The sequence below is a fragment of the Peromyscus leucopus genome, chromosome 19 (genome assembly GCF_004664715.2).
Source record: "Peromyscus leucopus breed LL Stock chromosome 19, UCI_PerLeu_2.1, whole genome shotgun sequence".
Lineage (NCBI taxonomy): Eukaryota > Metazoa > Chordata > Mammalia > Rodentia > Cricetidae > Peromyscus > Peromyscus leucopus.
In genome coordinates, this window is record NC_051079.1 from 10,042,059 (window position 1) to 10,114,147 (window position 72,089).

The 72,089-nt window shown below is 40.8% G+C and overlaps 1 protein-coding gene across 1 annotated transcript; it reads right to left on the minus strand.

Annotated features, from left to right (window-relative positions):
* Window positions 1-14,687: 14,687 nt before the first annotated feature.
* LOC114704983 (desmocollin-3-like) lies at window positions 14,688-55,126 on the minus strand. The gene is given in 18 exon segments (XM_028886539.2): window positions 14,688-15,599; window positions 17,588-17,842; window positions 18,186-18,307; window positions 19,792-20,016; window positions 22,570-22,794; window positions 24,284-24,426; window positions 24,539-24,798; window positions 31,800-31,985; window positions 32,370-32,504; window positions 35,642-35,808; window positions 38,183-38,327; window positions 39,509-39,664; window positions 40,772-40,891; window positions 41,812-41,888; window positions 41,891-41,977; window positions 41,980-42,009; window positions 43,811-43,895; window positions 54,912-55,126. Coding segments are annotated over 18 exon segments (2,685 nt in total). The 5' UTR covers window positions 54,981-55,126; the 3' UTR covers window positions 14,688-15,401.
* Between the last annotated feature and the right edge of the window lie 16,963 nt (window positions 55,127-72,089).

Consider the following 72,089-nt stretch of genomic DNA (forward strand, 5'->3'; position numbering starts at 1 on the left):
TATCTGGGCCAGAGCCACAGCTGAGGGCCAGATGGCAGCCATGGTCTGTGTTGATGTCCAAGGTTCCTGTTACCATCAAAGTCCATGCAGATACCTAAGGTCTGGGGACATCCAAGGGTCATGCTGCCACTGGGGCTGTGCCTGTCTGAGTGGCCTGCACTGTCAGCTATGGAAATGGTGACATCCAGAGCCAGCTGTTCCAGAGGACTATGATCCTACCATGGCTGGGGTCTGTGTTGAAGTCCAAGGCCCATGTTGCTACCAAAGGTCACACAGAAGCCTGTGGTTGGGGCCGAAACCTGTGGCCTTGTTGGTGTCCTGAGGCCATGCCACAACCAGAGCCATCCTGACATGGGTGGCCAATACCTCCACCCAGAGCCAGAATGTCATTCGGGCCAAGCTGCTGCTAAGGGCCATGTCTGAGTCTGTGGTTCAGCTGCAGCTGGGGTCTGTGTTGATGTCTGTGGCTCGTGTCACCTCAGGAAGCCAAATAGGAATCATGAGTGATGGAATCAGAGGGCTATGCTAACAGACCCTACCCTCAATGGCCCTGGGAAAGCTGTCCCTGCTCTCACTAGACCCTGCAGCAAGAGAGCTAGCCCTGACCCTCACTGGCGAGAGCTGGTCCCTGCGCTTGGGAGAGATGGCTCGACCCCTCACCACAGGCGAAGGAGAACTGACCCTGATAGAACAGACACAGGGGAACTGGCTCTCTGCACCTCACCTCAGGTGGGTGGCCCCAGTGGCCTGGACTGACCAGTCCACCCTAACATCTACCCCATCTAGGACCTGCTGGAGCTCCTGAAGGGACTAGTCCTGTGGAATGATACACGTAGGATCTCCTTGACTAGGAGTGGCCTTGGGATATCCCAGAGGAGTTCCAGTGAGGATCCAGTGATGATGGTGTACCAGAAAACCAGAGGCCTGGAACCAGACCAGTGACTCATCGCAATGAACATTTGCCAGTAAAGTTGATTGGACAAAGGGGTATAGATTGTAACACACCATTCCCAATCCACCAGGATGAATGAAGAGGTGTTGGAGTAGTGGGAAAGATGGAGAAGGTGAGAGATTTGTTGTCTTTTTGTTTGTTTTGATCTTGTTTTTGTTTGTTTGCTTACTTTGTTTTGGTTTGATTTTTTTTTATTTTTGGGGGGCACTGTCGGGGTGAGGGGAGGATATGGGGGGACTGGGAGGTGAGTGGATTTAGGGTGCAAGATGTGAAACTCCCAAGGCATTAATAAAGAAATTATGTTAATTAAAAATAAACAAACAAATAAATATATAAAAAGGTGTCTTAAAATTTACTGTGGAGATAGCTGTACCATATGGTGACTGTAGTGAAACCTGTCCTTTATACATTACACAGATGAATGGTATGGATGTGAGATGTGTTTCATTGTGTCTGTCACACACAGACATTCATCTATGCATAAATGTTATAACTGCACTTCAAAAGAAATAACAAAATGTTCTCATGTGGATTGATACAAATGAAGAATGAGGAACGAAGGAAGAGAGAACAGGTCAACCCAAGGAAATCAGGCAGCAATACAGGAGAATAAACCCAGGTACATCGATAATTACTCGTGACAGTAAATGTCAATGAACACTCCAATTAAAATGCCAGGGTCTGTGATTTAACTGTGTGTTCTATGCAAAACCCATAAAAGAGATGGCTGGAACTGGAATGAAGGGGAAAAGGAATACCACACAAACATTCAGCCAAGGAAATCTGATGATTTCAAACAAACCTGATACGATCAAACAAATGAGAACTTAGTACAAAAATATGGTACACAAAGAGAACAAAATTTTCAAATAAAAACAAAGATAAGAAAATTCCAAATTTGTATGAAATATTCAAAAATTGGAGATGGAAAATTCACAATCACTATAGGGTTGTTTTTGTTTTTTTTTTTTAAATTTTAATCTTTTACTTTTTCATCCCTGGTAACTCAGTGCAGGAACATAATTAGCAGCAATTAAAGGAAGCTGCTAAGCACTCCTGCTCCTCTCCACCACCACCTTGATGTCTTGATGTGTTGAGGTTGGGGGGAGGATGGTCTTCTTTTCTAGTCAGCTGAGAACATCCAGCATGGGCTGTTTTTTATGCTAAGCAAGAGCTAAGGGTGATTCCTCCCCTACTGCTGGCTGATCTTTCTGGCCTCCTGCCCTTCCCAGTCACTGGGGATCAGTATTCTGTTCTTCCACAAGTTTGGTTTCTATAATTCAGTGAGGACATCAGCCTGGTTTGTTTCACTCAATGCAACACTCTAGCTCCATCTATGTGGCAGCAGATGGCAGGATTCTGTGCTATTTTTGTGGCTTTTCTTGTGTGTATAAATATACCATGTTTTCTTTCTTTATACCTGTGTGTGATAGAGGGGGCAAAATACGTGGTAAGAAAGCCTAATGGTTAAGCAAGTTAATTAGTCAAATTAAACTGGGTCTGTGTAAAACCACTTTCAGAGCAACTTCATAATGTACAGTTATTATTAACCACATTGATTTGGAGGCGTTATATAGCCATTATTTATTGATGAATGGTAACTGTTGTTCATGGAACAGAAATATCATAGTAGAAATTGAAGAAATTTTCAAGGAAGGCTGATTGAGGCACAATGTGGGATTTCTTCTTCCCCACTCTCCCTCACTTCTTCTCAAAACGTCCCCATGCCTTACCTCCGAGGAGCCAACTTTTAATCTACAAAATTAATACAGACACACGGCAGAATTAAAGAATTAATTATCCAACATGTACTCAATAATATTAGTTTTCCATCTGCCTTTTGTGTTCCCAAGCAGTGCAGACTCTGTTTTGTTGCTGTTTGTTTGTCTGTTGGATTTTCCAGACAGGGTTTCTCTGTGTAACAGCCCTAGTTGCCCTGGAACTAGCTCTGTAGACCAGGCTTCAGATTCTGGTTTTATCTGAAATTCCCCTTAGATAAAGTGGTTAGAGGGAGGGCCCGATAAACTCACAGCATACGTGTATTATCTGGCTGAAAGAAACAGCCACTGTCTCAGTAAGTTATTAAAATTTCTACCAATGGATTTTATATAAGAGGTCAGACTTTCTCTCCCTGTCTTCCTGCAAACAACAGCATTAAAATAAATAAACTGAACAACCTAGTGGACACCTGTGTAGCATTCAGGGAACCCTGGATTCAATCTGAATGATAGGTAAACGTTGCTGGTTACCGCGCGGAAAGGTCACAGTCACAGCAGAATCCTATGGTACTTTAGAGATTTATTAGGAGGGAAGAGGGTGGGGGAGAGAGAGGGGAGTCAGGCCTGGGGGAAGGGAGCAGAAATCATGGAGTAGAGAGCAGAGAGGGAACAGAGAGAGAGGGTGGGGTCTGCATTTGACTTTTTTAAGGCACAGATTGCGTGACCACGTAGTTCCCAGCTGTTCCCGATGACATAAGATGCAAGACTCTGAGCTGAATGTGTGCAGGAGTGAGGGCAGGATCCTAACACTGAACACAAGGGGGAAAAAAAAAATCAAGACCTTAAAGCTCCATTTTCAGTGAAATGGGGGAAGAGACTGTGGTGACAGAATGTAAGTGAATCCTAGTGGTATCTCAACTTTCTGTTCATGTCTTGGTGTCCAGCTGTCCTTCTAGTCAAGCAGGACCTGTAATTTACCTTGATGAAGAGGGTCAATAACGTGGGTATATGCCTGCAGTGCAAGCCGATGACCTGAGTTCTCTCCCTACCTGCAGGTAGAAGGCAAGAACCTACTGCACAGAGTTATTCTCTGACCTGTATTTATGCCATTGGTGCACATGTACTCATTCATGCATCATACACACACACACACACACACACACACACACACACACATACACACACACACACTAAAATAGCAATAACAAGAATAGCAATAATAATAATGATGATAAACTGCCCTTTAAATATATAAAAAATGAAAGTACGTTGATGGGATATCTTTCCTTTGACTAAGTTATGTTATTTAAGAGTCCATGTAGCAGAGGAGAGATGAATCCAGAGTTGTACTGAGGAAACTCACATGTCAAGGACTCTTCATGACTTGCAAGACCTAAGAACAGTCTAGAGACTGCAGTTAACAAAAGCCAGGACTCCTTGGTGTCTCGCATGACCAGGACCCATGTGGCTTTGCATGGTTGCATAAGGTTGCGTGTTCTTATGCAACCATGTGATCTATGTGCATTCATGGAGTAGCCACATCGACCTGTGTACGTATGTGCCACCCAGCCTTTATAAGCCAGTGCCATATTCCAGGCTTCCTTCTTCTTCTTCTTCTTCTTCTTCTTCTTCTTCTTCTTCTTCTTCTTCTTCTTCTTCTTCTTCTTCTCTACACATGTGTCTCTTCCACAGGCCTGAGCACTTGTCTGTCCTTTTCTCTAATTTTAATAAAACTCTGGTTAGTGGATTCTGTCATGTTTCGTGACATTTCCTCACAGGGTAAGAGCACTGCTAAATAACTAACATCTGGTGCTGTGCCCAAGTGGGCGTTTCCAGGCGCCCTGTGCCTGGAAACCCATAAACCAGGGACTGCTCCACACAAACCGGGGACTCTGCTCCTTATGCAACAGATCACCTCCATTAGCCTGGCTGCACAAAACATCCATCCAACACCACTTCTCCGATTGGTGAGCCCCCACTTTTCAGCCAGCATAAACGGTTTCCTGAATCTGTAAGAATGACCATTGAGCATCCGGTGTCTCACTGAGTATTCTTGAAACTTGGGGAACCCCTGGCCATGGTCTTTATTGGCTACAGTTGGCCCTTATCTCAGGCCTAAATTTCTAGCCATCTCCCACGTCTGCAGCCTGAGATATTCCTCGAGGTTGGACCACCGCCGTTGGGTGTGTCCTGGGGGTGGTGTGAGGTTGACAAGTTCTTCCAGATTCCTGGGGAGTCTTTGCCTCACGCAGCAGGGCCCCCACTTCTTGGCTGATGAGCTGTTTAGTGGCCTATGCTTGGTATCCGTCCTTGGCCTTGTTGACGCCTGGGGCCTTGGCTCCAGATCACGTTTGTTTATTTATTTATTTATTTATTTTTTCTGCCTCTCTGTTGCAGACATGGGAAACAAGGCTTCCAATCCTATTAGTCCTTCCTCTCCCTTAGGCTGTCTTCTTGAAGCTTTAAAACCTCTCAGCTTAATGCCTTACTTAAAAATTCCTAAGCTGATCTGTCTCTGTACTAAGAAATGGCCCAAATATACTTTAGAAAATAACAAAAAATGGCCTCCGAGTGGCTCCTTAGATCCCAATATTTTACGGGAGTTATCTAATTTCTGTCAGCGAGCAGGCAAATGGAAAGAGTTGCCCTACATAATAGCTTTCTTCTTTCTGAGTGTTAAACCATCTCTTCTGGATTCCTTCTCTCCTGCTCATATGCTCCTAGCTATGCCTAAACTGGAGGATTCTCTGAATCCAGAATCTCTGACTCTAGATCCTGCTAACGAACCTCCACCTATCCGACCTCCAGCTCCCACCCCTACTCCTAGGGCTACTGTTCTTTCAGCTCCTCTTCCGGATTCTCCTTCTTCTAAAGCTGATCCTCCTTGGGCAGCAGCTGCTCCTCCCTCGGCAGTGGCTGTTTCCAAAGGCCCTGTCCTGGCTCCAAACTTCACTTCAACTACTCGTTCTCGAACTGCTAAATTGCCTGATTCCAGCCATCCAAACCCTTCCACTGTTCTCCCTTTGTGAGAGGTGGCTGGTGTGGATGGACTTATTAAAGTTCACGTTCCATTCTCTCTCGCAGAACTCTCTCAGATAGAAACTAAACTGGGTTCTTATACTTCTAATTCTGCTTCCTTTATTAAACAGTTTCAATATATAACTCAATCTTATAGTCTCACCTTTCATGACATATACATGATACTTTCTAATAATTTACTTCCTGAGGAGCGCAGGCAGGTATGGGAACAGGCTAGGACCCATGAAGATGAAATTCACCAGACTAACCTTTCACATCCCCCAGGAATTGAGGCGGTTCCTGACCGAGAACCACACTGGGACTATGACACCCAGGGTGGCTGTCTAGCGAGAGATGGGTTTATTACCTGTCTCCTGATAGGCCTCCGTAAGGCTGCCCTAAAACCAATAAACTATAAAAAACTAAAAATGGTAATTCAGGATAAGGACGAAAATCCATCTCACGTCTTAGAGCGGTTCACCAAGGCTCTACTTTAGTTCACTAGCTTAGATCCGGAGCGCCCTGGAGGCAAGCAGCTCCTAATGACCCACTTTGTCTCACAGAGGTTCCCCGACATTAGGGATAAACTTAAACATTTGGAGAACGGCCCTCTGACCCCACAGGCAGATGTGCTGGTGATAGCATTTAAGGTGTACCATGGGAGAGATGAGAAGGCCCAGAAAAGGAACTGCCAGATGCTGGCAAACACCATCCGACCGACTCCCTGAAAGCCGTCTGGTCCCTGTTTCAAGTGTGGGAAAGAAGGCCAATGGGCCCGGGCTTGCACCACCGCCCCACTAAGGGCACCGACAAGGCCTTGTCCAAAATGTTGCCAAAAGGGTCACTGGTCAGCTGACTGTCCTAATGTCCCAAGTGACATAGGAATGCCAGATGAAGACCACCCTCCGGCTGACTTTCTAGGCTTGGCCTACAGCAATGACCTACACTGCCCTGTTTCCGCCCCAGCCACTCCCATCTCACACAGGGAACTAAGGGTAATAATTAAAGTGAATGGGTACCCTATCTCGTTCCTTTTGGACACCGGCGCTACCTACTCTGTCCTGAGAGAGTTTTGGGGGCCCACTTCTCCTGCTCGTCTCCCTATTGTCAGGGTTGGGGGAAAGCCTTATCTACCTCATCAGACACCACCTCTTAATTGCATTTTCAGAGGCATCTTTCTCATATACACATTCTTAGTGGTGCCAAGCTGCCCTGTACCTTTAATGGGAAGGGATCTTCTAGCTAAGGTAGGAGAGTCCATTTCTTTTGCTCCCCACAATCGCCTCATCCCAGACGCGCCAGCAGCTCCCCTCCTCCTTCTCCTAGCCACTTACTCTACTGACTCTAACAGTTCTTTTCCCTTGCCAGCCTCTCAGGTAGACCCAAAAGTCTGGGATACCCAGAACTCTTCTGTCGCTAGACATCATCAGCCTATTATTATCCAGCTACAAAGTCCTACCAGATATACCACCCAAGCTCAGTACCCTCTCTCACTCCAGAGCCTAAGAGGACTTAAGCCTATCATTTCTGACCTTCTCAGGAAAAAGCTGCTCTGCCTAACCTCTTCACCTTTTAACACCCCCATACTTGCAGTTAAAACGTCTAATGGAACCTACCACCTGGTTCAAGACCTCCGGCTCATTAACTCTGCAGTGGTCCCTCTCCATCCTGTAGTGTCTAACCCTTATACTCTCCTGTCCACTATCCCTTCCCTCTTATCTTAATAAAACTCTCGTTAGTGGATTCTGTCGTGTTTCATGACATTTCCTCGCAGGGTAAGAGTGCCGCTAAATAACTAACACTCAACTGTAAGGACTTTTCATTGCAGAGCAGTCTCACAAGCCGAGGCTTCTGCCTTCTTGGAATCTTGGTGTTGATGCACGTGTTCGGCAGATTCCTGCAAGCACCAATACTTCCATCTCTTCCCTTTCTTAGCACAGATAAGACTGTAGAGCTACTGACTCCGAGGTGGGTAGAAACGCTACATACTCGAGGGTAAAAAATTAAAATGTGGTCTTTGCTTCCCAGGGAGGTGTCCCAAGTGTTAACAGAAGAGATTGACTCAGGGTGGAGACAACCCTGAAAGTTGACGTAGGCCAGCTGGAGGGTAAACAGCTCTGCTCTGGTCAGAACCTGCTCTAGAGACATGCTGAAGGACAAGTTAGATCCCCACTGTTGGAAGATGAGCAAAACGCCAAATGTTGATATTGGCAGTGAGGTTCTCTAAAACACTTGCCGGCACACGCCTCCCTGTGCAGTCAGTTACAAAGGAGCCTCCATTTGACTTGCAAATAAAGACCTCCCTCACAGGTCTTTATTCGCCCAGGTGCAAGCTTTGCTCCAGTTGAAGGAAGCAGAGAAAACAAGATGAGAGAAGGGGCAGAAAAGTAGAACTGGAATTGGCTGGGGAAATGAAAAGATGACGAGATGGTAAGAAGAGGGAAGGGAAGAGGATGAAGAGAAAAGATGAAGGAGAAAATGCAGGAAGTAGCAGTTATCCCTCATCTTACCAAAGTAAGACCCCAGAACACTGTGTGCTCACAGGACACAGAGCTCTGACATCCCACTGTGGTCCCCCCACTCCCCCATTCAAGTTCATATATGCTGCCTTTAGAAACAGGAAAATGCCAAGCAGCGCTTCCTCTCCCGTCGGGAAGCCTGGGTTTCAGTTACTCTCCCTGCTGCTCTATCTTGATCATTGAAAAACATGATTGGCATGTGATAACTGACCAAGTCACTGAATGAGTAAATAAGTGACTAACTAACTATCTTTTAAATAAGAGACTGAAGCGTAAGTATAGATCTAGTATGGACATAGGTTACCTGACAAGTTACTAAGTATTTCCATACACTGAAAAAAAAATCAGAGCATCGTTTGCACTCAAATTTGAACCTTGCTCTTGCTTGGCTTAAGCAGACACACATACATACACAAACACACACACACACACACACACACACAAATGTATGTTAAGATTTATTTTATTTTTTGTTTCTGTGTCTTATACGTATGTACCATGTATCTGCAGATGCCTATGCAGTACAGAAGCATACATAAAATCCCCGGATATGGAGTGATAGGCCACTGTGAGGCACCCACTATGGGTTCTGGGAACTGAACTCAGGTCCTCACTAAGAGCAGGAAGCACTCTGAATCACTGCGCCGTCTCTCCAGCCACCATTGTGTGTGTGTGTGTGTGTGTGTGTGTGTGTGTGTGTGTGTGTGTGTGTGTGCTTTCTTGTCCCTGTCTCTTGGTCATTATTCTTATGTTGTCTTATCCCCACCTGTCAACAGTGGCCTTAACCTGATGTTATCTGATTGCTATGCATGCTTGTATATAGATTGGAGATAGGAAGTTAATCCAATCAGCAGATAGAAATAATAATTAGTTTAATTGTATCGTTAAAAAAATATGGATAGTGTGGAGGAGCCCCAAAACAGCTTGACCACACAGCTGCCATGGCAGGCTCAGGGGCCTAGACACAGCTTCTGTGACAGGCTTACTGTCAGGCAACGCCCAGATTCAGGAAAAGCCTTAAGCTGACTCCACCCAGGCATGGGGAAGTACCTAACATTCCAAACATTAGATAAGGTGGCCAGATGTCCCTGAGTCTAACTTACACCTATTTTTGTTTTATAGCTACCTCTAGATAAATGTCAGCCAATCAGGGTCCTGAACTCTGGAAATCCCCTCACCCCAACCTCTGCTATGATATAAACACCACGCCACGTGAGTTCAGGGCTCTCTGCTCTCACTGCTGTGTGGGACAGACAGACCAAGCCCCAGAGTTTGAAAATAAAGGCTCTTTGCTTTTACATGCGGGATTCAGTCTCTATGGTGATCTTTTGGGGGTCCCTAAGATCTGGGCATAACAGGTAGAAGTTGATTGCAGATACAACTTTTAAGTATTTATAAAATGAGTGAAAATTTAAAACTGGGTAAAATATTGGATTGATGGTTTCAGAAATAAGAATTCATCCAATTTTGTGGGCAAGTGTACATACACAAACTGTAAGAATGCTAATTTACTATAACGGGATTATGTTTCATATTTCCCATTTGCCTAAATATTTTTTAATATAAAGACAAATTAAGTTATGAGGAAAGTAAACATTTATTTCTATATTATGGTTGTCACTGGGGATATGAATTGAAGTCTAAGTTAGCATAACATATAAAATCTAGATCCTGGGGCTGGAGAGATAACCCAGTGGCAAATAGCATTCACTGCTCTTGCAGAGAACCCTGAGTCCATTCCTGGCATCCACGTGGCAGCTCATAACCATCTGTAACTCCAGTTCCTAAGAATCTGATGCCTCTTGTGGTCTCCATGGGCTCCTGCATGAATGTGGCACACAGACATACACCCAGGTTCACATACAGATAATAAAATAAATATTTTTTAAAATAAATAAAGTGACCTAGATCTTCTGAATGACAAGACCTTTCAGGTTAGATGAGGCCGAATGAACAGGGTTCTCTTTTAAGAGTAACATGGCATTTCAAGATCGGAACTTAGGCTTATTCATGACTAACTCTGAAACACGCAGATGTACTGGGCACTTCACTAAGTTAGAATCACAGAGCACAAATGTTACCAAACCAGCTTGATGCAAATAAAAAATAAAATAAATAAATAAAAAATAAATAAATAAATAAAAATGCACCATTGTTTTTCTCTCTGTGCTCTCTTTCTGGGTCTGGTATACTTGGGCCTTTTTTGTCTGGCATTTCCTCAAGGAAACTTATGTTATATGTCTGCTTTAATTTGTCTATGATGAATCATACATTAAAAAAAAAAAACCAACTCAGTGTAACAGGAATAATCTAGAAGATTGCCCTTAACTTCCAGCACATCGAATCCTATCAGAGAAGGCTGTATGGTTCACAAGCATAGTTTCAGTTACGACATAGCTCTCTAAGCAGTAATTCAGCTTCACTAGAGAGACTCAGATTACATACATAAAGGAACCTGAATCATTAAGGGTAAAATTGAAGTCTATCTTTTAACAAAATTGATGTGCATATACTTATATCACACAGCACTAAGGCATTTTGAAAAAAAATAGTAAAACATCTACATAATGAATTCCAGAATGTAAGAACAAATGTTCCTCGTGGAATCTTATTGCATCTATGGGTATAGGCTGGCGGAAATAGACTGATAGATGCTTTCTTCTAGGGCTGGAAAGATGGCTCAGTAGGTAAGAGCGCTAGTTACTCTTTCAGAGGACCAGAGTTCAGTTCACAGTAGCCATCTTGGATGGCTTAAGACCTCCTGCAACTCCAGCTCCAGGGATCTGATGAACTCCTTTGGTCTCTGAAGGCCCCTGTACACACAGGCAAAGTAAATCTTAAACAAAAATACTTTCTCCCCACAATGGTCTCATTTCTCTCAGGAGACAATGATTATAAATGAGGGCGTCTGGAGGTTTCTTGCTGAAGTCCAGCCTTGGTGGTCCCAAAGTAGATGTTGATGATTCTGCTTTTGGAAGCGTGTGCAACTATCTATAACTCCAGTTCCTAGGAATCTGATGTCCTTTTCTGGTCTCCATGGGCTCCTGCATGAATGTGGCTCATAGACATACACCCAGGTTGCCATACAGATAAAATAAATATTTTTAAAATAAATAAAGTAAAACCTAGCATCCTCGCACGGTCAGTGAGCTCATCCTGTCTGGTTCTTGAGAACGGGAGAGGTCTGAGCCATTGCCTGGTGTGTCCCATGCTCCCTCACAGATACTTGAAAAGGAGCTGTGGGAAGAGGGAGCCTCTGGTAAAAGCGGAGCACCAGCCTCTCCTGCCAGGAGGACTCAGGAGGAACGCACCTCACCAGAAAACAAAGCAGTAATCACACTGGGAAAAAACTGGCCTCTCAGATTCCTATTTCCTAGTAGCGTCTGTGTGTGATGGGTAGACAGAATGCCAGTGCATTCCATGATTGTCACAGAAACACTGCCCCCTTTATTCTCCTATTAAAATTTTTATGGCCAGTGCTAAAAGGGGCTGGAGCTAAGGCTCAGCCAATCAGAGCAATTACTGGTCCCCAATGTCAAGTCCCTTACCAGCATGTCAGCACTGCATTCACATCTACATTATGATTTTTTCCAGACAGCCCTCATCTGGAGAGGTGAGCCTCAAAAATGGCATCCTGAACCCAGTACGTCCTAATGATGTTGACAATTTGCCAGTGACCTATTCTCTAAAATATTCCCCACTACATAGCAAACGTGCTGTGGAGTATTTCCATTTTCTTGCTAGCCCAAAACCCAGGCGGTGGTGGCGCACGCCTTTAATCCCAGCACTCGGGAGGCAGAGGCAGGAGGATCTCTGAGTTTGAAGCCAGCCTGGTCTACAAAGCTACACAGAGAAACCCTGTCTCGAAAAACAAAAACAAAACAAAACAAAAACCTCAGTGTTTCAAGGTTGCACTGTTACCACCTTCAATCATTTAGTCTCTACACACAGCAAAGAGAGGAAACCAGTTTAGCATTGCTTTATTATATTCCTTATCAAGAAGTATTATTTTACACATTCAATGGGTGTTTATTTTTAATCTGACATGTTTCAAAAGCAATTTAATCATCAAATTAAAGTTGTTTAAAACATTGAAAAATAAACTTCAATTGCTCTTTTGATAGTTAACTGCTTCTTTATAAATGTAAGAAAAAATAGTCTGTACATTTACATAAAACCCGGGGGTAGGGGATAAAAGCATTTTAAAAAAAAGCAAGCTGTTTTTCTTACACACTAAAATAGCACAATTTTCACCTTATGCATGTGAGAAAAGAATAATATTCTATGATGCTGTGAACAACAACAACAACAACAAAAAAAAAACCTGACAATTTCAGAAGTATACCAAGAAAATGACTCTCAGGATAAAATGAAAAGTGTAAAGTTAGATGCACGTGTAATTGAGGACCTCAGCATTGCTGGAGAAGGGCTAAGGCTTTCTTGCTGAGGCTGGGTTTATTTGGCACAGCAGTTCTGGCCCATCCAAAGACTCACCACATGTAGTCCCAGCTGGCCTCCAGCTCCTCACATAGCTATGGAGAACCCTGAACTTCCTTGATCCTCCTGTTCCACCTCTCAAGTTCTGGAACCATGCTTGTTTGTTTTACAAGGTGCTTGGAATCAAATCCTGGGCTGACTTCGAGCAAGCCAGGCAGGCATGCAGGTGACTGAACTACACCTCCCTTCGCAGACCTCTTTCCTGATTTCATATTCCAAATAAGAAGAGGTCTTAAAAATGGCTTGCCTGATACTTCACCAAACTAAAGGGCAGCTCTTTTGGTTTGAGCAAGAAGAAAATGCAGGGTGAGGCCCAGGAGAACGCCAAGAGCATCTAAGGCCACCTTCACTGCTGTTCACAGGTCGGCTGGCTTCACTCCTTGGCCTTCCCAACTGGTCTGCTTGTTTGTCGGTCTCTGAACACTACATGCTCCATCAGCTTGTCCTCCCTAAGTGACAGTTTCATCTTTCTCCCATGGATCCTAAATTCCTGTTTCTTCTGTCATGATAAATTCCCCCTAACAAAGCAAACTGATAAAAAGTTAACTCACCCTGAAGGATGATTGAGTTTCTAGAAGGTTTGCCATCTAAGTGGATCTGCTGGAGTTCTTTGGAACAGCTCTGGCAGGCAGGAAAAGGAACCCAGGAGGCAGGCTGAGCTTCTGGACTGGTGCCAGACCTCCCAAATAGGGTGTCAGTGGGTGCTGTCAAGAAAGCTGCAGCTCAGCCGGGCAGTGGTGGCCCACGCCTTTAATCCCAGCACTCGGGAGGCAGAGCCAGGTAGATCTCTGTGAGTTCGAGGCCAGCCTGGTCTACAGAGCGAGTTACAGGACAGGCACCAAAATACACGGAGAAACCCTGTCTCGAAAAACAAACAACAAAAAAGAAAGGAAGGAAGGAAGGAAGGAAGGAAGGAAGGAAGGAAGGAAGGAAGGAAGGAAGGAAGGAAGGAAGGAAGGAAGCTGCAGCTGTGGCTGGAGTGTGGGGAAAGAAAAGAAGAGAGAGAGAGAAGGAAGAGAGAGAGGAAGGAAGGAAGGAAGGAAGGAAGGAAGGAAGGAAGGAAGGAAGGAAGGAAGGAAGGAAGGAAGCTGCAGCTGTGGCTGGAGTGTGGGGAAGAGCCCAGGAGTCTGTGGCTCTAAGGACAGCAACACTTGGTCCCCAGTATCTGCTTTCGGGAAGCTTTGCCTCCCAGCACCACAAAGCCTCCAAACTTAAAAGACAGTGTCAATTAGCTCTGCATCAAAAGCAAGAGTGATGGTATCTGCCTGTAATTCTAGTATGCAGAGGCTGGGGCAGGAGGATTGTGAGTTTGAGGCCACCCCGGGGTATGTAGAGATACTGCCCCCCCCAAATAATATAAATGAAGAGGAGGAGGAAGAGAGAAGAAAAGTAGAAGACAAAGTAAAGGTGGGGGGATGATGAAGGATGGATGTAACTTCAGCAGAGATCAGCACTAGGTCCCAAGAAAACCATGTCATTTCTGTACATTCCTGAGGGTCCCAGCAATGTAAGGGGCAAGGGGGTGGATCCTGTAGTGGGCTTCTAATATTTGAATGTACAAATCTTTACATATTCTGAGAAGTGAATCCATTTTTCCACGTGCCTTTCTCTTTCTTTCCCACTAAAACTAGATTATACATTTCTAAATTGAAACAAATTACACAAGCAGGCTGAGCTGACACCTTCAGGTGTCACACAATGCACCGTGACCAGGCAAGAGGAAGTCTGCCCCTTTAAAGCCCCAATTTCCTGTTACAAGATGAGCCACACCCAGCCTTATTTTCAATATTTCCATTTTCCTCTTGGTTTAAGTTGCATTGTAAATATGCCGCTCTGGTGCGCACTTTTGTAGAAATACTCACTGGCTTCAGACTGTGCTGAAATAAAGAAATCGCTGCCCTGCACCACAGGCTAGCTTGCCAAATCAAATACTGCTTCCAAAGTCCAATAAAGTATTTGATAGTGAAATCAGAGAGAGGCAAGTCCGAGCTTTACAAAAGTTTTATGTAATTTGTATTAACATTTCTGTCCTGAAACATTCTTCAAATCATGTTACTTAATGCTTGGCTTGATTCCTAAGCCATCCTTAGGAGTGTGTGGTGACATGAATTGCTACAACTGAGCCATTTGTAGACTAATATTTTACCTGATTCTTTTGTTAGAAAAATATCTTCAGGGCAGGGCAGGTCCTTCACAGACCCTTGGCTAACTCTAGGACTACAGCATGAGCTTTGCTGGTTCTCTATTTTAATCCTTGTACTTTTTGAAAAATGGTCAGCAACAAACCACTTTAACGATACAAATTGGTAGGGGGAAGGCTGTAAGATGTAGAAAAGTCCATTATATGTGCATACACTCCTGGACTCACAATGTGGTTGTATCTTAGGAACACTCAGTGGAGACATATGCACCGCACCCATGTCATGACCAGGGACAGACCAGGAACCGCAGCCCACTGCCCCTGCTGAGCACTGCAAGAATGTCACACACAGCACACAGCCAGCCTGCAAAAGATCAGAATTGAGCAAATGGTTTCTCTTGAATATGTGTCAATTTCACACTAGACTAAAGTCAGAATATCACAAGCCAATATAACTCAAGACCATTTTGTATAAGTAGTGACTCTGTTTTACAGTATCGTTGGTTCAAACTTCTGGAGTAACCGCTAAGGCCATGTTGAATTGTAACCTTGTGCTGTTATCTCTTTGTGCATGTTTCTGCCAATGTAAGAAATTTGGGTTCCAAGTTGTTTAGAAAGTCGAGTCCCTCTTCTTCCTGCTTTTCACTGCAGCAGCCTACAGACCCTGCTGGAGATCCTCTGCCTTCGTAGTTATAGGTGAGGACGTAGTCTTGGGATGGGATGTGGTCTTCATTCTGATTACAAGCATGCAATTTCTGTAAAGTCCAAAAAAGAGGGATTGTATTATTTCTTTAAACAACTTTAATATATGAACAGAAAATTTATTTTATTTACCTTTTATGTTTAATTTTTAACCAGTGTGTCCTCTAATGGAGTCCTACACACAAAAAATGCACATGATTGGTCTCTATTACAGCCATATCATAAATCAGTATAGTTTGCATTTTTAATAATCCATAAAAATATAAAATAGGTCTACAAATGCAATTTCTAAGTACATTTAAGTCATCATGAAATATTTATACCCAAATGTTATGTCTATAGTTGAGGTCAGTTCACAAAATGGAGACAATATATGCCAAGTGGTTGGAGTTTGTATGTGGATATTGAATGCTCCTAGTTTTAAGTAACTTTCGTTTACTAACTTGTGTTACTTTAAGTTGCATTCTCCTCAAATATCACTTTGTTAATTTGGAAACTAATGATGGAAATGCAATGCATGAAAGCAACTTCTTAAGCCCATCAGTGTACAGTGAATATAAACTAAACCTCTATTGTGTGCAATGACAAAATATATTTAAAAAATTACTGCACTCCAAAGTAGCCAAAAAGCAGAGATATATCCCTAGAAAATCACTGAAATTAAAATCATCAGCTTAACTCACACTGCAGAAACTGTGCTTTGGTTGTGAGCAGCCAAGCCTTTGATCACTCTGGCCACGGGGCTGTGTCCTGCTGGTCTGTCTTCCAAACTTAAGGCTCCCTTTGCTGACCTGGCTGTGCAGTCCTCTGCTAACCCTCAGCTGGTGGCCAGCTGCTACCCACACCTCCCATGACCAGTTACGGCACTGCAGGGCATTCCTAAGGGAGCGTCTGGACCTCTGTCCCTCCCGTGATCTTACGTGATTGCTGTCTTCAAATATAAAACAGGTAAACACCTGACTATGACAAACAGAAACAAAACAAATGCTATGGACATGCAGTAACCAAGGGCCCTCTTCTAGAATCCTGCTCATGTTCTGACCAGCAGAGAACTAACCGTGACTGGTACAGTGTTTGCCACAAAGGCACCAATGCCCTCTGGTACAGATATGGAATCAGTGCCAGCAAGAATGGTCAAACAGGATGCCTTACCCTGGCCCCACATACAAATCACATGTGAAATTTTGTACACACACACACACACACACACACACACACACGCACGCACGCACGCACGCTCGCACGCACGTGCACACACACACCAATGGAATTCAAATCCTCCAGAATGAAGCAAAGGAATTAGTATTTCTAAAAGCTTTCCAATGTTGATGTGGACTGAGATTCACTCATTCAATCCTTTCTTTCACAGCATTGCTTCTCTCTAGATGAGACACTTTATATTTGCACAGTATGCCTTATGTATTGGAAATAATTCATATGATAGTGTGCTGTAGTTTTCAAAATTCCTAAGAATAAATTTCAAATGTCTTCACACACTGGATTCTTTAAACATTCTACATTGCATATCTATGTGACCACTCACCACAACCTATAAATATGTGTAACAATAACTAGCCCATTTAGAATAAAGTAGAAAAATAAAATAAGTAAAAAAAAAATGTATAGCCTAAGTAAAGCATATTAATCTTTAACCTAAAACTGCATTCAGATGTTTATGTTTTCACAGCAAAATACAAGTCTGATGTGGAAAATATGTATTTGTGAGGAACTAGAATTTATCTCACATTCTTGATTTTTTTTTTATCACAGGGGGTTATAAGATAGATGTACACCTAAAAATGAATCTTTGGGGACAGATATTAGGAGCCTCTGGTCCTCATAAGATTCTAGAAACTGAGTGTGACAGAGGGATCAAAATATTTAAAAATTAAATATAACAAATTCAAAGCATTATCTAAATGACCAGAACTAACAAGAGAAGGCACATAAAACACCGTGGCAAAGCAGTTTCTGGAAATGTACATTTTCATCAGTGTTCTATTGTTCTCTGCTTCCGAGGAAAGCATCTCGGGACACTCACTTCGCCGAGGCGGGGCTGAGTGAAACTGTGCCACTCTGAGTAAGTGTATCTGCAATTGTCGCTCTCCATGTGTCCACCTCTGCAGGAATCCAGCGTGTGGTGATGCCCAGCCACACGGCAGGAGTCTAAGGTCTGGTGCCCCTTCATCATCTCAATTGTCTCCTGCCCACCATTTCTCATTCCCGATCCCATTGTCCCACAGAGGCCTTGGCTGGAGTTGTTGGCAGTCTGGGTGGTGAATCCATTGGCAGAGCACTACATTATAATAAAACAAGACAACAGTGGGTGGGTGGGGGTTGTCAGAGAATTTCACACATTGCAGAAAGCAGTCAGAGTGATGATGTTGTCATCAATCCACAGCATCAAAGACTAAGCTTGAATTAATACTATCAAAGAGTGGGAAAAATAGAACTGGAAGGTAAACTTGTTTTATTAAGTTCATTAAGAACCACTCTAGAAGCTCTGGAACACTGGCAGATGGAAGATTTGCAATTTACAAGATTCCAACTATTTACAAATATAAACAGACTCCCAAATACCATCACAGAGATGGATTTTAAAACTACAGAAATAATTATTCACCAAAGAAATTACTTACCACCCTATCATCTCCAGGTGCTTCAGTGTTTGATATAATTAAGTTTTGCTGGGCTAAATCTTCAGGAAAATGCTTTCCTTTCCGGGCAGTAACAACTCCACATACTAAAGTCAGCAGCACCGCTGAGTAAAAATAAGGAGAGATGTATTTTTAAAAGAACATACTTAATTTATCAGACATACAAAAGTGACCATCCTTTATGGCTTATGCCTTGGGCCACAGGAAGACAATAAGAACATTGAATTGTGCTTCTGTCGAGTTATCTTGGTCTTGTGAAATTCACTGGCACAATTTAAAGTATGCAATAATCACACGTGAAAGTGTTTAGAATCATGAGTTCAACTGTAGATCTTAAAAGTCTCTAACATTTATTTAAGTCAAACATTGAAGATATTTACTTTTTCCCAAATGATCAGTTTGCCAATTGAAAAATAAAAATTAAAATTAAAAAAAATAACTTTTCTCAGAACAGATTTGTCTCCAATAAACATAATTAAGCACATTAAGCACATTTTGTATCTTATTTAGACTTTTATCCTACATCATAAAAGTAGGAGACTTAAGATAATATGATTGCTAAACCAGCGATTTACAGTAGTCCAGAAGAATGGCTAGCTAGCACACTGGCAAACCACAGCTGCTCTTCAAGCCCACCACATGTTTGTGTATGACCCATGACCTAAGATTTTTGTTTGTTTGTTTGTTTTTTGAGACAGGGTTTCTCTGTGAAGCTTTGCACCTCTCCTGGAACTCACTTGGTAGTCCAGGCTGGCCTCGAACTCACAGAGATCCTCCTGGCTCTGCCTGACCTAAGATTTTTTAAGCCTTTAAGTTGTTGAAAGAAAAAAGTAGCAATAATTCATGATATGAAAATTATAGGAAGCTGTTTTAATCCCAGAACTTGAGAGGCAGAGGCAGGAAAATCTTTATGAGTTCAAGGCCAGCATGGTCTACATACATGAGTTTGAAGGTAGCCAGAGCTGTATAGTGAGACCCTGTCTCAAAAATGAACAAAACAACAACAAAACCAAACCAAAAAATATGCAAACACAATAATTACAAGAAACTCAAATTTTAGCGTGCAGATTTGAAGTGCTGAGGGAACACAGCGATGCCTTTCGCACACATATTCTCAGGGACCGATGACCTCACACAGTTTTTTACTGAGATTACCGAGTCTACCTAGTACAATTTTCTGAAATTTAGTAGGTGTTCAAGATATATTTATTTTGGGGGCTTGAAAAAATAATAAATGTATGTTAGACATTTAGATGTTCATATCTGATAATTTCTTATCAGTGAACTCATTGGACTGCAAAGAGTAGGTTACCACCATTGCCCCCATAAATGAGAAAAAGGAAGCAGAATTAAGTAAACTAAAGACTGTTTAACAATTTTGTCCAAGGGTGAAACCTGTCTCAGAAAGGCTCTTGTTCCCTCAAATAGTGACTATTGAAGCACAAGTCGGCTATCATAGACTACAAAGGCAGCTTGTAAAAGGAACTCGCCCCTGGTAGATGCTTGTCTGTATTGACTTCCCAAGATCCTTTCTGACACTCAGATCTTTCATTTTGCATTTTAACTTCAAGTGAGCGAAAGTACTTACAAAATAGCAGTGCGATGCCCAACAAGATGGCAAGGATGGCCCACTTCCCCAAGGTGACCCCTGAACTCCTTGACCTGGCCATACACTGGCTAGGATGAGTACAGTCACACAGGTTGACTCTCAAGAGTTTGGTCGTGGATTGGCCTGCTCTGTCTTTTACACTCACAGGAATGGTGTATTCTTGAACGTCAGCATTTTTCCGATAGGACAATCGGGCAGCTGTGTCTTTAAGAAAATCAAAAAGATTTATTTGGATTGATTGATTTCAGGTGAAGAGTTGTACACATGCATGTGCTCACACATACAGATCCCATAAGAACCTCAGCTATCATTCACCAAGAACTGACCACCTTGATTCTTGAGACAAGAACTCCCATTTCCCAGTACTTACAGATTAAGCTAGGCTTGCTGGCCACCAAGCATGGGGACCTACCTCCTCCGCACCAACAGTATTACAAACAGGTACTACCCTTCCCTGAGTTTTCATGTGGGCTCTGGGGACTGAACTCAGGTCTCCACACTTGCATGACAATCACTTTATCAATTGAACTCTCTCTAGCCCAGTGCTATTTTTAACGATTACTTATTTTTTCTTACGAACCTACTCCACCACTCTTATTGTAAAATACCCACCTGCTAAATAAAAAAATAACTGCAAAGGGGGCTGCCTTGATGCTTCCACCCTTTCAGGAATTAATATTATCTTAGACATGTTTCTCTTTGTAGTTCTATGAAAGACAGCCTTAAAGAATAAATTTGGATTCAGATAAGGAATGCACACCTGAATTTCTAGCATCTGAAACTAAGGAGGCCAAAAGGGAACAATGAAATTGAGGCTAGCCTGAGCTACATAGTAAGATCCTATTTCAAAAGGCCAAAATAATAATGATAATAATAATAATAATAATAATAATAACCAATAATAATCTGGTATTGAAATGACCTAGCAACATTCCAGCAATATCTAATTTCCCCTGATTGATACAGAATAAGAATTCTAGGTTGACTATTAATGTAGAGGTCAAAATCTTTCCTTAATTCCAGCTCATATTCTATTTAAGAATCTATACCTTAATAGAGAACATTCTCAGTTTTCATGCTTTAAGTCATCTACCTTCTACAGTCTGTCCATTAACCCTCCAGAAAAAGCAATGTTTCAAATACTTTTTTTTCAGTACTTTCTATATGATTTCAATACTTTCTATATGATTAATGCCTTGTATGTGGAAATAATCTTCCTAACAGAACTAATTGTACTACTTCCCGTTATAAAAACATGGCCATTTACATCATAATACTTTGTTTCTATCAACTATGATAGTCAACTTCCCACAATGGTCTTGATAGCGTATTTGAATAATGTTATTCTCAATTGACCAAAGCTCTATAGATGTTCAGGGGCATTTATTACATCCTTGGGCTTCTCTAACAGACAAAAATGATGTCACAGTGGCACAAAATACAGCCCAGAAAGCATCTGGAATTTGCACAGCTTAAATTTCTGTTAGAGCTTTGGGGATTTGGCTACACCTTATACCCTAAAGCTTGCTAGAGTCCTGTGAATGGTTCCTGGGTTATACTGGAACACTTCAGCATCACCAGTGTCTAAAGGGAGATTGTGCAAATCACTGACCTTTTCCAAGATGGCTGGCCAAGCCATAGCTATGTCATATATTTGTAATAGTGCAACAACCTTGGATTTTCCTCATCAATCAGCCCTGCCCTCTTCCAATGATCTCCTGACACTACTGTCATCTGTATAAGACATACATCTGGATGAAGAATGGTCTCCTTTCCACAGTCTCAATGCATACCCCACTGTCACCTACCATACAAAGGTCAGTCTCCTCGGCTTGGCACATAAGACTCATCACCACCTAACTTCACCCTTCCTTACACCCGAACACTCAGAATTCCTGAGAAAATCTTCTAAACCCAGATACTGCCAAATTATTCATTTCCCTATTGTGTTTTTTTCCCATACGCATATTCTTTAATCAAAACATTGACTAAGCAATCACTTTTTAAGCAGTTATTAGCTGCTAGTCACTGGGCTCAGTGCTGAAAGTGAGAATATGGATTAAGAATGCTGTGAGAAAAGACAGTTGGTAAACAGCAGTCATACAAGGTGTGAGGTGTGATTAACATGTGATGCAAAAGGTCACATGTTCCTCCTTATACTTCTGGGATGAGTTCTCAGAGGTCTAGTAGCTGACCTGAGGTAGTGCCTCCCTGGCCCATCCCTATACATATACTCAGGATGTGCAGCTTATCTGACCAATAGTAGGTAATGCATACATTTTAAGTATGAAACTAAGACACAGTGAGGGTGATTTTTCTAGGACAGAATGGACAGCACATATAAAACTTAGTAGCATGAAAGAACATGGTATTAGGAGCTAAAGAGATAGCTCCATGGTTGAAAACACTTACTACTTTTTCTGGGGGCCAGAGTTCATTTTTCAGCTATATTGGACAGCTCACAACTTTCTATAACTCCAGCTTCAGGAAATCTGACAATATGACACCCTCTTTTAGCCTCTATGGACATGCACACACATGGTGCACACACGCACACACACACACACAAACAAACACTATAGATAGACGATTACACATGCACATACACTTATACATGCACACACAGGCACGTGCATTGGAAAAGGCTAATTTAATATCCTAAACTTTTGCATCACACTTTATGTAAATTAACATGCAAACCCTCCAGTACTTAATTTGCTACTTCAAATCATATGAATCATTATTTTTCTGGAATACCATTAACTCGGTTGATGGTCCAGATTCTGTTGACTTCTGGAGAAGAGCTTGCCAAGTTGAACTGAAAGGGAGGGCCGTTGACAGGCTCATCAGCATCCACAGCTGAAATTTCCGTATACCCCATCTTTGGCTTGCAGATAACAAGATAGTCTTGAAGTATCACTGGTGCATTGTCATTCACATCCTCAATGTTCACTGCAAGTGTTCCTGTGCATGATTTGCCCTCTGAGAAGAGAAAGGGACAAGGTTGAGTGCAGTTATCTCAGAGTATCCAAAGAGGAAATTAAATTTCAACACACACACACACACACACACACACACACACATATACATACATACATACATACATACATACATACATACATACACACATAAATATAAATTTTAAGTCTAGGTCCTACACATGAGAGAAAACATGTGTCATTTGTCTTTCTGAGTCTAGCTTGTTTCTCTTAACATAATGATCTTTAGTTGTGTCTATTTCCTGCAAATGTCACTATTTCATTTTTCTTTACAGAGACATGAAATGTCATTGTGTATATGTACCATGTTTTCTTTATTTTTCCTTGCATTTAAACTGGTTCTATTTCTCAGCTCTTATGCAGCAATGAATATGATACATGGGTTGCTTTGAGGTATGTTGACTTAGAGTCCTGCAGGTATATACCCATCAGTGATACAGCTAGAATCTATATTTCCTGAAAACATAATCTTTGCTTATTTGATGAATAGTAAATAAGAATATGAATGAATATGAAGAAAGCTACAGATTATCTAATATGGTTCCTGCAGCTGATAATATCAGATACAAGTTTCAACAAACCTTTTGCCTGAGTTACTATAAATAATAGAAACAAATGCTGAGTTGCAAACTTTCCTTTCTTGGGCTCCCATAAGGAGGCTTCAATATATTAAATCCAGACTTCACAGCCAGAGGTTCTAATTCAGTGAGTATAAGATAATGTTTACACGTTGAAATTATTATTATTTAAATTAAACCACAGGTAGAGGAAATTTACTTTAAAACCAGAATTCAAGTTTAGAAGCATTTAATAGTCACCTGAATGAGTAAAAACCCCTAGGTAAAGTGACACAAAGATACCTGGAGGAGTCTGAGGAGACCATTGCATAGTCTTATGGTTAGGTTTGGTCATTGACCTTTACCACGAAGTGGTGCAAGAACTAAGTTCCTACAGATGGACCATAAAGATACATAAGAGATGTGTTATCTAGCTAAGCATAATGGCTCACGCCTATAAACCCAGCACAGGGGAAGCTAAGGCAGGAGAATTGCCACAGCTTCAAGACCAGCCTTAGTTACATGGTGGGTTTGAGGTCATCTTGGACTACAGAGTAAGACCATGTCAACAACAACAAAAGCATCTTTCTGAGTGTGGAGGTGTAAGCCTATAACCAAAGCACTCAGTATGCTGAGGCAGGAAGAACAGGATTAATAAAGGTCATCCTTGGCTACACGGTGAATTCAAAAGCAGCTTTGGCTAAATAATACCACCTTATCAGAAACTAAACTGACAAAACCAGAAATAAAGAGTATCTTCTCACCAAAGTCATCTTGTAGGACAACAAGAGAGATACTGGTCTACCAGATAATTTTCAAGAATTATGTATAGTTACCATAGATTATTTCTGCACAAGAATAATTGCAATTTATTCTTCCATTCTATTATAAAATACTTAATTAAAACTTTGTTACCTTGGTCTATTGCCATGACTGTAATATTATATAAGTCATTTCTTGGAGTCATGGCTTCTCTGTCTAGGACTTTTGATATGGTGAGCAGCCCCGAAACTTCTTCAATGCTGACCCATTCTTTAGGATCCTGCAACTTTTTATACCTGTTAATAAAATAAAATTGTCTAAGTCTTTGGCATCAGAACACATCTCAAAATAAGTTACCTGTTTCAGTTATGACAACTGCATTAGCACATGGTTGCTGGATTTATGTACCTTAAGCCATTGCTTTTCTTGGTTTCAGGATCGTAGGCCTTATAGCCATTGATCTTGGACCCCACTGCTGAGTTTTCTTTGATCCGCACATATTGCTCAGGGGGGTTGCATTCTGGCCCCTCGTCCTGATCCCTCACATGAACTGTAACCAAGGCCCGGTTCATGGTGGGTACTCGGCTTGCAACTTCTCTGATGAATGGAGCTTCATTGTTCACTCCAATCTCTAGGGTCACTTGACGGTTTTCTTCATAATCTAGTGGCTTTAAAATAAAGGATATGCATGTCAGCTCAGTGTGGAGTATATTTGTTGTGGCAGACCACAAGAATATATTATAGAGATTCAGCTGTGTATTAAAGCTATACTTTGACCGGCCAAAGGTCTGTCAAAAGGCAAGCCATTTATTATGAATATTTGGTGCTATCTAGCCTTTAATATTCCAGCTGTCTTCTGCTATGAAATTCTTTCATGCCCAAATATTCCCAAATGAATTGGCAAACAATTCAGCTGCTCAGACCTGCTGAACTTCTAGGTAACTAATTTCCCTGCCAGTACTTGGATAAGGTCATGTAGGCAAAGACAAGCTGGTGGGAGACACATAGCTTTGTTTCTTGTGCTAATGAAGCTCAGACCACCCTCTTGCCTTCAGGCCTAGTGGCTCTCTAGAGTAATAGACTAAGAACAAAAGAGATTAATATCTTTCTGTAGAGGAGAAAGAGTAGCATGACCAGGGAGAAGAGAACACAGAGGTAATGTAGATGGTAAGGCAGAACTCTTGAGCCAGGAGTAGAGATCAGGTAGAGATAGAGGGAGAAGAAACAGAGGATAAAGATGAGGTGAAAAGCATAGAAGCTTAGTTGTTAGCAGGACTTTGAGGGAACAGTAAAAGAGAGGCAAAGAGGACAGGACAGAACTGAAGCTATGTAGACAGGATTTCATCCCAGAGAAATAAAGTAGAGGGATAAAGAGCTTGGTGTACCTAGATTTATTCTTGTCCTGAATGCCTGAGAGAGCTGTAGCTGAATAGATGGAATTTGTCTTAGAGGAATAAAGTTAACAGACATAAGAGCATAGTGAACGTAGATTTTTTTTCCCTCAGATATCCCATGCCAGACGTAGCGAAATCCTCAGACCCTCAGTAAGCCATTATTTGGTATTTCAAGTAGCTGGACATTTTTATCATTCAGGCCAAAACTGCATAATAAAATCATGCTCATGTTTTGTTAACAGGGACTTCTCTTCCTTGCTAGAGCTATGATCTGTGCTAACCAGGCTTTACAAAGGGTCACCTTCAAAACCTCCACAGATGAATTTACAAAGCCACGGGAAAGAAATCCCTCAACAATTTTTTTCATTCTTTTAAGAAAATTTATTCTCAACCTAGAAGTATTGCAGAGTTATGTCAGTGTCTTAAGAGGTTGAGATTGGGGCCAACTGATCTTGGCATTTGACAAATTTTTTAAAATTGGATGGTAACTTCAACAAAATTCAAAAGGTGAAAGTATTTTATTTACTTTATGACTGTTTTCTTTTCGTAGGGTTCTGGGAATCTGGTTGGTTTGTTTCTGTCATTGTTTATTTTCATCTTTGTATGATTTAAACTGAATCTTACTCTACAGCCCAGGCCAACCTTGAAACTCATTGTGTTGTCCAAGCCAGGGAGCTTAAACCTGTGATGATGATGACCCTCTTTTCTCACCCTTGAAAGTGCTGGGACTATTGGTGTGTATGCCCTCACTCAGCTCCCAAATATCTACTTTAAGTACCCTTATACAGGACATCTAATTGAGCCATCTCTAGGCTGACTTTTTTGAAGCAAAATCGACCGAGGATCTCATTTCTTCTTAGAAATCCACTTCAAGATTCCTTCCTGAATGATGTAACACTATCTTCTGTTAGAAAAATTATATTCATGATAATTTAAGACTAGTACTTTGGCCCTGTCTGTCATTTACCACATGTACTTCTCACAACAGAAATTCAGAAGAGTATCAACATGGTGAACTCCATGGTGATCACTGCTCATATCCAACACAGCTTTAAGCAGTGAGTGTAAATTCCCTGAGTCCTCACATCTGTGTGCAGAAGGAATTCCCATTATCCCCAGTTTACACGCCAGCAGTCTGGAGCATAGGAAGAGAAACTGGCTTTGCTAAAGTCAAAAGATTTTGTTTGGACAAGAGTTTGAAACCAGGTGGCTTGGACTCAGACCATTTCCTTAATGGGCACATTTTAATATCTCCACATCACTAAATCAATTAATTCTGTTCATCAACCTCCAGATTTTTACACAGAAAACGCCAGCAAAATCCATAAAACACTATTTTCCACTCTACTGTGAAGGAAATCACAAGATGTTTTCTCTGATTGTCTTTCTACTGACCAAAATAGTCACTTGCTGAATGGTAAACAAAATCAAAACATATACATGAGGGACCAGAGAGATGGCTTGGTGGTTAAGAATGCTTGCAGCTGTCCCAGAGAATTGGAATTTTGCTCCTAGCATCCTTGACAGGCAGCTCACAGCTCATAGCTAACCACCTGTAATTCTAGTTCCAGGGGATCTGACAGCCCCTTCTAGCCTTCATGGGACCACTACATACATGAGGGGATAGATAGATAGATAGATAGATAGATAGATAGATAGATAGATAGATAGACAGATAGATAAAATTTTTTTCATACTGTCCTCACACCTAGATATCAATAGATTGAGAAACAAATACCATACATCCTCTAAAAAACCAAAAACATTGATGAATCTTAGAACTTATAGCATGCAAATAAAGATTTTTTTTTATGACTATCACAGGAAACAACAAGAAAGAACTATGAAGACCCATTTGTTTGCTGCTACCAAGGACCATGTCACAAATCATATGCTGGGGCAGCCATACAGAGACAAGGACAACTGTGGGCAATGAGAAAGTGAAGGACATGCAGGTAACCTTTGCAGTTCTGGCTGAATAGAGCTGTAAGATCCACGGCAGCTTCCTAGAGCCTCACAGTATCTTCCTGCCAGCTCTCTGGGCTCCAAGTTAAAGAGGTAAGGAATGCAAGTTCTCTTCAGACTAAGGCATGCTTTTGCTTCATTACATTAAAAATGTACTCAAAAACATCCCACATGTGCTTAGAAGTGCTAACAAACTCTCTAGAAAGTCATGGAGGTGAAATTCAACACCATCCATATAATAATGGCTAAGATCTATAATTTTTCCACTTAAAGTTACATGGATCAAGACAAGTTGGCAAGCTCTAGACAACTTAGAGAAATATGCCCAAGTAATTCTTGATTCAGTCTACTAACTATTCAGCCCTTCCAGGTATAAAAGAAGGATTAAAGTATATTTCTAGTATATGATTCTAACTAACAAAGAAGAACAAGGCTATGAGAAATGAAATATATATATTCCATACAATAAACTACAGTCACTGTTTCCCATCTCTCAACTCCTCCCACATCCTCCCTACCTCCCCAACTGACCAACTCCATGTCTTTCTTTCTCTTTAGAAAACAAACAGGCAAACAAACCGGAATAAAACAAACAAACAAAAATCCAACTTCTTCAACTTGCAAGGAAGACTACTCTTTGAAATACGGTCTACCTAGCAGAGGTGAATTCCAAATTCTGTGTTCAGTGTGTTGGATTTATAAAAGGTAGACCTTTCATTGAGGTTAAAAGGTACCTAAGGCCATAGCTGCACAAGTCTTCTTCTAGGGGAAAAAAAGAAAAAAAAAAAAAAAAGCCTCCTTTCAAGATAAGTGTTTCTACTATGAAATACTGTGATAAATTCAGTTTTCTAAGATTTTGAAAAAAGAAAGTAGAAGGGAGAATTTGACAAGAGAGATACAAATTGCACTGATAAAAATTTAGAACAAAAAGAGGTAATATCAACATAGGAGTTAAGACAAAAGAGATAATTTTAAAAGTGAACTCAGAGATGTAGAACCTAATTAATATTCCAATACGAGAAGATCCTTTAATGTCAATGAAAACATACTTTATCAAGCCAGATAACTCAAAGATAAAGAGAACATGGCCAAACGACATGAAGCTGGAAGAGCAAGAGCAGCCTGGGACAGTAAAGGTGTTGCATGAGGTGGATGTGCATTAGCACTGTGGCTCAGTGGGCAGGGTTTCCTGTCCTGGGAGGGGTAGACAATCAGCTGTTGGTGCATGTAGGGCACAAGCTACCTAGCCTCCTTATGTGAGCCACAGTGTTACTTCTCTTTGACTTAGTCTCCTTATTAAAAAATTAGAAATAATATTAGAAATAACCATCCCGGGTTATGAAAATCAAATAAATATCTAAGTTCAATGGTGCTGTTTTTCTACTCTCTAGCACAGGAAAAGAAAAATATAAATTATTTGTGTGTGTGTGTGTGTGTGTGTGTGTGTGTGTGTGTGTTATTTACCTAAGTATACAGGTGCATGTACACACATACAGGTTTGGAAACCAGAGAAGGATGGATTTCTGGAGGTTTCCTCTATCACTATCCACCTTGTTGATTTGAGATAGTATCTCTTACTGACCAGAGGGTCATCATTTCGTCAAGGCTGGCTAGCCAGCTAGCTCTCAGGATCCACCCATCTCCACTCCCATGTACTGCGTTATAGGCATACTCAGCCATGCTAAGCTTTCCACACAGGGGTTGGGGATTCAGACTCAGGTCCTCTTGCTTGAAAATCAAGCAAGTTTACTCACTCAGCCATCTCACCTACACCTATAAACTACTACAAATCAAGAATAAAATTGATAATGAAGCTTAGCAACAACTACGTAAAAGGCAAGAACTGTAGACAAATTTCAGTTGCAAATAGGAATGCAAATCCTAGACATATTAAATTGGAAAAACATATTAAACACAATTGCCACACAGGAAGAGTCACACTCTTTTGATTAAGCATCACCTCTTCTAGGAACTATCCTGCATTGTAAAATTACACATGTGTGTCTGCACACATATGTGTAACAAAATACAAACACACACACACAAACACACACACACACCCCAAGCTTATTTGCTTTAGTATACTTTCAAATCACAAAAAGATTTCCTCTAGTGTGGTGCAGCTTATACTCATGCCATGGATACACTAAAATATCTATACCATAGAGTTCTCAAGATGAAGAACTGTTTATGTCCAATATGGTAATGGTTTCAGAGATAATTTTTGTATAATGCATGGCTTATACTTCCATAGAAGTGGAACAGGTTTTAAAACTACATAAAAATTTACAGATAGCAGTGTTTTAATCTCAGCAATATGCTAAGAGAAGCGGAACTTTGTTCAAAATACCACATATTAGTAAGACTGCTTAAGCACATGTGCATGTGTGTGTGCGTGTGTGCATGCTTGTGTGTGTGTGTGTGTGTGTGTGTGTGTGTGTGTGTGTGTGTGTGTGTGATACCTTTGAAACATTAAATGAGAAGCTGGCAATGCTTACTGATTCTTCTAGGAGAACAGAATTTCTGAGAAAGAAGCAGGAAATTTCATTACATATTTTTAGTTTTAAAATAAATGTATGAGGGCTGGAGAGATGGCTCAGAGGTTAAGAGCACTGACTGCTCTTCCAGAGGTCTTGAGTTCAATTCCCAGCAACCACATGGTGGCTCACAACCATCTGTAATGAGATCTGGTGCCCTCTTCTGGCCTGCAGTCATATATGCTGTATACATAATAAATAAATAAATCTTTAAAAAATAAATAAATAAATGTATGAAAAATCTACTTATTAAAATCAAATTAAAGTAAGTAGTACATTTATTGATTGTTAAGTTAAATAACAAATAGTCTATTCTCACTTAAGTCAATTAAGTGAGATAGCTCACAGTATGCCTGTCATTTAGTAAATAACAATCTACTGCCAGCATTGCTTTACCAGATATGGACATGAAAATATAACAGCACTCTGTAAGAAGAGGCTGCAAACAGTCACTAGGATGTGAACACTCTGCTGAGTGAGCTTACTGGAGCATGGTGTCATGGAAAGGTCACCGATGTGGGAATGTTATAAACTAGATTTTCACTCCAGGATGGATAATTACTATTTGCCTTTCAGGAACTGATTTACCTCCATACCATCAAGTTACTTATTATTATTATTATCTATTACTATTACTATAAGTTGGGGATATTAATACCTTATCCTAAAGAAGCAACATCTAAGATTAATTAATACATATGTCTCATCCATTACCTGTCACAATAATATGCATAGTTCATAACTACTGTTTATTTTTTAACTCCTACATGTTTTTGCTAGATGTAGGAATATAAATTTGCTCAATTTAAAACTCTATGAATTTGCATATTAATGATAAATATAATTGAAATTTTCATGTTGTAAATAATGGAAATAAATACATTTCAAGGTTTGCTGGGAAGGAAAATTTCTACTCTACACATCTGAAATTCAGAAAATGTGAGCCAGAGACAGAGCAGAGACATGCTGAAACAGACATTTGATATGGAGATTGTATGTCTGGCTATTCCTGTTTGGACAGAACTTTCCAGGCCTTGACATACAATCCCTTAGACCTCTCACATAGGAAAACAACTAAAACCAGCAAGGTTATACTATATTCTCATCAATAGGTAAGTGGCCCTTACTCAGTGAATAGACATAATACCTGCCCACAGGACACTATTATCTTTTTATTCAAGGCTAGAAATAGAAAAACAAATGTTCACGTCAAACAAAGACCTTCCTGCCCTTATGACTTGAGACCAAAAATATAGCATACAATCAAATTATAATATATACAATAAAAATATGTCCATTCAGTGCTGTCTTATGTAATACTTTGTTTACCATAGGTATTGTCTACTAGGGATAAAATACCAGGAATATATCCTAGAGAGAATGAGAAGAATATGGGGTTTCTAAGTTACATTGGGAATACCCACTAAAGCACATAAGTCACAAATGGACACAGAAGCATTTTCCAAAAAAGAAATGTGTATCTCTTATAGACATAGACCCAGACCCAAGGATGTGGGTTGTAAAGAAAATGACTTGTGCAAAGTTGTGTTAAGAGCTTAAGAAATAGGGTTCTCTATATGTAGGCGGGATGCCACTGGAGACATAGAGATCTCTATAACAGTATTCTGACATACACAAGAGAAAAGAAAGAGGAGTCACATGGGAACCATCAGACTAACCAGTTCTCTTTCAGCTTAACTAGGATAGGATTAGAAACTGTCTAGCTGATGAAAATACTAACTGGCATAAAGTTCTTATTCATTAACTAGTTACCTTCACAACACATAGAACACCCTCATTAGTCGCTGGGTCTGTTGTGATTTTGAAGCGCCCATTTTCATTTCCTTTTAAGATGGTAAAATTTGCCTTCCAGTTGGCACTCTTAATCAAGTCCTTATCATCTACAGGTATGCGCAAGATTTCAACATTGTATGTGTTTTCCTCCACAGAGGTTTCATACTGGAAGAAAAGAAAGTCATTAAAAAATTTACTTACTATTGAACTTTCACAAAGTAAAATGTTTCCTAATTTCCAGAAGAAATTGCCTTCATGGTGTTTACATAGACTACCTAAAAACACGATCACAGATAGTATTGTTTCATGAAACTTTAAGACAACAAATATTTCCTACAAATATAGACTGATGTTATTGCCCTTCAACAAGAGGCAGCTATCAGAAACACTAAATCAGGAAACAGGCCATGTGTAGATGTGTACACTATATATTTGAACTGCAGTTATATTCATAAGTGAACACGTGCCTCAAAGCATGTCAAAAACATTATAAGCCCGGATTAGTAAAGAGAAATAGAACAAATATAGATTTGTATGTTCTAAACTTACAGCATTTTGTCTGAATGTGGGTGCGTTGTCATTGGAATCTTGCACTGTTATGATACAAGTTGAGGTACTGATTAGTCCAAAAAATTGGCCATTCATGTCTTGGACTTTCATTATCAATGTGTATTTGTCTACAACCTGAAAGTAAAACAATTATTTAATTAACTCAGATTATTTAGATTCATAAATAAAACCCGTGTTGCACATTCTTTTCCTTGTTTTTATTTTATTTCTACATTTGGATATATTCTTAAACTTTGGTAGAGAAAGGTAATTCCAAAGAAGTAGTACTTTACAAAAAGACATACTAAGAATTTAAACATTTTCTAACAGAAAACAGGAAAGTCAGAGATGGAGTGCAGAGTAATGACATTTGAGTTTTATAATACTCTTGAGGAAATGCAAGCATTGTCTAGAGCAGTAATTCTCAACCTGTGGGTCGCAACCCTTTTGGGTCAAATGACCCTTTCTCAGGGACCACTTAAGACTATCAGAAAACAAAGATATTTACATTATAATTTGTAATAGTAGCAAGATTATAGTTATGAAGTAGCAGTGAAAATAATTTTATGGTTGGGGGTCATCACAACATGAACAGTATTAATGGCTGCAGCATCAGGAAGGTTGAAAACCACCGGTCTAGAGTAACTTAATCTAGTGTCATACTGTGAACAGGTAGGGAACCCCTACACTAGACAGGTGGTCCAAACCTGAGGCAGTAGAAACAAAAGCAAAGAGAAAAGGAGTTAAAATGCATTTGGGAGTTAGAGTAGAGTGAGATTTGATAATCAATTATTCACTTAAGAGATAAAGAGGTGCTTGAGTATGATATGGTAGACCAGGTTATACAGGTAGATAGACAAGGTCACCACCAGCCACCATGGGAAGTCCAGAATAAGATGGCTCTCTAAGGGTGGCAACATTGCAGAGGAGGATAAGGAGAGCTGTGAACATGATGGGGTTTGTTTGTTTGTATATTTATTTATTTATTTTGTACGTGCAGGATTTTACCTGCCTAATGAGATCTAGTAAACAAGAACCCAGAACTCCTAACTGTGTGATCCACCCCTCATGGCAGGAGGTGGTGGTGGGAAGGCATCCTTCAGGTTTTGATGAGAGGAGCTGAGCCATGATGAGTGACAGCCTCCTCAAGCACAGGGAAAAGAAGACAACTAAGCAAAGAGTATGTATGAAGAAGGAACTGACAAAAAAGCAAGAGGAGAACCACAAATTCAAGGTAAAGGCTTTAATATGTGGCAAGCACAGAGACTAGAAGGCCATTGGAAGGTCACAGATGACCTCTGGGCATGGAGTAGGGACCAGGACACGAAGAGATTTATTGGAGATGCACAGTCATTATTGCTGCATTTTCTTCGGTTTTACTTGTCTCCAACCACCCCTTCTCCTGGCTTTTTATTTCTAGAGTCTTCTTCTCGTCCTCCAGCCTTCTGTTTATGTGCTCTCCCTTTCTTACTAGAAGTCAGCCTTCTCACCGCGAGGCACTCCTCCAGTAGTCTTCAAGACACTGGTAACCTGTGCTTTTCATCTAACTTTCATGATTTGTAATCTCTTTTGTTCATTCTTGTCTTCACCCCTTGTGTCGCTCTGCACAAAATGTCTGTTCACACAGAGTCCCATTATATTTTTGTTTGAAGCCTGAGAATAGATCAGGTTGGGAACCTTAAAAAGTGTAATAACCAAGTCTTATAATCTTTAATTATTTTATACTGCGTAGCCTCATCAGTTTTAATCTGTAAGATGGGGGAAAGCCATTTTCAATTAATTAACATACCCATTTTCACATACTAGAAATGCATAAAAGTATCCATAGTGTATCTTACAACTTTCTCATTTGTTGCTGTGATGACTAATCTCCATCATCAGCCTGATGGAATTTAGAATCACCATGGAAACAAACATGCAGGTATGTCTGCTCACGAGGGAGCTACTCACTTAGGTGAGCTGAGATGGGAAGACACGTGAATGTGGGCAGCACAGCTCCACAGACTGGGCCCTGGACTGCACAGGAGAAAGCAGCTGCGCAGCAAGAATTCCTCTCTCTACTCCCACTGCAAGTGCGATTGTGACCAGCTGCCTCAAGGTCCTACCACCGTGACTCCCTGCCCTGACAGACGACACCCTTGGACTAAACCCCTCCTTCCTTAAGTTGCTTTTTATCAAGTATTTTGCAACTTAAACAGTTAGTGTTGTTCCAAGCTTTACCACATAAATGTTCCAAAGTTACAAAAAATTAAACGGTGGTAACAAAAACCTCTGTACTAGTTTGTATCCCTTTCTGTAGATTCCCACATTCCTTCCTCTTTCCTTTGGAGTCACACTTCATTGATAGTTTCATAACACTTGTCTTTGTCATAGCGATCATTCTAGGTACATTATTCTAGCTATAGTGGAGATCATGGACATGTCCCAATAAAGTCATTTTGTACATGTGGTTCATCTTCTTCGGTTGATAATGCTTGACTGAGTTAAACAGTTAACCAAACAGAGAAACGATAACAAGAGATTCAAGGACTTCTTGAAATAATTTGACTTGAGCAAACTAATCAATTTTTCTATCATATGTCTCCTACATAGGTTGGATATTTATTATACCTTCCTAATCATCAAGTAAAAATTTTAAACACCAAGTAACATTCACATAAAAAAAGTTGAATACAATTACCACACATGTGACCATATGCTATTACTAGCAAATTTAATTTTATCCCAAGTAATACTTCCCTTTTTAAAACTGCACACAGCTAAGCCTGGTACATTCAGTTGAGGCTGTACCCCCATGGGAGAACTTACCCTGTTGGAGGAGCAGGGAGAGGAGGGGAAGAGGGAGGAGGGATGAGAGGGGGAGTCTATGGTTGGTATGTAAAATGAATAAAAGAATTAAAAAACTGCACATAGCTAAACTAACTGAATAGGGATCCGGATAAGAACCATACTCACCAAAAGAGTTGATTAAACCTTACTGCCCTGCATGACTGCAGAAGCCTCTACTACTCTGCAGCCACCTAGCTTCACACATTAAAGGAAATAAAATAATATGCAACAGTTTTCCTAAGAAACACATTGTGTCCTCCCTTTTAAACAATCAAACTCTATCTCTGTTTCCTAAGGTTTCTCTTACATATGGAAATAGAAATAATGTTTAAAAAATAATGTTTAGGAAACATTCCAGGAATTTGTATTTTCTTATACTTCAAATAAAATACAAAACAGAACAGCTAGTTTAGTGAGTGGGAAAAGAGTTAAACCCACACTACCTCTCTGTCCATGTAGTGAGAGACGGTGGTGATGACGCCCGTGTCAGGGTGCACAGAAAAGAGCCCAGGTGACCGTGGGTTCTGCTCCAAGATGCTGTACTTGAGGCGCGTGTGCATTGTGTCCGGTTCATCTTTATCTGTGGCACAAACCACTCCCACCACAGTACCTATGTGTTTAAAAAGAAAATTTGAACTTCCAGAACAGCACAATGTGTTTGGTGTCTACACTTTTCAACTTGTCAGAGTGACTGTGGAAACCTAATTTAAAATGTGAATCTGCCCAAGTGAATCACATCTTTAAACAGGATATAGGAAGAGGGCTTCTAATGGAGAATCTAAGCATTCTGGCATTGAGAGTCACAGATTAAAATATTTGATAGTAAATTATTAAAAACTAAATGTCAGTCAATAGTAAATTCAGAGCAGGGCATGAATTTATATTCATGCAGGTTATAAGCAGCTTATACTTGTATTACCAACACTAAGGAGACTGAAGCAGAAGGGATCAGGAATTTGAGATCAACCTGGGCCATATAGCAAGGCCCATCTCAAAAACAAACCAACAAGGCTAAAATAATATCAATATGAATTCCAACATATTACAATAAAAAGCCAACTAGAGGTATATATAAACCATGTCTCCTAAAGTAATTCAGTCTATTTTTTTTATCAGACTTAAGTAATAGCTAAACTAAGACTTAGGTTAGTATAGTTATATAAGTGATCAAATTGATTTTTAATTTAATTTATTAATTTATTGGGGGATATGCCAAAGCACATATGTAAAGGCTAGAGAAGAATTTGCAGGAATCAGTTCGCTTCTATCTTATGGATCCCAGGAATCAACTCAGGCCGTTAGGCTTGGTGGCAGGCTCCTTTACCTGCTAAGCCATATCCTAAGCTCTCATGGAGATCTGTTTTAGTCCACCCTTTGATCTCCTCTCATGTGAAGACATTTCTCTCTGTCTCTTTCTTGCTGTCTGCTCTGATTTGACTTCTTATTTGATTTATCTTCAAGAGCTTCACAACATTGACAGGTCAAGTCTGAATGTAATGGCTTCAACTAACCCAGGTTAATGAAAGCTGAAGTGTTTGTCCTTGATCTCCAGGGAAAACTGAAACCTAGAACCACTCTTAGAACCAGAAACATGCAATGGGGCCATAGAATCATGAAGCTGAGAAATATTTTTATATATACATCTCATGTTCCTCTGACATGATGTGTGTGTGTGTGTGTGTGTGTGTGTGTGTGTGTGTTTACAGATGAAAGAACTCAAAGACTGCCATGCCTCTTCCCAGTGACTTAAAAATACAACATGTATGAGAAACTGTGTTTCCTAAACTCTAAACTGTCCATCTTAATTTAATTTCACATGTGTGCAAAGAGGATGTTAACACTGGACAATCAAATTGTCACAGTAAAATAAGGATAAGAAATGCAGATATAATACAGTAAGGACATAAGCAATGACCAGAAATCTTAGAAGAAAAAATACTACCATCTTTAATTCCAGGTCTCACTGTATGCTGGTGTACACATTTCATAATGCAAGCCTCAGAAATGAAACATGACAAATGCCACAGAAATAAGACAACTTGTTTCCCACATAGAAAGAGATTGCTTAGGGTAGAACCTGTGTGATTGAAGTGTCCCTCAAATTATTTAGTGTTTACTCTAAGTTATATGTAGTAAAGTAATTCAAGAAAACAGACATTTAAAAAGAACTTAAAAACTGTATCCTCAGTCTCTATCATTTGATACTTTTCCACAGTCCCACTGAAATATCTATACTATATTTGTTTTGACTGTTCATTCTACCCTGTGTCTCCTCTTGGAAAGGGGATATGATAAAACCACATAACAAGAAGACAAAGTAAGATGCATATTACAAACATCATACAAAGCCTGACTAATGGCTGCATCCCATGATTGATAATTACTGCCACACTGACCATGGCAGAAATTCCTGTAGTACATAGTAAGACCCATGTTGATTGGAATTGATGGGATTTGACTAATGTTTTCTGATAAGTAGATCCCAGATCAGCGTTATCTGATGATCAACTGACCATGAATATAAAAACCCCAATGGGGAGAAAGGTCCACTGAAAAAGTGTTTGTCTTGTGAGCACAAGGACCTGAGTTTGATCCCCGGAATCTACACTTAAAAAGAAGCTGGTAATGATGGTGTACTCAGAATCCCAGGGCAGGAGAGTCAGAGACAGGTGGATTTCCAGAGCTCAATGGCCGGCCAGCCTAGCCTACTTGACAAACTCCAGGCCACTGAGAAAATCACTGTCTCAAAAAAGAAGGCAATTGTTACTTGAATATGACAGGGAAGATTGTACTCTAGTTTCCGCGCATAAGCACGCGTGCGCACACGTGTGTGCACACACACACATATCTGTGCCCACGTGCGCGCACACACACATGAATGCATGCATGCATGCACACACACAATGCAAAAACAAAAACAAAAAATAAATATCCCACTGTCTCAAGGATATACACAAACATGTTTGACATAGAAACAGCCTTACCAAGTCTACTGCTTTCTGGAACTTCAAAATTATAAATCGCTTCCGTAAAAAGAGGGTAATTGTCATTTTCATCCTCTACTTTGATGGGCAGTGGGAGAGGTAAATCGGCTGAATAGCCATCTGCAGTGGATGCGTAGGCGATCAACTGTGGAAGAGAGTAAGGCAATGTCAGCAGCCAGTCAACCTCACAGCACAGGGGAGAGAAGACGCCCTGTACCCTTCCCTGTGAGTCCTTCCAGCAGTAAGCTACATCATCGATGTTCCACACTGAGTTAATCAAAGCAATGGGTTTTCAGTATAGGGAGGAAACAACTCCACTTGAGATAAAGAACAGGTCAGAATGTAGAGAAGTTGGAGATGAAGTTCCATGTGCATTATTCTGAGGGGTTGGGTGTACTTGTAACTCAGGTTACAGTCTTTAGTCTCTCTGTCATCAGTAAGTTTCATTGGGAGAATGGTCAACTAATGGCCACTGGAAAAGTTTCTTCTACATAATCTATAAAGCAAATCCCCCCCCATCTAGTCATTTCTGGACTCTTATTGCATATCTTTAAATAGTTCCTAATACAAAACACATTTACTAATTCCCTCATTGCTCATTAATCAAAAGAAATGTAACATTAGACAGAATGTAGTTCTGAATGTAGTTCTGCTCAGTGTGTAATTATATCAAGAACGTTTTATAGCCCAAGGCAAAGAATGCCACAGGAGGACATCAGTCAGATTGGTTCCTCAGAACCTCTTTTGTCTTCTAGAAACAGACTCCTTCTTCCCAGTGGAGCAGCCTTCTTGTTGAACTTGGTTCATGACAGCAGAGCACATTCTGCTCTATAATGGAAACTGTCTAAGTCAGTCCCCCACTGAAAGTACATCTATCCATATCAGAAAGCTGAGCTACTAGCCTTTAGTTAGACTTTGTTTCCCACTTTTCTTCCTTTATCTTGTTATCAGACACGATCAGAGAGTAACACGTGTGGAAGAAAGGCATGAAAAGAAAGCCAGAACAGTGGAGGAAGACCAGCTGTGAATCTGTCTAGAGAACTGAAAATGTTCTAGCAACCAGAGATGATGTCTGACAAGCTAAACCAAACTTGTACAACTGTACTGAGTTTTATGTTCAAATACAATTAAACCTCTTTGCTTCATTTCAGGATTGCCTAACCAAAGCTGAGATAAAGGATTGAGCAAGCATTCCAGCATACAGTGCACGCTATTGTCCTTTGACTTGCCAACAGTCTCTAAGAATGCAAGAAGAAAAGAGCAGGTGAGCATCAGAAGACAGACAGTTCGTTAATATAGAGCCTTATTTATCAATAAAGCACCTACATCAAAAACATCATATTCCTCACGGTCCACAGGCCGAGTACAATACAGATTCCCAGTGTCTCTCTCTATGAAAAACAAATTCAGTGGTTCTTGGTCGACTCCACGCCCACTTATTGAGTATAAGATGGTATAGTTCTGAGCTGCATCAGACTGAACCTGAAAGGAAAATACAGAGAGGTAAGCACTTAGAATTGAATTTAAATGCTAATTTGTGAGAAATATATAGACAACATTTCAGTAGAAAAGAACAGTATAACTTATAGTTGGTAAGGGTAAGGCCATGGTACATGTAGGAAATCAGAGGATAACATGCGGGAATGAGGTCTCTCCTTTCACCATGTGGGTCCCAGCGATAACACTCAGGTGTCAGGCTTGGTGGCAAACACCTTTAACATTGAGCCGTTTTGCAGACCCTTGCCCTACTATTTTCTTTACAGCTGAGCCCAAAGATGCTGGGAATAAACTCCATCTAAATTGCAGTTAGGTATGGCTACATGAAGGCAAGTCAATGAGATACACAAAACTAATATGAACAATAAAATATAATATAATAATAAAATGTACTAATATAAATAATTATGACATAATAGATGTGTAAACAAAATAATAAATATCTGTGAAGATTTGAGGTCTAGAAGGTGAAGAATGCAGTCTCACTTTCGAACACAAGGATAAGCCATTTTGACCACGCAAAGGTGACCAAGCTAAGTCTGTGTCCCAACATATGTGGGACTGAGGCAGGAGGATTATAAGATTGAGGCCGCCCTGAACTACACATTGAGACCTCATCTCGCTTTTACCCCTTCCAAGAAGAAAAGGAAACAGGAGCCTATTGCTCTTGGTACTGTCTTCATACTCTAAAACTGCTTCACTGGAGAACACTTTCACAGGAAAGGAACAAGCATCTCTTTTGCCTAAGCTGGTGCTTTCTGAAATTTCAGTAAAATTAGCTATGCTGTGGACCAGTACTCAATTTCTTTCTGTCTCCAATGCATATAGCAATGTCTAAAATACCATATAATACATATTGATACCCAACCAACTCCTAAAGAAATGAGTAAATGATTAAAGGCACACAAAGGCTGTATAGGTTGTCTTACACCATTAGTACATCAGTCATTTTCTTATTTTATTCAATTGTATTGTATTTCATGGACAACTTTGGTCATATCTGCATATTTTTAATGTGTAGCTATTTGCTAAATCAGAATCAAACAGACTTTCCACTCAGCAGGACCACAATCAGAAAGAAAGACTACCTACCTGTTGAAGAAACAGTGGGAAGGGACCCAGGGAATTCTCTTGCATAGAACAAGGAATGGGTGCCCATCGTCTCTTGGCTCTCCTGAGGACAGTATCCTTCGTGTGTCTTTTCTTCAGGACCTGCATTTACAGGAGAAAATAAGTATCAGAAGCATCACAGCCAGACAAACCACGGAAAGGAAATGCATGTCCCTCACTGCTCCATCTACATGTGTTGTCCAAGATGATAGCCACTGGCCACCACTAGGCATGGGATGGTTGGTGTTAATTAATTTAAATGGGGAACTCTACCCTTTTGTGGCACTAGTTGAATGTTAAGCACCCAGCAGCCATTAATATCGGGTTACTGTACCAGACACTAGAGATTAGAGAACATTCTACAACATTTCTATAACTGCAAAATGTTCCACCAGATGCTTTAGAAATAATAATTTTATTTCATGTAGCAAAAGGAGACACTTAGTTTCATGGTCATTATTAACAACTAATAATTTTATTAAATATTCAGTAAAGTGCTAAGCAGTCATTTAATTAGCCTTACCACTCATTCATTAGCATAGATTAGGTACAGGTCAATTGAAATCTTACATCATTTTGTGACTACATTCACAAGGCTGTTTCTCATGAGTAAGTGTGGGCACTAATAAGGAATCCTAAAGGCTGTGATGAAAGAGGTCCCAGATTGATCCCAGAACACAACTGACAGTAGGTAGAAATCAGAGCTAGACAAAAGCTTCACAGAAGAGGGATATTATAACAGTTAACACCAGAAAACCCAAAGCCAGCATTTAACTGGTGTTGAGAAAGAGTTAGAAACAAAAGACAAAGGAAGAGAATGGAGGAAGAAGGGAAGAAAAATAATAGGAACAAAACAGGACAGGAGAGGGGGAAGGGAAAAGAAATGAGGAGGGAGCAGTGGCAGGGGAGGGGACAGCAGGGGAGAGCAAAGACACTATTGCTCCATTGGTCCTCTTTGCCATTTTTAAGGAATTTTACTGAAAAAAGTCCCATGCTTGAGAATGTCCAGTGCACTTGCATACCTTCTTCTGGTGCTCCAGGATTACTTGGATCTCTTTCTGTGTCTGTGTCTTTGAGTCAGAAAGCTGAATGGTAAAGATCTTTTCTCACCAGACAACACAAGAGCTCTGGCTGGATAAACTGATCCATCATCTAGAACTCTGAAATCAGGATCACTTGGCCTGATGCATCAGCAGAGCTGAGACACTCTTTCACATTAACTGCCCGCAAAAATTTTCCAGTTGTAAGGTGGAGATACATGCATAAAGGAAACGCATATGTTAAAATAATGTACGTGATCATGAAAACCAAGCACTTTGCATTTGTAGAATGCCTTAATAGCCCTCTTTCATTCTTAAAAATAATAATTTCATTTTAATTAAAGATGACGATTCTTGGCTGTATGTTTCTATTGAATAAGATGTTTTAAACATTATCATGCTTCTAGTAGGCTTATGAAAATGGTCTTCCACTAAAGGGGTGTGCACATGACTCTCACGACAGAGGTGAGCCACACACCCTCAGGTGCACCTGAATAAACACAGTTGAAATTTCCCTCAACAACACACTAAGGGTGTCTTCAGATGCACCTGCCTGTAGTCAGAAGATACACACAGAAGCACAAAGAACAGGAACATACAAGCTGTCAAGTAAGATAAACTGGTCCCTGAGTTCTTCCCATAGCACTTTTTTTGTACAATCCAACCCCACAGACACAGCTTTCCACGGCCCTCTATGGGAACACCACATGGCACCTTCCCTATCTTGGAATTTTGCCTCCTAATAAAAGATAATAATATTTAAGAATCAAAACACAACTGTTTCCCATCCATTCTTCATCTGCTTTTACAGAAACCAAACTGACAATGCCCAATTACCTCACCTAAGAGTCCTTTACTTCATGTGTATCTTTGCTTTAACCTAAATCTGTCATGGGTGGTTTTAACAAAAATAATAGATGTTTCACCAAAAGTCAGTGAATGCTCTATGAGCTAACAGTATATATACATCTCTCATCTTTATATATATATTTTATATATATATGCTGAATAATTCCTTCTGGTTTATTCTCCCAGAGGAACAACCTATCTATCTTTACATCTTTCTTTTCTTCTTTCCCACAGTAGAAAAAGTGATATTAATTTGATTAAATTAGCTGAGATAGGTTAGTCAGAAATTGAACACTTTGTTGAAAAGGCCATTTTCATATTTCTTGGACAAGTATTTCTATTTAAAAAATCAAAAATAATAGCAGTTTCCTCTAATTTACCTAAACCCACATTAAAAACAAAAAACAAAACAAACAAACAAAAAACACCTGGGCAAAACTTTCTAGCTTCTGGGAGAAACTGAAGTCCATTCAGCTTCTCAGGTCTCCATTTTAAAATGTCTGACTTTGTGCAGTTCAGAGGAGAATGGTACACTTTGATATGCTTCTTAATAAAGGGGTGAAACTTATCACAACACTGTTCTATGGGTGTCAAGATGGCCTAGTGAGTGGATAAAGGTGTTTGCTGCCAAGCCTGACACCCTGAGCTTGATCCCTGATGCTCACAGAATAGAAGAAAAAAACAAAAACCCCAAAAAGTTGTCCTCTGATCTACACACACACACACACACACACACACACACACACACACACCATAGCACATGTGCACAAACACACAAACACAAAATAAATAAATAAGACCTAAGTTTAAAATAAAGGAATGCTATAGTGTTTTTCTTTAATATTCATCTATACTTATACAATTCTTGGACCCCAGAGTATTAAGAGTGTGATATTTTAACCTGTTAAAAGATTAGTGACTACAAAATCATGTATTGGAAAACTTGCAATAGAATTAACCACCAAATCCAACAGAAATAAGGGCAAAAATGTATATTTGAAATGATAGTGAATTGTCTCCATTTCTAAGTCAATGCAGACTTCCTTCAGAGGGCAACGATGACACACCACGCTCCTGGCAGACTAAGGACACTACATGTCTGTTTCAAATCAGCTGTTCAGAAAGTCCTCACCTCTTCCAATTATCTGGTCTGCTTTTAGTGTCGAAGGGACATTTAATGTCACCTTTTTACAGGCTTCACCAGCAAAACTGAAGACCTAGAAAATTTAAAATATCACATTAATTCATCAGAGAATAAGAAACAAACTACATGGTCATCTCAGTAAATGAAGAACAAATGTTTGACAAGCTCTTCCTGACATTTATGACAATGGCCTCACCATTCTAGTGACATACAAGAACTTATTTAACAGCGTCTATGTTAAACTGATGACTAAGCTCATACTTAAGTGAGAATGACTAAATACTTTCCTCTGTTATTGGAAATAAGACAACCATGCCTACTCCATTACTTCTATGTGATATTATACTAGTGCTTCTAACCAGGGCACTTACACACACAAAATTTTTTTGTATTTCAATATATAAATGGACTGGTAAGGAAGAAATAAAACTTTCTAGTCGTAGATGTTATATTCATATGTATATATACACATATTCATACATATACACACACACGTACACAAGGATTTTTACCATATTGGGGTTAGCGACAAAACAAATAAATGAATTAAAAAAGACTAAGAAGTAAGATGAACATACAAAGTGAATTGCTTGTGCCATCAAGAGAGCTCAGTGAGTGAAAGTGTCTGCCACCAAGCCTGGTCATCTGAGTTCAATACCCAGAACCCACATGGTCGGAGGAGAGAAATGGCACCCACCAGCATTTCCTTTTATCTTTGCAATGCCATGGTGCATGTATGCATGTACGCACGCGCGCGCGCGCGCACGCACGCACGCACGCGCGCACACACACACACACACACACACACACACACACACACACACACCCCAAATAAATAAATACTGTAAATAGGATTTTTTCCCCTGTAAACTAGCCAAAAAAAAAAAAGTCCTAAAATAGTTCCATTTAGGGTAAAATACTTTGGAATACATTTGTCAAAGAAGTATAAGGTCCTGCCCTAAAAACAATAAAACATGATAAGAGAAGTTGTAAAAGACCCAAATAAATGGAAAGTTTACCTATTGTTATGAACCAGAGGATATATTCTACAAATACAATCTCCTTTGAATCTCAAAATTCTTTTTTGAAGAAATTGGCCAATTATCCAGATGTGGTGGCACACACCTTTAATGCCAGCACTCAGAAGGCGGAGTCAAGTGGATCTCTCAGTTGAAGGCCAGCCTGATCTACAGAGCAAGTTTCAGTATAGCCAAGGCTACACCAAGAAACATTTTCACAAAACAAACAAACAAAAACAGACCAAAAAGAAAGAAGAAAGAAAGAAAGAAAATCCTTAAGAGAATGTAAAAGACCCCTTCCCACACACAAGAAAAAGAATGTGACGCTGGAGGACTGGCATTATTCAGTTTTGAAACAGCTCAATGCTACACTAACCAAGGCCAAGTGCTGTTAACATAGATAAATGTGTGGGCAAATGCAATAGAGCTGACATACTAGAAACAAACCTCACTTCTGGTTGTACAGTAGCCTCTGGAAAGTTCCAGGGTCAGAGATCTCCTTACCAAATGCAGCTGGGATGAAAAAAGTGGAAATGAGCCCCTAAGTCATGCTAGGCACAGAAATTAACAGAGTGGATGAGATCAAGGATAAGGATGAAAACTATTTAGAACAGTGGTTCTCAACCTTCCTAATGCGGAGACTCTTTAATACAGTTCCTCGTGTTGTGATGACTCCTAGCCATAAAATTATTTGGTTGCTACTTCATAACTGTAATTTTGCTTCTGTTATGAAGCATTTTGTAAATATATGATATGTATGATATCTTATATACAGCCCCCAGAAGGGTCACAACTCATAGGTTGAGAACATCTGATTTAGAAGAAAATTTCACAATCAATGTTGGACAATGATTTCTTGGCTGCAATATCAAAGCATGAACACCAGATAAACAGGACTTGTTTGATATTTAAAACCTGTGTGCTTCAAACAATATGATAAAGAAGTTAAAATGAAACCCACGGAATGGGAGACAATATTTTCAAATGAAAGTACACATACAGACCACACGAGAAATGAAAGAAACAAAGTGCTAGAGAGGCCCACAGAAATCCACAAAGATACCCCCACAAAAGACTGCTGGCAACGGTCGAGAGACAGCCGGGACTGACCTACTCTGGTGATGGGATGGCCAAACACCCTAATAGTTGTGCCAGAAACCCCATCCAAGGACTGAGGAATCTGGATGCAGACATCCATGGCTCGGCCCCGAGTGGAGCGCCGGGAGTCTAATTAGCAAGAAATAGGAGGGTTTATATGAGTGAGAATTGTTGAAACCAAGGTTGGATAAAGCACAGGGACAAATAGCCAAACGAATGGGAACACATGAACTATGAACCAAAGGCTGAGGGGCCCCCAACTGGATCAGGCCCTCTGAATAGGTGAGACAGTTGATTGGCTTGATCTGTTTGGGAGGCATCTAGGCAGTGGTACCAGATCCTGGACTCATTGCATGAGTTAGCTGTTTGAAACCTGGGACTTATGCAGGGACGCTTGGCTCATTCTGGGAGGAGGGAACTGGACCTGCCTGGACTAGAGTCTACCAGGTCGATCTCAGTCCTCGGCGGAGGCTTTGCCCTGGAGGAGGTGGGAATGGGGGGTGGGCTGGAGGGAAGGGGAGGGGCAGGAAGGGGGAGAACAAGGGAATCTGTGGCTGTTATGTAGAACTGAATGGTATTGTAAAATAAAATTAAATTAAATTAAAGAAAGAAAATATTTGTAGTATATGAAGATACTTTGTAACTCCAAAAATGGATGGTAAATGATGAAAAAATAGGCAAAGAATTTGAATAGAGGGTGTTCAAAGATGTTCAATGATGGTTAAGAAAATGAATAATGCCCAACAGCATGGGGTACTAGGGAAATGCAAATCTAAACCATGAGATGCCTGCTAAGTGAGCTAACGTAAACAAGACAGACAATGCCAAGTTGCTGCTAAAAATACAGAAAACTAAAACCCTCTTGTATTATCCATGGAAATGGAAGGTCACGTAGACAGATGGACATAGTTGCAGTTTCTAAGAGAATTAAACAGCAAATAAAGATAGAATCCAGCAATTATATGCTGTTTAAAATCTGTGTCCACACCAACTTCTATATGTATAGTCATAACAGCCCTGTTGATAAGGACTAAGAAGTGCAAACACATCTACCAGCTAGTGAATAGATCAACAGAATGTGATCTAGCATGCAATAGGATACTATCCTGCTATGTAAAAAATTCAGACTATTGATCCATGCTAAAACATGGCTAAACCTGTCAACATTACACCCATTAGTCACAGACACAATAGAGGTGGTGTTGATACACATATATTCATTCTAAGCAGTGTCCCAGCAGGCACTATGTGGACATTGAGGACAGTGTTGGTTGACTGGGGGGGGGGGGGGGGGGGGGAAGCAACTAGAAATGGGCTCAAGGCTCCTTGGGAAAGCTGTGGAAATGCTCCAAAGTTAGACCATGGAGATCATTGTGCACTCTAAATTTGCTGAAAGTCACTGAATTGTGTGCTTTCAAAGAATGTAATTTTGCTTCAGACATCCATTAGCAAGTCTGTTTGAAACAAAACAAGGTACATCATTGACAAAAACATGACTATATATCCATCTCTACCTCTTTCAGATCTACAAGTTAATATGTGAATTCTCAGTAAAATATTTTAATAACCATGAGGAAGGATTTCAGCTCTGATACACTAGGTATCAGAGTACACTAGTACACCAAGTACACTAGGATTTAAGCAGTTAACTCACGCTAACTTAACAGCATGTATAGACATAAAATATCAAGAGTCCTACTCTAATATTGACATATCCTAACATTAATTGAAACTTTTAATATAATCTTATCATTCCTCTATATTTATGGTTATTTATATTGTTTTTATTTTTTCATTCTAAGATAATAAACTGAGCATCCCTTGCAGGTGCAAGGCATTAAAATATATAATATATATTGCCATACAAATCTCTGTGCTGCACTCTGGAGAGGTGGTGAGGACAAGAGAGAGCTGGCTGACTGACCAACCCTGCAACTACCCAGGCCCAGAACCAGGTTATGTATTGACCCACCCCAACATCTACCCCGACTGTCATCTGCTAGAGCACATGAAGGGACCGGTCCTGCAGACCCAAAGCTGCAGGATTTCTGTGACACAGGGCAACAGCAGACTGACCAAGAGGAGTCCCAATGCGGGCCCAGTATCAATAGTGTGGCAGAAACCAGAAGCCTTGAACCAGACCAATGACTCTTTGCAATGAACACTTGCAAGTAAAGATATATAGATAAAAAGTTTTACTGCATGATTTACTATGGCACACTATAGCTTCCATGACAAGATTGATTTTTCCTTCTTTTTTTCTCTTTTTCTTCTTTTTTTTTTCTGTTCTTCTCTTAAATTTTACTTTATTTTGGTGGGGAGTTTGCAAGGACCGAGGGTGGAAATGAAGGGGCAGAGAAATTAATGGGATGGAGATACATGATGGGAAAGACACAAAGAATAAATAAAAAGAAAGTTAAAAAAACAACAAATCACTGTGTTGTTATGAATGCTCTGTCTCACTGGTTATTGATAAATTGTCTTCCAAGTCTTACTATTCATGGAGCCGGAACACAGATGTGCATTTCTCATACTACCTTGAAATTAATTTGATTCCTTTTTAACATATTAATCTGATAACTGTCTCATTTGCATTTTTCAATTTCTTTTGAGATAGCACTTTTTTTTTCACTTTATGTGACATTTACCTTCTACTGTAGCACTGAATTCTCCATCTTTTCATCTTTACCTGGGTTCTCTGCATAGCCCTGGCTGTCCTGGAATTCACTATATTGACCAGGCTGTCTTCAAACTCACAGAAATCCACCTGCTTCCTCATCTGCAATGCTGGAACTAAAGCCATGTGCTACTACACTCAGCTTAGTTTATTTTTTTTTTAATTGAAGGTTTCTTATTTGCAAGATTCCAATTTTCACAATTTGTGGCATTTTTGATATACATGGTTACAATTTTAAAGTAAACAATTTTGTTATTTCTTTCTCAATTTAATCAGCTGTATTAATAATCCCTTCTGGGTTGGGTTTAATATGACTTAACTCCTAACGTACGCATATATCCAATATTTTCTTCTAAAATTGTAAAACCATTTCTAACTTTAAGTCCTTTGCCCATGAGATATCTATCTTTATCTCCTGCTGCAGAGATCACCACTGACAGCCCCTCACAATGACTCTCTCTGTCTCAGCTCATGGTGTTACATCCCCTATATGCCTCATACGTTCTTTCCCCATATGCACGCTTCCGGGCTTTCTCCATGGTTCTATCTATGCACATCTATCTCTTGACCAATGCTCTATTGTTTTACTCATTCAGCTTTATATCAAATCTTGCTGTCTATGATGGTAACCCCAGGACCTATATCACTTCATTTTAAAGAAAGCTCTTTTGGCCTCCAAGTCCCTCAAGAAACTTTATCATCACGAGACATAAACTTTCAGTGAATCTTCACTTACATTTTAAAAAGAATTTGGCATGGCAGGGCCCTTAAGCATGGTAAACAAATGCTCTCATTTATTTGTAAATTATACTATGCCATTTGGAGAGGCATTCTGAGTCTGCTATGAAGTTCTTTCAGAATCTATTAGGCTGTTCTTACTTATTTGTTTTTGCTCTGAGATCATGTTTCTTGTAGCTCCAGTTAGCCTTGAATCCACTTTGTAGCTGAGGATGGTTCTCCCTCTACCTCCTGAGTCCTGGGATGGCAGGTTTGTACTACCACACCCAGCTTGCTAGGATGTTTTTAAATACATAATGACAATGCTACTATGAATAGGATTCTTCTTTTATCTATATTATTATTGCTGTTGTTGGTGTCGTTGCTATCTGTCTGTTGACAGTCTATAGGAATAATTTTTAAATTTCTATAGGAATAATTTTTAAATTATTTTAAATTGACCTTATGTGGAAGAAATTTGCTGACTTTTGTTAGTTACAGTAGTTTGATCTTCTTTCCACAAAGCTGGTCCTGATCTCGCACAATGTCCACTGGAATTATAGGCTTTCACTCCTCCCTACACCTCTTCCAGATTCCTTTTATATATACTTATGTGTTTATTTGGGCTTCCAATATAACAGAAACAGCTGCGATGATCAAAATGTCTTTGTTTCTTAACTTAAAGAGAATGTACCATTTCACCATTATTTATGTGTCTCTATTTTTTCACTACATTCAATCATTCATTCTTTTTTAATTTTTTAAAATTAATTATATAATTTATTTGTGTGTGTGTGTGTGTGTGTGAGAGAGAGAGAGAGAGAGAGAGAGAGAGAGAGAGAGAGAGAGAGAGAGAGAGTTGTATGTGTGTATGTGTATGCATGTGCATCAGTGTACCTAAGTGGAAATTCCCAGGGAAGCCAGAAGAGGTCCTCAGATCATTTGGAGCTGCAGTTAAAGGTAGTTGTGAGGGGCCTTAAGTGGGTGCTATAAACCAAATTTGGATCCTCTGCAAGAGCGGTATGTGCTCTTAATCATTGAGCTATCTCTCCAGACCCAATTAACTTTTGTTAAGTATATTTCATTGAGTTAAGAAAGCCCATTCCCATATAACTAATTTGCTAGGAATATCTTTGAGTAATAAATTTAAATGGTCTGTATATTTTGAAATGACGACAATTTTGCTTTATTAACATATCATTGGCATGTTAAAACACAAATAATAGATTTTCCCCTCTCCTAGGGCAATCCTTCTTAGGACATAACTTTTACATAGCCACGGGTTTCACTGGCTGCTATGTATTTCATCATTTCCCATACATGATGCCCATGGTGACGTGAGACTACTTATTAACTTCACACAGTCCTCAGAAAGTGAGCTAAGAAGAGTCCACTCACTTCTGTTCTCAGAACTCTGTTCTGTGTCCATTCCATATAACTGAGTTATTTACTTCTTACTGATCTGCTGAATGTGAAGGAGAAGAGGACATTTGTGCCTGAGTTCAGTCTCCAGGACATACATGGTGGAAGGGAAGTACTAAAGTCTCCATTTTGTTCTCTGACCTCCACTTGCAAGCCTAGGCTCTACCCCTGGAACTCATATGGTAGAAGAAGAGAACCAATCCCCACAAGTTGTCCTCTGACCTCCACATATGATGTCCTCTGACCTCCACACATATATTGTATGACCTCTCCCCCCCTAAAAAAAATGTAATACATTTAAAAATACAATATATGAGAAACTTTATTTCTAAAAAAAAAGTGATGAATTAGTTGACAACTTGGATTTAAAGAAACCCTTTAAAAGGAGAACTCTCAAAAGTAACTTCAAATATCTGATTTGGAAAAAAAATGTTAAAATAGCCTTAAAATGTATCAAATTTTGTTTTATTTTATAGTACTCTATAATTTTTGTCTAGTGATGTGATTGCAAAAGAGAAATACCATTAAATTCTGATGCAAAGATCTAACACCAAATGGATAGTGAAAGGCTGAAGCAGCTATGTGCAACTGTTTCATTTTGAGTAGTTCAGTTTTATGATGTCAACACAGAAAAGAGACTTGCTTAGTACACCTTTTTCCACCAAAGGCAAAAGCAGCTACAGAACAGGTTGGGTGTGGCTCAGAAGCAGAGCATGTGCCCAGCGAGAGCACAGCCCTGGGTTCAGTAGCCAGAGATACAGAAGAATGGCAGCTGATGCCATGGATGCCCTGCCTGAGGTACACAGGGTACCCTGACCGAGCAGAGTGATTGACACCAGAACTTAAACCTTTCCTTTCTCCTGTGGACACTTAGATCTACTACATGGAAACACTAGCATTCATTCCTTACCACTTCCGGCATAAGTGCTAAGATCTACCACTCCGTAGTCACAGTGGTTTGATGATTCTAATAAATTCCCTCCTAACCAAACTCGATGTAAGATGGGAATTCTGATTCAATGGGCAGTGTGACTAACCACGGGTCTCCAGAGATGCTTTATATGGAAGGCACTGGGCATGGGGACTACACCAGGGTCAAAAATGTACACAGCTTTACATTTATTCCAGAGTCAGAAGTTGCTACAAGAGCTAGTCATCTCGATAAGACAATCAACAACCTCTTTTAAAAAGTAGCCAGTTACCGAGTGTGAGGTCTTGGGTTTACTGGGAGTGGAGAGACTGCATCAGTCTAAACAAACATTAAAACCCTGATTTTCTTTTATTGGGGTATATATAGGGTCTTACTATGAAGCCTCATAGGCTTAAAGCTTGCTATTTAGACCAGGCTATGTAGACCAGAGATCTTCCTGACTCTGTCTATGAGGTTCTGTGATTAAAGGCATAGGTCACCGTGCTTGACTTACATTCTGACTTTCATACAATGAGATTTAAAAAAAAAAAGCTTTCCCCCCTTAATTATTTTTTTTGCCCCAATCCTCTTTCACTAATAAGAGTCAATGTGAATTTCTATATTCCATTTTATTTTAAGTATGTCAAATGTTCTCAAGAGCAAAAGTCTTCTGGTAAGGAGGTCCCTTGTTAATTAACAATATACAATCTGAAAAGATGGAAGGCATGTTTGTCAACACCAATTGCACTTGTGTTTATACACTCTAGAGAGGGAAAGTAGAGAGTGGGCAGGGGAGTCTTGAAAGAGGAGCCCTTTAGGAAAATGGCAGACTGTCTCCAAATACATAGCCCTTACAAATTATAAAAGCTAATGGGGCTTTGATGACAGATTTGGTGCAGAGAACAGCATTAAACATGAAGGTTAATGATCCCATTATCTGTGACCTGCAGAAAATGGCTGATCTAGTGTGAGTTTCATCACGCCCCATAATTTGTTGTCACATTAAAAGGGGAAAACACTAAAAATAATGCTTAAGAGCTTTCATTAATAGCGAGGAGGTTGTTTTTCTCTTATTTTATTTTTCTCATTTGTCTCCTCTCCTCAGCTATAAGTCTATGGCTGTTCAGAGTGACGGTGGGAACAAGATGCAGAAACATGCAATCGCAAAGATTCCTCCACCTGCCCATAGCTGGGGAGGTGAGGTGTTGACCATGTTAGGAGTCTTTGACATGTACTAAAGACTTGCTTTGAAAAGCCCTCCTCAAAAAGGTCACTGTTTTTACAGTTCCATGATTAATCTCCACATAATTAATGGTGTTTCTAAAATGGCTCCATTAATGGTATGCTCAAAGGCTCTTGGGGGGAAGAAAGCATGCAGTCATGAAATTTAACACATTTATTTATAAACTAGGGACTACTGATGAGAGAAACTCCCAATCTGTATACATACTCCAATCTCTGAGTCCGCTGTTTAACCTAAATGCTGTGCAACTCCTTTTTAAACAACCCTGAAGGAACATGCCATAGCGAAGAGGTTATTCACCTGTTTAGAACTGCATGCACCTCTGGCCTCGCCCCACCAGGACCCTGATCAACAGTTCCCTGTCTTATAGAGCTTTATCTTCTGTGCCCTCCCCTCCAGCTAGTACCCTTAATCCTCAGAACGAAACACTTGAAGTCTCTTCTCCTTATTTCCTAATTCCTCTCTTGGTGAAAATGTCAAACGCCTTGAGAACTTGTTTGAAGATTCTAGCAAAAACCAAAAAAAAAAAAAGAAAAAGAAAAAGAAAAAGAAAGAAAGAAAAGAAAATTCGCCAAAGTCATGTTTTTAAGCAAAAATGTTGGAAATTCGTCTGAACACATCTATTCTGGGAGAGCACAGCATTCAAGGGGACCTCATTTACAGTCACTTCCAACCCCAATTCTTACTGTTCCAGCGCCAACTGGCCGGCTTAATTGCAATTTTTCGGCTTCCTCGTGTATTTCAGATCACGAATACCAGTTGGATGTCTGTAACTCCCTGATTTAAAGAGGGGATGAAACTTGGGCCTACCTGCCAACAACTTGGAACCAGGACTAGTCAAGAACCAGATAAGGTGATATACATCTGTAAAACCGGCACAGAGAAGGTGGAGGCAAAAGGATCAGGAGGTAAAGGCTATCCTTCACTACATAGATAGCTCAAGGTCAGCCTGAGCTACAAGAAAAAAGCAAACAAATAAACAAGGTCCACATAACACAGTGGACCAGCTCCCTAGTCAGATGGGCTCCTCTGGCCCCGTGAACCTCTTTCCTGTCTTTAGAACCTCAAAGTGGTCACATCTTGGACTAGCCTTGGGCAGGCCTGAAGCTTTACAGGCTACCATGCGGTCAGAATTCTTAATTTTTCCTTTCAAGTCTTCCTGGTTCTCAGAAAACAGTCATTAACCTCTTTTCCAGGCAGAACACGAGCTCAACCCTGGGATTTGGGAACACAGGAGATCCCAAGATAAGCTCCGCACAGAAACAGTGCCTCTCCAGACACCAATCGAATCCTGACCTCAGCCTATCTGTCCTGCCACCCCAGTCCGACTGTGACCCCATGGAAGTCCAATGCAACCCTTCAGCAGCCTTCCCACACCTCTGGCACACAGAGCACGGGTGCACAAGCAGCCATGGGGCTGGCAGCTCGGGCGTGCCTTTTGAGCAATCTTTTCGGAAATGGATAGCTGAGAACCGCAGCTTCTCAGAGGCAACCCCAAGATAACATCCAGGGACACAACTTTGGCCCTACACTAAGGTGAGACTCAATAAATATCTGGGGCAAGAAATTCCTGGAGTCCTACCACATCTGCCTTTTGCTAGGTCAAGGATCCTAAATAACACAACCCCCAACTGTCCTCCTCCCTTTCCACTCAAGGCTCCCTAGTTCCAATCACCACCCCAATTTAGGAACTGCCAGCAGGGAGCAAATAGCACCCACTGCCCACCCAGGACGAAGACACCAGCACAGAGAAGCCAGAGGACGAGTCCTAAGTCAGACATCGCCTATGGCGGCCCAGGACAAAAAACTGAATCTTGAGAGGTCCTGTGATAACTTTTCTCCTGTCACCTCTCCAGACCAAACTTGAACCAGACAAGAAATGATCGCCGGCGACACCCAACCCATCACTTGTTGCCTATTGCGCCCCTGCGGCGACCACAGCGGATCCATCCTTTTCCCTTCCGCATCTGGGACCCCATCCGATTGTACCCGGGGTAACTTACCCAGAGGGTCAGCAGCAGCTGTGTGCAGAAAGCTCCCCACCGGGGGCTCCGAAGCCCAGCGACAGCCATTGCTAGGTGCACCTCGGGAGGACACAGGCGGGCGCCTAGCAGGGACTCTGAGAGCCAGGGCGCGGGAGGGTTTTCGCACCAGCTTGTCTAGAAGTCGTTCTGGCCTCGCTCAGGCTTCTTTGCCCAGGAGCGTGTTCTCGTCTGAAACTGGATTGGACCATGGAGACGCTAGGTGGCCCCTCCTAGTTATTTCTCAAGTTTTATCACCTCCGGGGCCGCCTTGGAGCTGCCCGAGCCTGCCCTGCGCTCCCAGCGGCCGCCAGGGAGCTCACTCCCCGAGAAAGCGGTCCCGGGTCCACCCTCTGCCCGCTCTCCCACGCCCCTCACCTGCCCCGAGGGGTTGCCGCCCATCCCTCCCCGCGTTCCCTTCGCTGACACTGCGCTGAGCATCCCCACTACCAACCCCGGAGCCGCCTGCTCTGACTGTCTTCTGGGTGCCAGGAACACACACCTGATTTGGATCATGGGATCCTCCCATCCAGGCCGCTGTGCGCAAAATCTAGGCAACCTCTTCACACGTTGAAACAGAACCCAGGCAGTCTCTCCAAACCTCATTAACATGATAAAATAAACCACTGAAGGAAAATTGTCCCGAATGCCATGCCACGGATTATCTGTGCCAGATATTAAAACTAGAGAAAAGAAGTGCTTACCTGACCATTTCTCCACACCCAAAATGAGAATGACTGCCTTTGTGCTTTAATTACTGGCAATGTTTGTGGCCTTCTAAGGACCCTCCAAGAAAAGAAAGGAAGGAGGGAAAGAAAGAAGGCAGGGAAGGAAGAAGAAAAAACATGTTCTTGGATGTTCATTTATTGGTCAAATGTGGTTTCGGTTTTTGTTCTTTGTTTGTTTTTCTTTTTCTTTATTTCTTCTTTTTTAAATGTGATTGTACTAAGATAAAAATTTTCAAATCTGGTCACAGGAAAATCTCTGAAGCAAAATGTGCTCTAAAATGGGGTTTGCGATTTCACCATCATTCCACAAACATTTATAGGGATCCAAATCCATAACATCACCCTAAGGGCTAGAGAAAGGATTCACACAGACCCACTTTCTAGGGGCCATACCCTTGGAACTCTGCTGGCAGACTCAGGAAGAAATTCGTGTCAGATGTGTTGCTGATCCCCAAAGCCCATTCAAAATCCTTGGTCAGAACCCTGAGTCTGTCTGTCCACAGTAATGTGGAAAGCATGTAACTGACTTCATTCACCCTACCCTGGTTACTTCTGAGAGTGTCCTTATCTAAGCCATGTGCTCCCCAAAAGTGTGGGACTTCCCTGAGCTCTGGAGACTCAGACATCCCTAGGTTTAGCTCCCCAGTCTCATTCTGGACATATGTAAACCACCATCAGCTGGTGTGTGTGGAAGGCCCTTCCAGTCTCAGAGATGGTACTCCAATTTCTCCCCTCCGGAGATGTCCAGCTCCTGTTCTCCTGTCTTCCTTTGCCCATGACCTCAGGGAAAGCTGTGTCTTCTTCTCCAGTCTCCAGTCTCAGTCAATGTTTGGGATCCAGAGTGGAGCTGGCTTTTCTGCAGTACAGGGAAGAAAGGACAGGCTGCCACAGAGATGTCTCTCTGTCCTTGTCAGGATTCTTCCTCCCTCCTCCTGGTGAAGGACTGAAGGACTAAAACACTTCAGAGCAGGCTCTTAGTTCTGTAAAGAGCAAAGATGCTTGAGATAAGAAGAGGAAGGCAGAGGGTTAGGAGTACTCCAATAAAGGCATCAGCAGCAAGGCCAGAGCGTGAGAAGCAGTGGAGAGACTTGGGGCAGCTTCTTCCATGACGGAGACAGGAAGGGCTGTTGATTCAGAAGAGCCTGACAGAGAACACCTGTGCCAGGGAGTAAGGCTAGCATGCCTGGCTCATGACAAGTCATACTAAGGAGCAAGAACTTGTCCGGAAGAAATGGCAATTCACTCAACTTCAAGGTATGAAAGGGATTACTAGGGGTTTGTAGGGAGCTTTCATGTCCATTATCCATGAAACTATTTCTTTACATGATTTCCCCTTAATCGTTATGAAATATGTATGTCCCTATACATAGACGTAGACATTTCCGATGCATTCAACTCTATTCTAAATGCTCCTAAGTTTTTTATGACCTCAACTAGCTCTTTCAATTAACTAGAGTCTAACTGGCTCTGGGTGTCTACCAAGTGGCTGAAACTTCAGCAACACTGTCCCTTTGGTTGTTTGGACTGTGTTGTCTGATAAGGAGTACTGATGTGCCTACTGATGGGACAGTTGCTTTGAGTTTCCTCCTACAAATTAACAGTGATTCAAATCTAGTTCATAAATACTAAGAAAGCACATGAGCAATATTTCCAACTCACATTATTAAATTTTAGGTGCAGTATGTTAAGTGTATTAAGATAACTGAATGTAGTATTAGTAGATGGTTTGACATTCCCCATTCTGTGCACATATTCATCTAATTCCTGCCATAAGGCAATGTGCATTTGTAATTTAGGGAAACACCCTTCCATCACTTATAATGGCACATAGAACACCCTGGAGATAGGTTCAATTGCATATATTTTTGCATGAATTATATTTCAAACCAGATTTAGAAAGTTTATTTAAAACATGAGTTTTGGCTTGAATGTAGTTGTAATTGGGTATTATCCGTAGTAAAATCAACCTTAAAACATGGTGAGATATGAGGAAGCACAAAGTCCTTTTCAGACATGTCTCTTTTAATATTCTGACCTTCAAAATCACTTGAAAATCACTGCTAAAACAACGATGGGCCACATAGAAAAACAAGGTATTACCTTCTGTTCTGGTACTAGTTTTAAAGATAAGAAAACTAGCGAAGAAGAGTTAATAACAGTAAGAGGTTTGAGATGAACACTCAGAGCTATAGTAATCCAGGTGAGTTACAATATAATCAACAGAAAGCAAAGCTGAAACAATGGGAGTTTCTGGACTGGATGTGATGGCTCACACCTATATTCTCTGCACTCAGTGGTGACAGGGGTACTGTGACTTTGAGGCTACCGTGGGCTGTGCAGTGAGTTCCCACCCCAAACAGGCTATTTGGGAAAAGCCTAGCATCTCAAGCCAAAAGCACAAATGAAGAGGAGGAGGGAGAAGAAGCAGAGGGACAGGGTAATGTGCCTGAACCTAGGAGGAGTCTCTGGCAATGGCAAGGGGTAACTGATCTTAGGAGGTAAAGGCTGACCCCTGATCCACTGGCCCAGCCTACCTTGTGCAACTTAGCACCAACCGGTCTAGCACACCCACTCACCTCTGTGTCTGTGGTCTGGGGTGAAGCAAGTGTGGGTCAGCTCAAATACTTCTGTAATGTTGAGCCAGGGCAACAGAGATGCCTGAAAAAAAAAAATCTGTCAACCAGAAATTGAAGCACAGCTTTGGTGAAGAGCAAGCAGAAGATGGGTTTGAGTAACCCTACTTGACTTTGGGGCTCATCTCAAAAAGGCTGCTAGAAGCTGGTACCAAATGGTATCCTTATTCAAGACCTTTTGTCCTGTGTAGGAACTGACTGACTGACTGCCTCCCTAAATCCCAAGACACACTCCTCCAAGATTTTGATCTGTCCCCACAGAAATGTTACAGGCAGCCAGGGGAACTTCAATTCTAGACCAAAATGACCACAGCTCCCAAGAAAAGAGGTGCTCCTTCTTCATTCTGCTCTGCCTCACTTTTAATCACTTCTAATCCAGGGATTCATTTCTCTCCAGAATGATTGACAGTAGAATTGTCCATTGTTTTCTACAGAAAATTCTTCTATTCATAGTATTGACCTTCCACTATAGCATTAGCAAGCATCACACAAAAGTCTGACCTTATTCATCGCCCAGATTCACCATCACACAGTCTTAAGGATGATGACAGTAAGTCCAATTCATAGAGGGTGTGCCAAGCTTGGAAGTCTGTCAGCCTCCCTTTATTAATACATGAGTCAAGAACTGTTACAAGGGCTTTTCCTCCTTCCACTGGAGTCTGGAGACTCCTCACAAGTAGCCTCTTCAGCAAACAGTCCTTTTAAGGAGGCAGGGCAGTGGCTACAGTGACTTCCCACTGTCTGGTAGGAATGATAATTTCCACCCAGAAAACAAAAGCCCGTTGTGTTAATGATGATGTCTTACAGTCATGAACAAAAGCTCATATTCAGAGGAACTGATTATGGCGTGTGTGTGTGTGTGTGTGTGTGTGTGTGTGTGTGTGTGTGTGTGTATTATGGCGTGTGTGTGTGTGTGTGTGTGTGTGTGTGTGTGTGTGTGTGTGTTTGTCTGTGTGGTGTGTAAATGTGTATACTGCTGGGTATGGTGAAGACCAGAAGTAGACAGATGTTTGATGTCCAACTCTACTCTATCATACCTCTTCTTTATTCCCTAGAAACAGGATCTCTCACTGAACCTGGTAGCTAGTAAGCCAAAGCAATCATCCTGTCACAGGCCCCTACCCCCATCCCCGCCCCTACACACACACACACACACACACACACACACACACACACACACACACTCACATACACAACAGGGGTTAGAGGTGCATGTGACCACAACACATGAGTTCTGGAGATTTGAACTTAAATCCTTGTGTTTACACAACAGACATTTTTACTGGCTGAGCTGTCTTTCCAGCTTTTATAATGAATTTAAAACCCCATTTGAAATGTCTTATAAGTCTCCAACTGTATTCCCTTCCCAGGGAAGAATCTCTTCCTATTGGCTGAGACTCCAGTTTTTCCTAGACCTTCCCATGTTTCTAGAGCTCACTGTGAGCTTCTGTCTGCACACAGGGCATTGCCCTAGCATGAAAGTTAAGGTGTGAGTGGGCTGACTTCCAGAACTCATGTGTCATTATCCTGGCGTCATGCTTGAATCACTGCCCCATCAGCCTCCCCTTTTCCCAGAAGCTGAGGACCATCCCCCAAGACCTGCCAAGGGAAGTGGCACAGTCCCCAGCTCACAGGTTTGTCCCTTAGGTCAGGAGTACAAAAGGAGCTTCCTGCTAGTTCCCTGTGGGAGGTACACCATTTTATTTAACAGCCATTTCTTTATTCTTTGCTTCAGTAATAATTGTGCCTAAGTTTTATTTATCCCTCCCTGATTTTCAAAGCCTTTTTATTTGTTTCAAAGCCTTTTTTGTTGTATTGTTTGTTCTGGGATTTTTTTTCTAAGGCAGTGTCTTACCAGGCAACCCAGGCTGATATGTGAATATGATATAACTATGTATATCTGGACTATGTAGCCCAAGATTGGACTCAAACTGATTCTCTTGCCTCGGCCTCCAAAATACTGGGATTACTGATGTGGACCACCAAGCCTGGCTGGCTGAGATTTTTCAGGCCTTTTTAATATAGTCTGACAAATTCATAGATGACTACAACATGTTTAGGTCACATCTGCATCCCACTCTTCCCCTCCAGTTCTCCAGGAACCCTGCCTACATCATCCTGTTCCCAACTTCATCTGTGTAAGAATACATCAGCGCCTCACTCCCTCATAAATCCCAGCTCTGTGGTCCTATCTGAACATTTACAGGGGTTATGTACTAGAGAGATGGCTCAGTGTTTAAAAGCATTTGCTCTTCTTGGAGAGGACAGGGGTTCAGCTCTCAGCATCCACAACTGTCTGTGACTCCAGATGCTCTGGATTCTACTCCAATATTCTGGCTTCTGTGAGCATCAGGTGAACACTTGGTGAACAAGGCAACCATTCATACACATAAAACAAAAGTATTTTTCAGAATAGGGGAGGAGAGCTAGCAGTCTTCCTAGCAGATGTGTTGGAATGTCCCAGAAAAGCTATTCATTCACTTTCCAGTAAGAGTTCAATGTCCTTGATATATTCAGGAACATTGGCTGTTTCTCCCTATTTTCAATTTCTCTATGGCTGATGGTCAGAAAAGGCTTTGTAATTAACTATACTTCAGTTTTAAATAGTCCCTTTAATCGGGGAAATAACATATAGTTTATTAATTTACATCCTCCAGGGTTTCAAATAATTTTGTTTGAAATAATTCTCGGGATAAATGATTCCAAATTCAAAGAAATTGTCACCAGCCAGAGCTGCCTTCTCTTCAGCTCTGGGCAGACTCTCGCCTTGATTGGGTGGTACCCGGAGAGTTTCTCAGTTCTCTGACGATGGGCGCCTGACTTCCATGCTGTGCTCTGTCTACCTGCCTCTGGCCCACTCCTCGGTGCTAGAGTGGTGGGCTGTGCTGGGGCTCAGCTCCGTGGCAGAGTGCTTGCTTCTCATTCACGTGCGTTCTACCACCAGTCCTAGCTGTCCTCAAGGAGACCAGGTGGGCAAGTGCTCTGGCTATGGTCATGTCCTCCTTTATCCTTTATGGTGATCTGCCTTTCTGCAGCATTCTGGTGATGACTTGCTGTGGGATGTTCTGTATGTCCTGTGGGAGCCCGTACTTGGTTCCTCTTTACCCAGCAGATTCAGCATAGAGGATGATTAGGACCACGGGCCTGAGTGCAGGTGTCTGAGATGGTCTGCACTTGGCTGTGCTGGGGGATGGCCTGTATGGCAAATGTGTTGCTCTGATTGGTCAATAAATAAAAACCTGATTGGCAGTGGCTAGGCAGGAGTATAGGCGGGACTAACAGAGAGGAGAAATAAAAGAACAGGAAGGCAGAAGGAGTCACTGCCTGCCAGGCGCCGCCAGGACAAGCAGAATGTAAAAATGCTGGTAAGCCACGAGCCACGTGGCAGGGTATAGATTTGTAGAAATGGATTAATTTAAGCTATAAGAACAGTTAGCAAGAAGCCTGCCACAGCCATACAGTTTGAAGCAATATAAGTCTCTGCGTTTACTTGGTTGGGTCTGAGCGGCTTGGGACTGGCAGGAGACAAAGATTTGTCCTGACTGTGGACAAGGCAGGAAAACTCTAGCTACAGTGACTCACATCAGTGCCATCCAGTGTCCATTTCTCCTCTCTTATCCTTTCTTACTTTGGCTTTCTTTCTCTCCTGAAGGATCTTTGGAAAGGAAAAGAGCATTATGATCCTAGTACACAGGCAAATTAAATGTATCTTTTTTTTGTTCTTCACATTCCTTTCCTATAATGTAATAATTTCCTATAATGCCATCCTATGGAGCTGCCTCTGACTTATCCACTAACAGTTTCCCAAATACTTCTATTCATAGGAGGAAGTATTGTGTTCAGGCAGTTGACTAGATGGGTACCAGGTTTCTTCCCCAAGATTAACCAGGGGCCCTGGCCTATGCCTCCTCTAGGTGCCTTTTCATTTTGAGCAAATGGAAACAACATTCTTTGTATATTTGGTTATTGTTGGGGCAAAATTTAAGGTACTGTTTGGCAATTACATGGTACTAGGAAATGAAGAAGCCTCTCCAGCACTAGGGATCCCGAGGCCTCTCCAGTGCTAAGGATCTTGGGCTTCTGGGTTGTGAGGCTTTTCAGGCCTCCTCTGCTCAGATACTTTAATGAAGTTTTAAATCATCTGTTGACTCATTTGGCACAGGTGCCTTAAGCTATGGCATGCTGGTATTTTTTCAACACTCTAGCTGCTTCATCTTACAAGAACAAAGCACTCTGGCAAAGACTTTTATCTTTGTCATTTGATGCAATTATTGTCGTCAATCCACCTAAATAGATTGAAAGTTACCTCAGTCAGGTGATCAATGACTGATACTCCCGGTCATTCATTTTTCTTCACAAGTTGCAGGGAATATAGTGCAATTCAGACCATAAATGTAGGGCTCCATCCATTTGACAAACGTATACACTTGGGTCACCATCCACAACACTATAGAACACTTTCTTCACTCTCATCAATCCGGACCCCAGCCTGGAATAACAACCATTGTTCTGATTCCTGTGCCTAGAGTAGTTCTAAGTTCCCTAGAGTTTCTCATACAGGGAACCCTAGACTGTAGTGGTGATCTATTGATGCATCTCTTTTCATTTGTTGAAAGTCACTTCTACATTACTGTAAAGCTTAGCGCCTTAAACAGGGGCTTCTCATCCCACAGATACTAGGAAACCAGTGCATGGCTTTCTGATCTGTCACTGCATGAGAACCTCCACCAAGGATGCAGTCACGGTGTTTAGCTGAAGGTGCTCTTAATTCAAGTTTCAATGTAGTTCTGACCTGAAACTCAATAGTGTGTCAGCTGACGGGCCTCGGGTTCCTGGTGATCATCAGTTGGGGACACTATGGACTTCATGTTTGTTTCTGTGTTTGAGACAGCATCTCCCGAAGTAAACCAAGCTGGTCTCAAACTGAGTGCTGGGATTAGGAGCATCATCACCATGCATGGCTTATGAGGAGCCTTTCTGAGGCAGCAAACAGTGTATCTACCTGGCTTCCTTCAGAAAAAGCAAAGAGGAAAAGTTACCAAAATGGAAGTCAGAGACTTGTAACTCAATATCAGGAGTAATCATCACTTCCACAGCTTCTATTACTAGGCGCAAGTCATTAGGCAATCCTTTATCCAGGAAAGCATGTGAGCACCACAGTCACACAAGGCTGTGAATACCAAGAGGCAGAAACTTCTGAATACCGTTATAGAGGTTCACTGCCTGCCACATGGCCTAGTGGTCATATGTCTGCTCTTATTCAGTCCACACACTTTAGACCCATTGTCTATGGTCAAGCATGTCAGCGGCTCGCTCCTCTTCTTGTCCCACAGAATTACATTTTATGAATTTGTTAAAAGATGTTAAACATTTCCCATTTGTGTTTTATCATGCCATGAACATTATGTACATTTCCATCTGTGTGCCTAAGTTTTATTTCTGCTTTTTATTTTTATGTCTCTACTGTTATCAGAATTACTCAGCCACAGGGCAGATGCTATGTTTGACTTCATTAGAGAAATACAAGTCAGTTCTTCATTAGCATTAGTGAGTCCAGTTCCTTTCTGTCCTTCCCAACATTGCTCTACTGAACTTAGAGTTCCAGCCATGGACATCATTGTGACTGCAATTGCACTCCTCTCATGAGGTCTGGTTCCCCATGCTTGTGTTTGCATTGCCCTAATGACTAACGGAGGAGTGGAACAGTTTTTCATGTGCTTGTTTATCAGTTGTACGTTCCAAGGGCTTGCTTTTCAGGGTGTTAATGTTTTGTAATGTTAATATTTGGCAGATATTACTGAACACATAACTATGTATGCCGTATAATAATGGTATCAAATAATTAGTTAAAAAATTAAAATTTTGTACACTGACTAGAGTTCTCTTTTATTTGCTGTAAACCTAACCCAATTCCTTCTTTCTCTTCCTTTCCATAGGGACTGCTTATTTTTCTGTCCCATGGTAGATTTATGGTAGGAAGATAGAGGCAAAAGCATCTTATTCAGTGACTAAACTTGGGGCCAATGGACCATTTTAAAGTTTCTTTTTGGATGGAGGCTGGGGCTATAGCTCATTTGACTTGCTGTAAAACCATGAAGACCTCAGTTTAGCTGGGTAGTGGTGGTGCACGCCTTTAATCCCAGCACTCGGAAGGCAGATCTCTATGAGTTCAAGGGCAGCCTGGTCTACAAAGCGAGTTCCAGGACAGGCTCCAAAGCTCACAGAGATACCTGTCTCAAAAAACCAAAAAAAAAAAAAAAAAAAAAAAAAAAAAAAAAAAGGAACTCAGCTTAATCCCCCAAACCCACCTAATAAATTTGTGTGTGCATGGCAGCACATATTTATCATCCCGTGCTAAGGAGGTGGAGACAGATGGGTCCTCAGGACTTATGAGTCAGCCAACATAGATACATCAGTAAGTTTGAGATGAAAATGAGAGGCCATAGCTCAAAACACAAGCTAGATGATGTTGTCGGTTGTTTTTGCTCTTTTGGGGCCCGCCACCCAGCTCACAAATAAATCACACACAGAGGCTTAGGAGGCTTATTCTTAATTATAAATACCCAGGCTTTGCTTAGCTTATTTCTAACTAGCTTTTCTTAACTTAAGTTTATCTTTTGCCTCTGGGCTTTTACATCTTCTTACTTCTGTATATCTTTCTTTCTTACTCCATTGCTGGTTGTATAGTTGGGTGGCTGATCCCTTGAGTCCTCCTCCTCCTCTCCTCCTTCTTCTGTCTTCTTTCTCCTCCCAGATTTCTCCTTCTATTTATCCTCTCTGCCTGTCAGCCCCTCCTATCCTTTCTCCTGCCTCACTATTGGCCATTCAGCTCTTTATTAGACCATCAAGTGTTTTAAACATGCACAGTAACACAGCTTCATGGAGTTAAAGAAATGCAACATAAAATAATACAACACATCTTTGTATCATTAAGCAAATGTTCCACAGAATAAAGAAATGTAACACATTGTAAAATAATATTCTACAGCAGGGTGATGTCCTGAGGAGCAACATCCAGTGTTGACCTTTGGCTTCCACATACAAGCACACTCATGAACAAATACACACCACACACACACACACACACACACACACACACACCCTCTCTCTCTCTCTCTCACACACACACACACACACACACACAAACACATCACACACATATACACATATACAGACACACGAAGACATAGACACACATTCATACACACACACACACACACACACACACACATTGCTTTTTTGTTCATTACTCTCTTGTGTTTATAGAAAAGTCTAAATACCTTTCCTAAGGAGTCAGGCCCTTTCATGATGGATCAGACTGAACATGCTATAATTTCTGCCTTTCTTTTGTCTATCTCTCTTACTCTTACATTTAAATCCTCTCCCTTGATTTAGGGAAACTCAAGTACAAAGCTGTAACAAGGAAGAATTTCTCCACCATGGCATTCAAATCCAGATGTTTCCTATCCTTGGAGAAATACCCATTACTGCAGAGCCCCCCAGTGGTTCTATCTCCTATACCTAGGAAAAAATATCTAACTCTTAGGGCTGGCTGTTTTATATGATTCCCTTTAAAATTCTCTCTGCTGACAACAGACAAGATTTTACAAATCACTTTGGTGTCTGAAGCCATTGAAAAAAAAACCTCCACATTATCTTGGTATTGTACTCTTTCTTGACTAGCTAAAGCCTCACCTAATGCTTTCAGCATTTGGGAAATACAGATAAGTAAATAGAGTACAAAGATATATGGTTCCACTGTCTTCATACTAACTACTAAAGTACAATACCATACTAATCAGGGACTCAGGACAGTCCTGAAAACAAACTCTGCTTCTCTTTGAAATAGCTCTTTCATCTCCACCAAGAGAGAGAGCGAGCAAGAGTCCTTTATCTCTTGTTCTTCCTACCTTTCATCTGAGCCTACCCCCCTGAACTGGAATGGTAAGAGCTCTCAGGTAACAGATGTGTGACAGCAACTGCAGCATGATTCCAGAAACCACAACTTTCCTGCCACAACTTTTAGGAAGACTCAACCTCTCTGACACCCAGACTAGTTTAAAGGGGAGGGGTACTTTAGAGAGGTCTTCCATGAACTGCCAACTTTAACTCAACACTCAGATTTTAGAAGTGACCAGTGGTTGGGAAGAAAAGTATTTCAGCTTGAGAGAACACTGAATGTTAAAAAGGACAAGTTCTGTTTCCTCAGAGAATAGAGAGGAGTGAGTAGGCTGTGGTGAGGAAGGACATGGAGGGCTTAAAAGAAGTAGGGATGACATACCAGTGGTCTCACAGATGCGCTAAAGGGTATATATAGGCTTTAGCTCCACTCACAAACAGCTACTGAAGAGACTTACTGTAATATATGGGAAATGGTTGGATTTGCATTTTAAAATCATTCATTAAAGATTGCTGTAAGAAAAAAGATGATGAAGATGATAATTTGGATTTGTGATAACCTGAAGCTAGACCTCACAGGACTCACTTACAGATTAGAGATGGGGTACTCGAGAAAGAGAAGACACAAGGATGCTGCTAACTGGGGACTTGGACTAAGCAAGAGTTTGAGTAGAGTGAAGAAACTTTGAAGTCTGGGAGAGAAAGTGGTTTGGATTAAAGTATCAAGGACACTTATAGGACTGTGAAATTTGGGGTATCTATCATATGGACAAATAGTGTTGTATTATTTAAAACTTCAAGACCAACAGAAAATATCTAAGCAATGAGCAAAGATAAAACCCAGCTCCAGGAGTCAGGAGAGAAGTAGGCAATGGCTTCTTCTAGACTAAGGCACAGGAGTAATGGCCTGTGGATGTGTGTCCCATAAGCAGGGAGGACAGTTTGTCAGCCAGAAGGAAGGGATTAACTATGAGAGTGGGCATTTGGTAAGTCAAGTAAGATTAGAGCTAGAAATTCAGATTCATTGGTCTGGTGATGGTAAGAGCACAATAGTAGTGAATCAAAGACAGACCAAATGAGGAGATAAGGAAAGAGGAACATAGCTGGTCTTTTTCAGGTCACTGCTCCCTTCTGTCCCACTGGGTCTCCTGAAAGATGAACCAGCAATGTGGATGTGAGAGAAACTAGTCCATCTAGAGGTAAGCCCAGAGAGAGAAAATATATTGTTAACAAAGGGTGTGTTCCTGGGCTGATCAGTGCAATGTGGGCTTAATCTTCCCTGTTATGGTTACTCCTCAATGGTTAATTTTGATTGTCAACTTGATTAGAATAAAAAACACCTAATGAGGTGTAATTAAGGAGACATGCCATTGGGTGTGTCCACAAGGGTGTTTCTAGAGAGGATTAGTTTGAGGAAGAAGGCACTCTGAAGGCTTTGGCCATCTCAAGAGCTGGGGTCTTGGACTGAATATAAAGGAGAAAAGGAGAAAACCAGATGAGCCCTAGAATTCCCCTTTGCCTGTCTCATCTGCCCAGATGTGACCATCAACTTCTGTTGGTCTGTAACCCTTCTGTTACTGTGATGAACTGGACCCCTAAATCATGAGCCAAAGTAAATCTTGACTCCCTCAAATTGCATTTTCTCAAGTATTGGGTCACAGCAATGAGCAAACTAATAAGCCTGCATCGAAATTCACTAAGTCATCTGCACTAGCATTCATTGGTTTGCTATTGAGGTTTTCAATAAGGCAGAGGTTCTTCTAGACAGTCAAAGAGGAAAGAATACACTTCCACCTTCATTAAGAGTTTTGGCAGAAAAAAAATGGGAATAGCAATTTCTTATCCAGGTGAGAACAAAGATAATTAAGAGGCATGCCATTTCTACAACAGGAAATGTTGCATGTTAGCTGCTCTCGAGATGTACTTTTTTACTAATCACTTTCTTTATTGTTAGAAACCATACAGGCAAGAGTGAATAAGTGACAGTTTAAGAGGCAGAACATTGAGAGACAGAGTTCTTGAGGAGGCAAAGGTCATAGGAAACCAGTGTGGTAACAGAGGCATTGCATCAAAGGATGCAGAGAGAGGTCATTGTAAGGGTGTTAGTCAGAGTACATGGAGAGATGCTGGCAGGTGCGGTGTAGATGGCGATGGGAGCATGGAGTTCTCTTCTGCTTCTGGTTCATAATTGAAGTTAAATGTGAGTTTTAAAAGTGGGATACAGATTTGAAGACTGACTAGATGTGAAGTAAATCACTGACAAGTTCAGTGTTTTGAATTGTTGACTTTAATCTACTTTAAAACATTGTTTCCAGGGATGGGCATATGACTCAGAAGCAGAATGTTTGTCTACAATACACAAGGCACTGAATTTGGTCCCTAATATTACAAATAATAGATAAATAAGCAAATAAATACTCTACTGTTGTGTAATTAGTATGTATAATCTGGAACAAAAGCTTCATGAACAATGGATACTATATCATCCTAATACATTATTCCTTGTCATTGTCTTCTAATACATTGATAATTAATATCACCTCCTCTCAAGTTAAGTTTTCCCTCTCAGCATTTGTAACCTTGAAATTAGGTAACAGTTCAAAGTTACAACTCCAGTATTGGAGCACACCTTTAATCCCAGCACTTGAGAGGCAGAAACAAGCAGAACTCTTAGTTCAAAGCCAGCCTGGTCTACAGAATGAGTTCCAGGACAGCCAGGGCTACACAGCAAAACCCTCTCTCTAAAAAACAAAACCAAACATACAGTTACAGCTCTCCCAGGTCTCTGTTCCAGACCTCAAGTAAAAGTCATAATGTGTGTAGCAAATGGAGGTTCTGCTTAGTGATTGTGAGGGAAGAGAGATGAAAACAGGAGGTAAGGGGTGTGAGACAACAGATTGAGCAATGAACAAATACATTTAAAATATAAATAAAGGAAATATTGAGATGAATAAGTATACAATGAAGTAGCATTGTTTTCTAGTCTTTTGATTGTGCTGGGAATACTAGAATAAGAGAATTAAACAACTAAGAGAATGTGTTCACAATTATACTTGAAATTTGAATTTTTGATGATGTTATCAGAAGTATAGTAACAGAACGAATGAAGAAATATGGCAAAAAAAAAGGTCTTTGGAATTGAAGGAATCTGAACACCTATTGAAGCAGATAGATTGCGTATGTAATGAAGCAGCTGTCTCCTCTTATAACAGGACTGAACTTAACAAGGCCAGTTGTTTTTTGTTTTGTTTTATTTTTTCCAGGGGCCAGTTTGCTAAGACCTCTGCCCATGTTACCCTACTATCCTATGTTGATTCATATTTGGCTTCAATCAGACCCTCAGGAAGTATGTCCAGTTTGGTAGCCTATCAGGATGCTACCTGGCCACAAGCAGGAACTGTTTTTGCTTTCAGTAAAACAGACCCCTGATACAGCAAACAGACCGCTGACCCTGCAACCACCATTGCTGATCAGATGTCATGAGCCAATCATAAAATGATTCCGTACCAGTAAGAGTTTATACCTAATCATTTCAAAGTATATTTAACCACAGCTGGAATTCCCCTAATCCTGCTTAAAAGGAGCCTATGAGCTATTCTCAGGGTCACCATTTTGTCACTTTGTCAGATGGTTTGACCCCAGCATGCTGGAATTTTTTTTTTAATTAAACACTCTCTCTAACTGCATATATGACTGGTGGTCTTTTATGGGACTTCTCACAGAACCTAAGATGTAAAAACACAGCTGTTGATAAATTTAATCAATGGGGAATGCCCCAATATAGATAGCTAGGCCAGAAGAGTTTGGGCGGGATTTGGGGGAACAGAGAAGACTCTGGGAAGAAGAGAGGCAGAGAGATGCCAGTGGGACTCTAAAGAAATAGGATGTATGGTACAGATGATAGATAGATAACCCAGCCACGAGGCATAAATGTCTGATCTCTGTTCCATCTCAAGTACTATGGGTTTTAATATGGACCTGCTCCCTCTCTATGGAAGGGGTGCTTATTTTGCCTTTATTTCTCTTAACATCCTTAAGGAAAATGAACAAATAGCATATTACACTTTATAGTAATTTAAAATTTCCTATGAAAACACTAGGAGTCAAGGAGAGAATTTTGGGCAAACTACAAGAGACTTAAAAAAAATGATTTTTTTATAAAGCATTTGGTAACTCACTGTGAAAGTAAAAGAGGACTTCCCAAGTAACTGAGCTTGGGAGAATACCCAGGCAGATGGTACAGCAGGAGTCCAAAGAGTCCTGAACACAAGCCTGAGGCTCATGCCTGGTCATTTACCTTGTCAGCTCTTTTAGGTGTGAAACTAACACACTAAAGCTACCCAGCAACCCTGACCTACACTAAGTACACAACCACACACATACCATGGATGCTTGAAGTATGGTGTCTTTGAGAAGGAGGATGATAGAAAATCAATATTTTATTAAAACAGTATTTAAATGCTGTCTTCCATATTTAATTAGCATAGCCTTATAGAAAACAGCACTTAAAAGTAACCTTATACTTAGTCTGATCTAAATCCTTATTTATATTTTTATTTATTTTGTGTAAATATGTGTGTGTATCTACAGACCTGCTTATGCCACACTGCAGATGTGAAAGTCGAAACACAGCTCAAGCCTCTCTCCTTCCACAATATGATTTCAGGGGTCATCAGGCTTTGTGGCAAGCACCTTTAACCTCTAAGCCACCTTGCTAACCTTGAATCTTTATCACACTGAAGAAATATATGCTCCAAGAAGGGGTTATGTGATTTACCTAAAATACACTGCAGATTTAAAAATGGTAAAATTGAATTGGGATGATGTAAGTCATTTAGTAGAGCTCTTACCTAGCATTCAGGAGTTCCTGGGTTCAGTTCTTAACCTGGGTCTATACAATTGCAATGGCACAGTGTTCAAGAGGTAGAGGCAGAGAAACAGAAATTCAGTGTCATTCTCCACTACATAGAGAGTTCAAGGTCATCCTGGGATACATGAGTCCTTCCTTGTTAAAAAGGAAAAGAAAGAAAGGAAGGGAGAGCAAAAGATGCTGAGATAAAATGTAGAATTTTATTACTATTCCAATCTCTTAAAGAAGTCTTTAAATATAAATTAATCTGCCAACCAAAGCCAAAATGATAATATTGTTTTCTTCATTTGTATTTTAAACTAAAAAGGTCTTGGCAAGGTTTAAATTGCTAATGCCTTTCTTGGGAAAAACAGAATACCTAATTATAATAGTAGAAAATGAAGCAATACTTGCAAGTTAAATCCTGCTCTTGTTTCTAGGAAATTATCCAGAATTTTTTATCGTCCTATAATTTGTTGTTTTGGAGGCTTATGAGAGATCGCTAAGCCATACAGAGAGCTTTAGCAATATTTGTATTACACAGATGTATTAGTATTATGATCTTTATTCTCACAAAGTTTGTGTGAGGTGTGTTATGCAACAAGGAGTTTGAACTGACTGATGACTATACAAAAGCTTTATGTGAGATAAGAGATAGATCAACATAGTTAGAAATGATTGCTTAGCCAAGCATGGTAGTGCACACTTGTCATCCCAGCACTCAAGCACATAGAGTATGAAGATCACTTCAAGTCTGGGACACATAATGAGACTTCTATAAGACTATGCTGATAATGAGAAATAATGACCTTTAGTTCATATTCTTTTACTTGGAAAAAAAATGAGAAGTGGCTATCGAAAGAGATAGCCAAGACTGTCTTCCTCATGAGACAACCTGTACTATTTCTAATACATGGTTTCAGTAGATACCAACCCTTTGGACTCTGGGTGTGGCTCCACCCCTACTCCCACCCAACCCATGGGAAGAGCCAGGATTTCTTTGTTGATAGGATGCAGAATTGTTAGCTGGAGGCTTTGCAATGAAATATCT